We start from the raw sequence: 72,089 nt of genomic DNA on the forward strand, positions 1-72,089 counted from the left end.
CTGCTCTTTGAATTTTTTTTCCCGTTTTCCAGTACACGGTATGGTAAAACAAGTGGTGTCGTTCAAAAGTACAACTCGTTCTGCAAACAAACAAGCTCTCACATTGCCATATTGACCGAAAAATAAAAAAGTTATGGCTCTGGGGAGACAGGGAGCAAAAAACGAAAACAGAAAAACCCAAGGTTGCGAAGGGGTTAATGCTGATTAGATTGAATAAAACAGTCATCAGACAGGAGTTTTGATTAAAATATGCTTTAATTAATTTAAGAGACATTTGTGATATATTTTGATCTTCTATAAAAATAACCAGTGATTAATAAGATTTTTATTTTACGACATATGGACAGACAACACATGAGATATACACACAGACACAATGCAGCACAGGTTTATTCCATTGAAAAGGGGGGTACCGATTGTAAGCTGGGAGGAAATAAGCTCTTCACGAATTACCTGTTTTGGATTGCGGGGGGCCTAGTCAATGAGCCCCAGGGTCACACATTTGGTCTATATAGTGAGGTATCATCTTGTAAGTGCAAATTTGGCACATGCATGGGTAAACCTATATTGAATATTTGGTCTACATCTTGAGGTGATATGTATAATTTTGCAGAATACTGATATTTCAACTTGGTGCCTTAAGTTTATTTATTACTATTTTTTTATTATTGTGGATTAGATAGTGGCTCATGCTGACAACATGGGCTCCTAGCTCAGTAAGTCGGCTTAATTTTCCATGGTCTCAGCACTTTACATCAATTTTGGGTCAAATTAAATGCTTCCCATAAGGGTTCACACTTTCTATGACCTCCTCAATCTTGAGACTCATAATTGACTGGAACAATTTATAGCAGTGACACTACTAGTGAGCCGGTTATTTGGAATAGTTGGTTCCGATCTTGAGGGATTAGTTATAGATTTCTATCCTGGATATACCCCCCTAATGTTGAGTGATAGTCTCATACCCAGCATTGGTTACCTCATAGACTGTCGTCTCGGTCACCATGATGTGTATGATGAATTGTAGTGTAATTTATGGACTGTAAACATCACTATTGAGGTATCATTAGAATTTAAAAAAGCAGCCTGTGCCCTGAGCAAGTGAGAATACTGCTTATCCACATACCTTCCACCTCAGATAGGAAGGTGAGTGTGAAACATTGGGTATGTAGGCTGCTTACAGAAAGAGGTTATTTGTGTAAAATATGGCTACTAATGTGCAAGCTTGCAAGAGGTAGATAAAGCTGAATGATGATGCTCCAGACGTGGGGGTTACTGTAAAAGAAAAAAAAAGGAAGGTGGTTAGGTGAGTGCTGGATTCCTGTAACCTGAAAGTAGTGCAATCCCAAAACTGACCCCCATTACTTAATCACAGAATTGATCATAGGTCTCTGATTATCTGGGCTTCTGCCACTGAGACCCGCAACGATTTTAAGAACAGGAATCCTGTTTCTCATTCGAGATGAATCGGCAGTGCCTTTCATACAAATTACATGAGACGGATGAAGAAAGCGGAGCACTGTTTGTGGCTGTTTCAACCTGTTCCATAGACTTTGAATAGAGCTGTGCTGTATATGACCTGTAGCTTTTACTATCATAATATCAATAAAGATTTCTCTAGTGAGACAGATTGGTTGTTACAGATTCACTGCCTAACAACCATATTATTTACATATTGACGAGTAATATACACTGGGAAAAATAAGTATTTGATACACTGACGATTTTGCAAGTTTTCCCACCTACAAAGAATTGAGAATTTTATCGTAGGTACACTTCAACTGTGAGAGACAGAATCTAAAAATGAAAAAACAGAAAATCACAGTGTATGATTTTTAAACAATTAAATTGCATTTTATGGCATGAAATAAGAATTTGTCACCGACTGACCAGCAAGAATTCTGTCTCTCACAGACCTGTTAGTTTTTCTTTAAGAAGCCTTCCTACTCTGCACTCATTACCCGTATTAATTGCACCTGTTTGAACTCGTTACCTATATAAAAGACACCTGTCCACACAATCAATCACACTCCAACCTCTCCACCGTGGCCAAGACCATAGAGCTGTCTAAGGACACCAGGGACAAAATTGTAGACCTGCACAATGCTAGGATGGGCTACAGGAAAATAGACAAGCAGCTTGGTGAGAAGGCAACAACTCTTGGCACAATTATTTGAAAATGGAAGAAACACAAGATGACTGGCAATCTTCCTCGGTTTGGGGCTCCATGCATGATCTCGCCTCACGGGGTAAGGATGATTCTGAGAACGGTCAGGAATCAGCCCAGAACTACATGGGACGACCTGGTCAATGACCTGAAGAAAGCTGGGACCACAGTCTCAAACATTATTGTTAGTAACACACTACGCCATCATGGATTAAAATCCTGCAGGGCACGCAAGGTTCCCCTGCTCATGCCTACTCATGTCCAGGCCCGTTTTAAGTTCACCATTGACCATCTGGATGATCCAGAGGAGGCTTGGGAGAAGATCATGTGGTCAGATTAAACCAATATAGAACTTTTTTGGTATCGGCTGCACTCGGCGTGTTTGGATGAAGAAGAAGGATGAGTACAATCCCAAGAATACCGTCCCAACCGTGAAGCATTGTGGGGGAAACATCATACTTTGGAGGTGCTTTTCTGCAAAGAGTACAGGACGACTGCATCGTATTGAAGGGAAGATGGATGGGGTCATGTATCGTGAGAATTTTGGCCAACAACCTCCTTCCCTCAGTAAGAGTATTAAAGATCGGTCGTGGCTGGGTCTTCCAACATGACAATGACCCAAAACACACAGCCAGGGCAACTAAGGAGTGGCTCTGTAAGAAGCATTTCAAGGTCCTGGAGTGGCTTAGCCAGTCTCCAGACCTGAACCCAATAGAAAAGATTCTGTCTCTCACAGTTGAAGTGTATATTACAGACCTCTCCAAGTGGGAAAACTTGTAAAATCGGCAGTGTATCAAATACTTATTTTCCCCACTGTATCTGTAGCAACCAGTCTGTGTTGGATCACCTAGGTCTTCAATTCAAGGTTAAATTGGCAATGAGGTGAAGGTAGAGAATAGGCAAGGAGACTTGGCACACCACTACTTATCTCTTACTTCCATATAATCAGATTTTGGTGAAAGTTAATCTAGGTGGAGAACCCCTTTAAGGAATGCAGTTACCAAAAGACATATTTTAAGGGAAGATTGACATCAAACAACTTCTGACATCACATCAGAAGATGTCTCTGTTGTGTTTCTGTGACCATTTCTGACCATTAGTTGAAACCCGCTGTAATCCTTCATCTTTTGACTATGAGAGCTTCAGATAATTAAAGAAGCACTCCCAGTTTTTTCCTTCTATAACAGCATCCCCAGCTGATTGTCAATTACATTCTACACTTCTTTTATATACAGTGTACTTATTTCCATGCAATTCAACCTCCTGTCTTCTTCCCTTCATCCCATATCTTAAATCCTAGCTTCTCATCCGATGTTATTCCTCTTTGTTCTGCTAGAAACACCATGAAGTATGTGTACAGTACCACATGGCTAGCTAGAGCCCATACAATCACTGGCTACTGGGAGGACAATGGGATTATGCTTTCCTTTGACAGTATCCTAAATAAAGTAGTAGATTATAAGTATACTTTAAGTGAGACTGCACAGTGATCGCCTATATTACAACCATGTGACAGGCACTGTGCCGTTATCATCGGTATATTTGGCAGCAGCTCGGTTCTTATGTAACCCTTACATCCTTCTTCATGGAGAACTTCACTGGTACAGTCAATGCAATATCATCATATAGGGACTTCTGGGGACTGAGATGGTGAATCCCTCCAGAAATCATATGGACATGTAATTCTCAGGAGGGGTCACCATGTAATCACATGACCTAACTGAAGACAAGTATATCATGAATTTAAGGATAGAAATGAACAATTAAATACAGTAATATTAGTTGAATTATATATAGTGTAAGACTGGTAACAGGTTGAATTAAAAACAAACTGGGGTGCTACTTTAACCACTTTACAGCCTGTTCCATATTTGTATGCAACACACTGTAACCCCCGGTTCAGTGAGGGCTCTGGCGCTGAGCCCGCACTGAACCGGGCACATGTCACTGATTCTTACAGCTGACATGTGCCCGCAAAAGCCGCGGGTGGAATCGCGATCCACCCGTGTCTGTTAACATGTTAAATGCTGCTGTCAATCTCTGACAGCGGCATTTAACATCGCCGCGCAGGAAGCGCGTCACCCCGCCCATCGGTGACCCCGTCACGTAATCGCGGGTCACCGATGCGTGGGCATGACAACCCTGGGTCTGCAGCAGACTCCAGTGGTTGTTATGAGCTGATCGCTATGAGCGCCACCTAGTGGTCGGCGCTCATAGCACAGGACCATTTCTGCTACATAGAGGTGATCTGCTCATCACCTCTATGTAGCAGAGGCGATCGGACAAGTGCTCCTTCTAGTCTCCTATGGAGACTATAGAAGCAAGCATAAAGTGAAAAAAAATGTTTTTAAAAATATAAAAGTTTAAATCACCCCCCTTTCGCCCCATTCAAAATAAAATAATAAAAAAAAAAACCCCACATACACATATTTGGTATCGCTGCGTTTAGAATCGCCCAATTTTTAAAAAAGAATTTATCCGATCGGTAAACGGCGTAACTAGAAAAAAATTCTAAACGCCAGAATTTTTCGGTCGCCTCAACATTGCAATAAAATGCAATAACGGGCGATCAAAACATCGGATCTACCCCAAAATGGTATCAATAAAAAGTTCAGCTCGGCGCTCAAAAAATAAGCCCTCACCCGGCCCCAGATCCCGAAAAATAGAGACGCTACGGGTCTTGGAAAATGGCACCTTTTTTTTTTTTTTTCTTTTTTTAGCAAACTTTGGAATTTTTTTTCACCACTTAAATAAAAAAGAACCTATACATGTTTGGTGTCTACGAACTCGTAATGACCTGGAGAATAATAATGGCAGGTCAGTTGTAGCATTCAGTGAACGTGGTAAAAAAATAAAAAAAAAACATCTGTGGTATTGCACTTTTTTGCAATTTCACCGCAATTGGAATTTTTTTCCCGTACACGATATGGTAAAACTAGTAATGGCGTTGAAAAGTACAACTCGTCCCGCAAAAAATAAGCCCCCACACGGCCATATTGACCAAAAAATAAAAATGCTATGGCTCTGGGAACAAGGGAAGCAAAAAACGAAAATGCAAAAACGGAAAATCCCAGGGTTGCGAAGGGGTTAGCGAACACGAACAAAGTATGTTTTAATTAATAGATCTTGGAATAATAATTTACGCAATTGGATGTGTTAATTTTTTTTCCTGTTCTGAGATAAATGTGCCCCTGCTATGTAGAGTCCTATTTGCGGTGTCCGACCATGCAAAGCTGCTCCAGCTCATGATTAGCACATACCACAGGTCCTTGGCAAGGGGGAAAGCATAAGTCACTTATGATAAGAGAGTATACAGATGCAACAGTAAGGAATCGCTGCTTTCTGAAGTAACTAATTTTCCCGGCTGTTTTATCACAGGAGCGAGTGTTTGCTGCGTTGTCTACAGTCCTGTGATATCATCATAAATAAAGTCAGTGGTGTAGGATCTCCAACGATCTCCCTGTGACCTCTGAGCGCCTACCTCACACTTGATTTATCATGAACTGAGAAAGCTGAGGATGTCTCAGAAACACTCGCTTCTGTGATAAAACAGGCAGGGAAATGTGTTTTCTCAGAAAGCTGCAGCTGCAAGTTCCTGTTGTTTTGTCTGTATACTTATCATAAATGACTTATGCTTCCTCCCCTGGCCAGGAGCCGTGGTGTATGGTCGGCACGACCATGAACTGGAACAGCTCGACATGATTGGACAGAAAATAACACAGTACATAGTAGGAGCACATTTATAAGATTATCTCAGCACAGGAAAAAAAATGGAAAACTCATCCAATTGTGAAACTTATTATTCCAAGATCTATAAATTAAAATGTACTTTGTACTTGGGACAACCCCTTTAAGCCTTGATATGCCCCATTCAAAAACATTCAAAATGTTTTAAAGTGAACCTTCCCTTTAGGCTTGGGAAGTGGAAATTTCTGTTGCTGTCTGCTATTTTTGACTCGCATATTCCCAATATTTGCTGAAAAGCCAAGGATCAAAACATGTTACTTTGTTTATACCATAGTTATGAGATGTTGAAGATAGAATGTACCCTCTAATCTGTTGTCACTCCTAAAGAGCAGTGGTCACCTTTATACATTGATGAAATATCCATGAAGGGAAACCCACTAAGACACCTAAAAGGTAAGCCTGTCTCTGTGCAGTCTTTCATTCCTCGGCATTTTTGTAATGGTTTTTAATATGCTTCAACACTGCCTGCCTTATCCCAATACTAAGAGTATACTAAACACAAAATAGTAGCCTTTGCAATCAAAACTGTTTGTGTCTTCTTATAATCACATTCTTATATTTCCGTGTATGCTTGTATTGTATATATGGAGTGTAATAAAAGAATAATTTCTGGTTACCTAGGCTAATGACTATGAAACCGTCAGGCAATGTCTCGTTGACTCCTCCCGTTACGCCAAGTCCCAGTTTGTTGATCTCTGTCTGCGTGTTTGCCGACACCCAGGCTTGGAGTACGGAGCTGTTGATTATCGTGTTGATGTCGGAGATGCTATTTCCAAGGAGAGCCTTAATATTTTCTGCACCCAGTTTCTATTTGACAATGATAATAAACAAATGTATGAAAAAGTTAGATTTACACTGTAATAGAAAAACACCACAGGTTGTTCACCATAAGAGTTCTTCCTTTGAACAGGCCATGGAGTGTGTAAGGAGTTGTATGATATGAGAAGCGGGGTCTGCTTTTTATCCAGAAACAATGGCCCTCTTGTTCATGGGCTGCATCTGGTATCGCAGAATATGCTTGGAAGGGACTGAGATGCAATATCAGACAAAGCCTGTGAAGAATGGGGGGGCTGTTTCCAGAAAATAAAAAAACATTTGTAGTGCAATAGTTGTTCCTGGGATTGTGAAAATTGAGCTGTAGTGGATGAGAAGGGCAATGTTTGCGGAAGAAAAATTAGACCCCCCTATGTTTCTAATCTATTTTAAGTTAAAAGCTCCAAATATAATGAATGAACATTTGTCAAAATTCACGGCAATCTCTCAAAATGAAAATGTGAACCATAAAAGACTGGAATAAAATGAATTAAAACTGCGCTGCCATCGGAATGATGATGAGGACACAGGAATCCAAGATTGCGGTTTATTGGTCAACGCGTTTCGAAATATCAAACTTTTTCATCAGGACAAAACACAGTGGTTTCGCTGTGGTTTATCCTGATGAAGAAGTTTAATACTTCGAAATGTGTATGGGGCCCATTATTCTGTATGGAGGACTATGTGGGGCCCATTATTCTGTATGGAGGACTATGTGGGGCCCATTATTCTGTATGGAGGACTATGTAAAGCTCATTATTCTGTATGGAGGACTATGTGAGGCCCATTATTCTGTGTGGAGGACTAGGTGGGGCCCATTATACTGTATACTGGTTAGCCCGCGACTTTGTCCAAGTTTTTCATTTTGGCCCTCTGTGTGTTTAAGTTTGACATCCCTGCTTTAAATGTATAAAACCTTCCTATATATTTAGTATATCATGACAGATAATAGACAAGCAACGGGAAAAGTGACCAGGAAGTGACAGAAGGGGACACAGGACCTTAAATAAGACTGAGCGCTGACTACTGCAATATGTAACTTCTATGTATTTTTCTTTTAACTACTACAACATGGAGATCACAAAGCATTTTAGAAGAAATCATCAGGAGTTCATCTGTTACAGCCAGAGAAAAAATTCTGGATTAGTTTATGTACAATTTAACCTCTTCTCGACATCCCCATGTATTTATTTTTCTGTTTAAAATAACTTCTCAAAATACTCTGTACCTGTGCGGCGCTGTGAAGATGCAGGCTTAGATGGTTACACCCTATTGTCAGTTTATTAATACACGAATAATAGAGGAATAGCACCATACAAAAAGATGAGAGATTCAGATTTTTTTACAAAGTGAAGAATACAATTATTATTACTAAAGCAAACATGTCAGGACTCAGGAGCAGGTCTACTTTATGGTTCATAGTTTAATGTAAGAAGCTGAAAAGGAGGAATCAGAAAGGGGAGAGAGAAGCAGGACACGACACTGCTTTCAGTAAGCCTTTTTTAATGACACAGTCCTACAATTACAGCTTTTCACCTGCTGTATCTACAGGAAAGGTGATAAGTTCCTGATCGCAAGGGGTACTATAAATTACAAGAAAAGGTTCTTCCATTTAAATGATGCGACATTGCTGCTGCCCAATTCATTGTCAAGTGGGACTAACGATTATAGACATCTAATAGGTAAATACGTGTGAATTTAAATTCAACAATAATATTTTTATTTGGTTGCTAAACCATTCGTTTTTTTTTGAGGCAAAAGCACCTAAGTAGTCTGGAGTACTGTACGTAATCAAGAATGTTCCTATTCCCTGAGAACCAGCAGATATCTTGGAAATGTTGAGAATTCCGATGATGTCACTAGTTTCTATGGAGGGTAATATACTTTTTTTCATCATGTGGAATGGTTTTCTATACTGTGTTGGGGTAGGGTCAGATATTCTTAATTTTATACTTTTTTACCTTAACTGCAGATGGATTCAATGATGTAAATGTAGTAAGGTCCATTTCTGGATAACCTCTTGCAAAAAGGAGCAGATCCTCAGATTTTGAGCCTCCTGCAGAAGAAATAGTGAAGTAAAAATTTTAAGTATCAATTTTGGGAAAGTTTTGAAACAAATAACAATAAGATCATAAAGTACTCCCACTCCCAAAAGACCAGCCACCACTGCTATCATCGCTACCACCACTGCGGCTGCCTAATTTTGTTTCTTCGACATTAACAAAACATTTACAAGCTTCCACAATTTTATCTCTTACCTATCACCGTCCTCATAATTTCGAAATAAGCGTTGGTAGAGTTATCAGAGGTTGAGTAAGCTGACTTCATCTTGCTGAAGAGAAGATCTTTCTGGTTCTGAGTACAATTTGATGTATCCAGAGATTGGCTAGAAATTCTGAAATCAAAAGAAATAATTTTGCATGCATCAAATTCCACATTAAAGGGAACCTGACAGCGGATACATGCTACCCGAACCACACGCAGCCTGTATCAGGCACGGGCTGAATGATTTCAGCCAGGTATGTTTGACTTTGAAATGCTGCGACATTTCAGAAAAAAACACTTTAAAAGCCGCCTGGTACTGAGCTGCACGGCAGAGTAGTCAGACAGGCGGGTCACCGGCAACTTCCCTCCGCCCGCTCCCCTTGTATGATAGGTCTCTTTCTGTTTGCATATATAGGGAGAGACCTGTCATTCCACGGCAGCGGGCAGGGAGAAGCCGCTGGGGATCCGCCTTTTCGACAAGTTTACTGTGCGACTCGGTCCCCGGCCTGCTATTAAAGTACGTTTTTTCTAACATTTTTACATTTTTCAGAGTCAAACATACCTGGCTGAACTCATGCAACTACTGCCTCCTAAAATTGGATTATCTAAGAAATTATTTCTGCCACATTAATTCCATTAAAACATTGATAGCACAGAAGATACTTACGTAAGTTCATTATCTGGGATTTTTTGGATTGTGGCTTCATCTAACCCGCATATATAAGGGGCCAAGACTGTGAGTGCAGTCCCATCCAATCTCGCATTTGAAGAACTTAAATATTGTGTCACCAAGGCTGTTATCTGTTAATAATATAGCCAAATAATTAGAAGATTGCATCAATATGCTAGTAGTCTATGGTGTGTGTGTGTTTATATGTGTACATATATGTACATCCAGTAGACAGAAGTACAGGTGCATCTCACTAAATTAGAATATCATCAAAAAGTTAATTTATTTCAGCTCTTCAATACAAAAAGTGAAACTCATATATTATATAGAGTCATTACAAACAGTGATCTATTTCAAGTGTTTATTTCTGTTAATGTTGATGATTATGGCTTACAGCCAATGAAAACACGAAAGTCATTATCTCAGAAAATTAAAATAATTAACAAAAAACACCTGCAACGGCTTCCTAAACGTTTAAAAAGGTCCCTTAGTCTTTTTCAGTAGGCTCCACAATCATCTGGAAGACGGTTGACTTGACAGATGTCCAGAAGGCAGTCATTGACACTCCACAAGTTCCCAGAGTTCCAATTTTCATTAGGAAATCAAGGTCCCAGAGTCTGGAGAAAGAGTGAAGAGGCCACAATCCAAGCTGCTGGAGGTCTAGTGTGAAGTTTCCACAATCAGTGATGGTTTGGGGAGCCATGTCATCTGCTGGTGTAGGTCCACTGTGTTTTATCAAGACCAAAGTCAGCGCAGCCGTCTACCAGGACATTTTCCAGCACTTCATGCTTCCCTCTGCCGACAAGCTTTTTGGAGATGGAAATGTCATTCTCCAGCAGGACTTGGCCCCTGTCCACACTGCCAAAAGTACCAATACCTGGTTTACACACAACAGTATCACTGTGCTTGATTGGCAGCAAACTCGCCTGACCTTAACCCCATAGAGAATCTATTATAGAGAATCTATGGGGTATTGTCAAGAGGAAGATGAGAGACCCCAGACCCAACAATGCAGACGAGCTGAAGGCTTCTATCAAAGCCACCTGGGCTTCCATAACACCTCAGCAGTGCCACAGGCTGATCCCTCCATGCCACATTGCCGCATTGATGCAGTAATTGATGCAAAAGGAGCCCCGACCAAGTATTGAGGGCATTTACTGAACATACATTTCAGTAGGACATTTCAGATTTTAAAATCATTTTTCAAGCTGTTGTTATAAAGTATTCTAATTTACTGAGATAATGACTTTTGTGTTTTCATTGGCTGTAAGCCATAATCATCAACATTAACAGAAATAAACACGTGAAATAGATCACTCTGTCTGTAATGACTCTATATAATATATGAGTTTCACTTTTTGTATTGAAGAACTGAAATAAATTAACTTTTTGATGATATTCTAATTTAGTGAGATGCACCTGTATCTAAAAAAGGTAAATAGTTAGTGGAATGGCTCAGCAGTTTTAGTGTGGGGGGGGAGGACAAAATGGCTTCGTTATTTGGTGTAGCTGTGCCTTTCTGTACTGATCCCTGAAAAACAAGCTCAGAGCATTCTCCCATAGCTACCAAATTTTACAGCATGCATAGTGCAGTCAGGGAGTAACGTTCTCCTGGAATTATCAGACCCAGACTCGTCTGTCAGGTGCCAGATAGAGAAGTGTGGTCCATCACTGTACAAAACATGTCTCTTCCAGAGGAGTCCAGTGGTGGCGGCTTTACACCACTCCCTCCAATGCTGGGAATTGTGCTTGGTGATGTACGGCTGCATGCAGCTGCTCGGCCATGAAGCTTCTATGGGGGTGCACTGTTTGTCCTGATGTTATTACCAGAGGAGGTCTGGACTGTGCAGTTATGGGGTCTGGACTTTTCTGTGTTCTGGTCCTCAGCACTCAATGAAACCCCACTCTGTAACAATACGGGGTCTCCACTTCGTGGGTGAGTTTCTGCGGTTCCTTTCAATTCTCAATAATATCACTAACAGGTGATAAAATATTTAGGATCGAAGAAATTTTATGAACTGACTAGTGAGGTCTTGTTTACACGTTGCATGTTTGGCGCAGAAAAACATAGCATTTTTCAGCAAAGTGACTAAGATTTCTGAAATCTCATGCACACGCTGGTTGTCTTTTACTTGCAGATTGGAACTTTCAAAGCATTTTTTTTTCAAATCTACAGCGTGTCAATTCTCTCAGCGTTTTTGCAGCGTTTTTCACCTATTCAAACTAATGAAAAAAAAATGAAAGTAAAACGCATCAAAAACATTCATATTTTACGCATTGTTTTTCTTGCCAACAATGTTTTTTTAGCAATAGAAAAATCTGCTGCAAATACTAACCATCTGCACATCCCCTTAAAATTTTGACATCCTTTTAGAGGACCATGCTAGTATCAATGATCTTTTAAGAACAAGATGCTCTTTCACACGTTAATAAAGGCAGATGGCATGGTGAAGGGCCGTAGGTTATACATCTGTAACAGTGGGACTAAATAATAATAAAAAAATCTGAATACAATTATTATGAGGTACACTGCACTTTTCCCCATATAGTGAATGCTTGCAAAATGACATCATATATTCTCCAGGAGTCTTACTTACCTTCAAGTCATTAGTTTGCCAAGATGCACCTCCTAGAACAGCTGCTAAAGTGTCCACTGTCGTGATGTTCCACAAACTGATTTCCTGTGTGCTATACATTCTGGCAATATTCCCTATCTGGATGAGATACTGTTCTGGTACAGTAGGAAAGATCTGTGAGGGGTTAAAAACATCAAATGTAATCAACTGATGCCAGTGATAAGTTTCAAAAAGCAGGCGGCCACCACTAGGAGGAGGTTTGAATTTACTGACCATATAAATCTTTTTACCCAATGGGGTTTTCATGCTACCAGAAGTTTAGAAACAGTGCAATTGGAGCACTTTATCAAGCTTATTGGCTCTTAGATGTCTGTCTGTGTGAAATACTTTCTACTAAGCAGAAAACCTATATAGTAGACATCTTACCGTATCCAGTTTGCTTTTGAGCACTTGGAGTTGGTTATTTTCAAAGGCCAGGCTTCCAAGGATTTCCAGGTTATCTTTTAAGGTTATGTTACTGAGACAGGTCTCCAGCTGTTCGGCTGTGTAACTAATAACAATGTAATCCTTTTGCTTGGCAATCAAATCTGTAGTAAGCTCTTCACAATCAGCTGTACAGAGACATAGGGCAATATAAGAAGCGTTATACATGGACATATGTAGACCTCCAAAGTTGCCACTATAGCAGGTTCTACATTAGATGACCTCTTAGAACATTTGTACACCTTAATAATGTTAGGACATCTTCATTTTTGGTGTACTGAATTTAACAAACTGTATTGCTTAAAATCATGATTGGTTAGTCAATTTGGCAAGCTAGGCTGGAAGTCTAGTGAAGTTTCCAGAGCACAGTCAATAACAACTTTACAATTATTAATACCAATAATTAATAGTAGATAAATATACAGTGGGGAAAAAAAAGTATTTAGTCAGCCACCAATTGTGCAAGTTCTCCCACTTAAAAAGATGAGAGAGGCCTGTAAGTGACATCATAGGTAGACCTCAACTATGAGAGACAAAATGAGAAAACAAATCCTGAAAATCACATTGTCTGATTTGGAAAGAATTTTTTTCAAATTTTGGTGGAAAATAAGTATTTGGTCAATTACAAAAGTTCATCTCAATACTTTGTTATATATCCTTTGTTGGCAATGACAGAGGTCAAACGTTTTCCGTAAGTCTTCACAAGGCCGGCACACACTGTTGGTGGTATTTTGGCCCATTCCGCCATGCAGATCTCCTCTAGAGCAGTGATGTTTTGGGGCTGTCACTGGGCAACACAGACTTTCAACTCCCTCCAAAGGTTTTCTATAGGGTTTAGATCTGGAGACTGGCTAGGCCACTCCAGGACCTTGAAATGCTTCTTACGAAGCCACTCCTTTGTTGCCCTGGCTGTGTGCTTGGGATCATTGTTATGCTGAAAGACCCAGCCATGTTTCATCTTCAATGCCCTTGCTGATGGAAGGAGGTTTGCACTCAAAATCTCACGATATATGGCCCCATTCATTCTGTCATGTACACAAATCAGTCGTCCTGATCCCTTGGCAGAGAAACAGCCCCAAAGTATGATGTTGCCATCCCCATGCTTCACAGTAGGTATGGTGTTCTTAGGATGTAACTCAGCATTCTTTCTCCTCCAAACACGGCGAGTTGTGTTTCTACCAAACAGTTCTACTTTGGTTTCATCTGACCATATGACATTCTCCCAATACTCTTCTGGATCATCCAAATGCTCTCTAGCAAACTTCAGATGGGCCCGGACATGTAATGGCTTAAGCAAGGGGACACGTCTGGCACTGCAGGATCTGAGTCCCTGGCGGCGTAGTGTGTTACTGATGGTAGCCTGTGTAACGTTGGTCCCAACTCTCTGCAGGTCATTCACTAGGTCCCCCCGTGTGGTTCTGGGATTTTTGCTCACCATTCTTGAGATCATTTTGACTCCACAGGGTGAGAACTTGTGTGGAGCCCCAGATCGAGGGAGATTATCAGTGGTCTTGCATGTCTTCCATTTTCTAATTATTGCTCCCACAGTTGATTTTTTCACACCAAGCTGCTTGCCTATTGCAGATTCAGTCTTCCCAGCCTGGTGCAGGGCTACAATTTTGTTTCTAGTGTCCTTCGACAGCTCTTTGGTCTTCACCATAGTGGAGTTTGGAGTGTGACTGTTTGAGGTTGCGGACAGGTGTCTTTTATACTGATAACAAGTTCAAACAGGAGCCAGTACTACAGGTAATGAGTGGAGGACAGAGGAGCCTCTTAAAGAAGTTACAGGTCAGTGAGAGCCAGAAATCTTGCTTGTTTGTAATTGACCAAATACTTATTTTCCACCAAAATCTGAAAAAAAAAACTTCTTTCCAAATCAGACAATGTGATTTTCAGGATTTGTTTTCTCATTTTGTCTCTCATAGTTGAGGTCGACCTATGATGTCAATTACAGGCCTCTCTCATCTTTTTAAGTGGGAGAACTTGCACAATTGGTGGCTGACTACATACATTTTTTCCCCACTGTAATTAAAACCCTAATATGTAATGTTTTAAGATATGTCAGCAGCAGGTACAAGTTAAGTTATCCTACACCTAAAACTGTAAATTAGCCAGGTATATGTGGCTTCATCCATTTTTTTCCAATTCGAGTATTAGGTGTAATGGGGCTTCGCAATTGTCCCAAGAAGGTGCTGCTCAAGAGGCTAAGATTTTGCATATGTTTTCTTGGTCTTCTAGAACCCTATTTATTCCTTCTCACGCCACCAACACAGACTAACTGGCAGCTTTTTGTACAAGTTTGTGTCCTTTTAGTCAAATATCATATGAAATGTATTCTTTAAAACTTACATGCTGCTCGAGTGACGATTCTTGATGAGACCTTCAATTGACTAATCACAAGAAGGAAGACTGTCTTGTATTGCGTCTTAAGCGTTGTCAGGAATGCCGGGAAAAACTGCCGCCTTACAGCCTGCAATGTAAAAATAGTGTTCAGTGTGCTCTTTAGATTAGATTATCATTGATATTGTGGAGTATTTGAAGTTTGTATTACCGTGTTGATCAATTTAAGGGTGGCACCATCAATAACACTGGAGAGGCTTCCAATCTGTCCCATGGTCGAAACTGTCCAGAGGGAAGGATCTCTGAAGAAAAGAAGTACCCTTTGTGAGATAACTAACTAGAGGTTTCCAGTTATCAACTTCAATCAGTAACATAAATTGGTGGATAACTTTCCCTATGTAGGCATTAGAGAAATGCAGCATTATGGAATCCATTCACAGATATGAGGGTATTCTGAAATTTTGGATGTAGAGAGACATGGATATCTCCAAGCAATAAATCTAAGGGCCATGATCTTCAGAAGAACTCTTCATTCCTTAAATCGATGGAAGTCCCATCTCACAGAATCCTACCAATGAAAATTCATTGAAATGGTTTCACACACGTACCCATATATGGCCTTCAACTTCAGTAGAATGGCTGCTTTCTGGGAGTCAGTGAAAGACTTGCAGGATTTAAGAGCTTGTAATATGTAGGGATCTGAATTTTTAATTTCATTGTCCGTGAGGTCACAGGCAAGGCTTCCCAACTTCTGTAGGGTCTCCTTAGTAATAACGCTCGCACTGCCAATGTTCTGCAATAGACAGAGAAGCAGGGATTACGCAACATTATTTATGTATAGCAAGGTTAATTGTCACTTTTTAGAAACCACAGTCCCTCCATGCCTTACCAGACATGTTCTTGCACTGCTCATTAGAGATACTCTCCTTGCAGATCCCTGGGCCAGCAGATCTATATTGGCCTTTCCTACACTTGTGAAATAATTCACACATTCTGGTGGTTGGGTATAGGGTCTAAAAAGGAAATAAACATTGGGTTCATGTTAGGTTTTTAATGTGTTCTTATACATGTACACAAAAGCTTTATATTTAAGTCATTTTGGACATGTATGCCAAAGCCTGTAGGCACACAGCGTTGACTTTCTAATCTTCACCCCATCCAGTAGCGATATCTCATTTTGTAGAACCCTGTTCATGTTACGTTCCAGAATTTTGATAAACTTCCATGTACTTCCATGTATACATAAACTTCCATGTATACATAATGGTTATAAATTGGCCCAGAAAAAAAAATTATCCCCTTTCACAGACTACACTCTATGTTATAAATCAAAAAGTGTATACCCCAAGTATAGAAGAACATCACTGGAATAGCTGCTGAAGTCTGCTGCTGCTCCACTCATTGTGAGTCTTTTGGCCAAGCAATTTAGCTGAAACAAAAAAAATAAAAAAAATATATCATGGAGTTAACATGATGCCATCTTTGCTGCATTACGTGCATCTCTTTGTCTGGAATTTCTTACCTGACTACTTTCTAAGTTCACTGATTTCCCATTCATAGACTTAATAAGACTGACAAACTGATTATTGTTTAGGTTATTGGCAGCTCCACACGTAAAACCTTGCAGGATGTTAGAATGTAATCTAAAAGAAAAATGTGATGTAATAAAATGAAAACTGTTTTTATAACCCCTCTTCTGAAGTTATCCCTCCACCTTATCATCCTATGTTAGGAGGACTTGATCTTCTTTATCCCTTTTGTAATGGAGAAGAATAATATTACCCTCCCAGCAATTATATCTACTGACCAAAACTGATGGAAGATGGTTCCCATCGGCGTGGAAGAATCAGCACATTTTTTTATAAATGTATTAGAAGAATTAACGGGTTGTCTAACAAAATGCTTTCTTAATGTAAGTTGGGCCTGCAAACAGCAGATTGAAAAACACAGCCTCCGAAACGGCAACAAGAGGATATCACCTCGGCAAGTACTATCTGGGCTGCCATATAGGAAATTTTGTACAAACATAATAGATTGAGTGACCAGGACCGAGAAGCAGGAGCTTCTCATAGTTTATATATTCTTATATAGATTTAGTTCTTTAAGTGCACAATAGCACAGTGTGCCATTTTACAGTTTGCAAACAAGTCACTTACATGGAATAGTCCGTAATTTGGATCAGTACAGTCCGGAAAATTACTTGAGCCTGCAGAACAAAATGGATGAGAAAAATAAAATAATGTATTTTTTTTAATGTATTTACTAGTCCGAAACAAAAAACTAAACATAGCAGTTGATGTACCTGGCTGGTTGTCCATTTCATTGCCGATATATCACTGAAATTAAGGCTGGACGAGAGTAGGTTTGAGACCGGGATCTCACTAGCTAGGTTAGGTGGTACAGACTGGAAGATATTCTTACTTGAGCTGGCCTTAATAATCTGCAGAAAACAGAGTCAGTTATATACCATAGCTTTGTCATTTCTGTAAAGAATATTAAAATATGGACCAACATCTCTATAAAAAAGGAACAGTGTCAAGGCACAGTGACATAAAAAATGGCAAAGGTCCAATCTATAATCGTATTAACAATTATTCTGTGTGCATACAATGTTCATATCCCTACCTTAATAGGCCATTAAATAGCCTCTAATTAGCTTGCATGTGGCAATTCGGAAGTCATTTAGCGGTCACACGTTTAACCCCTTCACTACCCGGCAATTTTCCGGTTTTTTTTTTTCGTTTTCCTTTTTTCTTCCACTTCTAAGTGCCATAACTTTTTTTATTTTTCTGGCCATGTAGCCATTAGCCCTATTTTTTTTTGTAGGACAAGTTGTACTTTTGAACGACACAATTCATGTTACCATATATTGTACTGGAAAAGTGCATTGAAATTGCAAAAAAAAATTTTTTTGTATCTGTTTATTTACCATGTTCACTATATGGTAAAACTGAGCTGACAATATGGTTCCCCAGGTCAGTATGAATACTCAGATACCAAATAGGTATAGTTTTTTTTTTATTTAGGTGGTGAAAAAAATTCAGAAATTTGTAAAAAAAAATGTTGCCACCCATTTTCCGAGACTTGGAATGTTTTCATTTTTCAGGATCTGGGGCTGGGTGATGGCTTATTTTTTGCGACCTGAGCTGATGTTTTTATTGTTCCGGTTTGGGGTTGATGCGATGTTTTGAATGCCTGTTATTGCTTTTTTCGTTACACCGTTTACAGATCGGATTAATTTATTTTAAATTTTGACAGATCGGACATTTCTGAACAAAGCGATACCAAATATTTATATCTTTTTTTAATAGTTTCATTTTTAATGGGTCAAAAGCAGGGTTATTTAAACTTTTGTATTTTCTTTCATATTTATAAAAACTTAGGAGACTCGAGGCTGTGATCGTTTGATCGTCTGTGCTATACATAACAGTGCATCAGCAGAAATCAATGACAGGCACTCGGATCATCAACAGACTATTGGCTATTATGACAACCCATTGGGGTCCCCCGATAACATGACAGGGGCGCTGATGGGTAGGAATGTTGTGCTTACAGCTGGCACGTGTTAAATCAGTGATTGACAGTGGGATTTAACTAGTTAACTGCCACAGGGGAAGTACTGCTCCACCCACTGCTGTTATAGGCATTTGATGTCTGATTAAATCAGCCATCAAGTGCAGGGAAAAATTTGGGCTTGGCGTGTGAGCCCACATAAAAAGGCAGGGACACTACCTTTGACGTACATGTACGTCAAAGGTAGTGAAGGAGTTAAATGTACCATTAAAGTTGATCTGTCATCAAATTTCACTATGCAAATTGCATACACTAATAAGTAGATCTCTTAGGCCTGTTGATTCTTGTGTACTTTGAAAATCCATGTCAGAATGTATGTATAATACCTTTTCAAAGTTTTCCCACCTAAAATTATGAAGAGCTGGACTCCCAAAATGCTTATTTTAATCTCTAGCGGAAACTTTCACAAAGAATTATACAGCTATGTTGATATGGATATTTCAGTATGTTCACCAGCCTCATCAGGTTTAAGAGATCTATTTAAAATCAGATCCTCTTTGAAGGAAGAAGGAGTAGCTTTACTGCTGCATTGCTTTTGAAGGTGAAGACATTTTTCAGGCGTTGAAGCCATCCTTGGAGAAACTGGAATTTCCTAACTTTTGAAGCCAACTCTATAAGTGCACATTCATGTTTACGTTCCCTTGACAGCCACATTCTTTTTATATTCAGTTGTGACATGACAGCTGGAGGAGGGTAGGTGTGCATGGATGCCAATTGTTCTGCTTGTTTTACTCAACGGAGGTGTGGTGTTTGCGATCATGGTACTTGAATATACAGGGGCTTAACTACAACCCCTGGCAAAAATTAAGGAATCACCAGGCTCTGAGGATGTTCATTCAGTTGTTTAATGTTGTTGAAAAAAGCAGATCACAGACATGGCACAAAACTAAAGTCATTTCAAATGGCAACTTTATGGCTTTAAGAAACACTAAAAGAAATCAAGATAAAAAATGTGGTACTCAGTAAGGGTAATTTTTTTCAGACCAAGCAGAGGGATAAAATTATGGAATCACTCAATTCTGAGGAAAAAAATATGGAATCATGAAAAACAAACACACAATAGAACACTCCAATACATCACTAGTATTTTGTTGCACCACCTCTGGCTTTAATAACAGCTTGCAGTCTCTGAGGCATGGACTTAATGAGTGACAAACAGTACTCTTCATCAATCTGGCTCCAACTTTCTCTGATTGCTGTTGCCAGATCAGCTTTGCAGGTTGGAGCCTTGTCGTGGACCATTTTCTTCAACTTCTACCAAACATTTTCAATTGGATTGAGATCCGGACAATTTGCAGGCCATGACATTGACCTTATGTGTTTTCTTTCAAGGAATGTTTTTGCAGTTTTTGCACAATGGCAGGATGCATTATCATCTTGAAAAATGATGTCATCATCCCCAAACATCCTTTCAATTGATGGGATAAGAAAACTGTCCAAAATATCAATGTAAACTTGGGCATTTATTGAAGATGTAATGACCGCCATCTCCCCAGTGCCTTTACCTGACATGCAGCCCCATATCATCAATGACTGTGGAAATCTGCATGTTCTCTTCATGCAGTCATCTTTATAAATCTCATTGGAACGGCACCAAACAAAAGTTCCGACATCATCACCTTGCCCAATGCAGATTCGCGATTCATCACTGAATATGACTTTAATCCAGTCATCCACAGTCCACGATTGCTTTTCCTTAGCCCATTGTAACCTTGTTTTTTTCTGTTTAGGTGTTAATGAAGGCTTTTGTTTAGCTTTTCTGTATTTAAATCCCATTTCCTTTAGGCGGTTTCTTACAGTTCGGTCACAGACATTGACTCCAGTTTCCTCCCTTTCGTTCCTCATTTGTTTTGTTGTGCATTTCCTGTTTTGGAGACATATTGCTTTAAGTTTCTGGTCTTGACTCTTTGATGTCTTCCTTGGTCTACCACTATGTTTGCATTTAACAACCTTCCCATATTGTTTGTATTTGGTCCAGATTTTAGACACAGCTGACTGTGAACAACCAACATCTTTTGCAACATTGCATGATGATTTACCTTCTTTTAAGAGTTTGATAATCCTCTCCTTTATTTCAATTGACATCTCTCGTGTTGGAGCCATGATTCATGTCAGTCCACTTGGTGCAACAGCTCTCCAAGGTGTGATCACTCCTTTTTAGATGCAGACTAACAAGCAGATCTAATTTGATGCAGGTAATAGTTTTGGAAATGAAAATTTACAGGGTGATTCCATAATTTTTTCCTCAGAATTGAGTGATTCCATAACTTTTTCCCTCTGCTTAGTCTGAAAAAAATCACCCTTACTGAGTACCACATTTTTTATCTTGATTTCTTTTAGTGTTTCTTAAAGCCATAAAGTTGCCATTTGAAATGACTTTAGTTTTGTGCCATGTCTGTGATCTGCTTTTTTTCAAAAACATTAAACAATTGAATGAACATCCTCCGAGCCCGGTGATTCCATAATTTTTGCCAGGGGTTGTATAAAAGGTGCAAGGGTTGCAATCACACCCGGGTCCTGGAGCCTATGAGGCCCAAAAGGTCCTTTTGGCCCATATGAAAAGACTATACAATCTGAGACTTGTGATAGTTGGGGCCCCGTTGGAGATTTTTATTTGGGGCCCACAAGCTTCAAGTTAGGCCTCTGTGAATATACTATATATACATAAGCAAAAGTCCTGTCTCATGGCAATATAGAGACAATGCAATTTTTTGGATGCTCTCACCACATGCCAACTTTTTATTAGCATAACGACTGGACACTAGTGTTGAGCCACCCCCGTAGTGTTCGAGTTCGGTTCGGTTCGTCGAACACCCGTGTGTTCGCCGAACTGTTCGTCGAACTGTTCGTCGAACACCTTCGAACACCGTTAAAACCAATGGCAGGCAAACAAAAACACATAGAAACACATAGAAAACACCTTCAAAGGTGTCCAAAAGCTGACAAACTGCTCAGAAGACATAACTAACACATGGACAAGTGACAAGTACATATAGTCATGCGAAAATAAAAGAGGTGGAGGAGTAAAAGGAGGGGGAGACACAGATATAGGCATGTCATGCCCTTCTAAAATCCAAAAAGTGAGAAGCCGACACGGCCAGTCCGCTCCTGCCCGTGCCACCTCCGTGTCGCCGGGTTTGTGCCAGAGCCGCGGTGAACCCTGACGGCCAGCCCCCCTCTCCCAATACTGGTGCCTGTCCGCTGGTGGGTCGAGCGAGCCCCCCTGTGGTGGAGGCAGCTCTAAGCTTTTTAATTTAAATTGTCTCTCTAATTTGAATGAATACACTTTAAATCCATTTACAAGGATCTATTGGAGGGCAAGTCTCATGCCAGCAGCCGCGGTAATTCCAGCTCCAGTAGCGTCCACTAAAGCTGCTGCAGTTAAAAAGCTTTTATAAGGATCGAGCTCGGCTGTCCACCGCAAGGCATCCTACTGCCAGTCCCAGCCCCTATGCCTTGGGGTGCCTCCTGATGCTCTTCACTAAGTATCCCATGGTCCCGAAGCATTTCCTTTGAAAAAATTAAGTGTCTAAACTACAGGTGGTGCAGCTTGCTTAACAGCCGGGATAATCCGCTGACTAGCAGACACTGCTACTAGGCACAAAGTATTTCCTGGGCTAGATGCAGTTAAAAATTTGTAATTAGATACTCTCGTTGGATGCTGAGAAAGCATTCCATAGAGTCTCCTGGCACGCCATATATGATTCTCTTAAAAAGCTTGGGGTAGGGGTCTAGGGGACCCTTTTATAGCCAAAATCACGGCCCTGTATCGCAATACGTCACCTAGGCTGAAGATAAATGGAACTGTAGCACCCTGAGGGCTCGGTTGCTACAGACGTATTGCACCTCACCTAGAGGTGTGATATCTCACTCTCAGGTAAGGATGGAGTGTGGATCAGGACCCGACACCTGCATGCATTACACCACATTGCCGTGGGGCAGGGCGACCAATATGCCCCTGAGATGGGCACGACAGTCCCTGTCCCTGGCTGGAGTGGGGGGAGGGAACACTGAGGAAGGGGAACCCTGTAGTGCAGGAGCAGGGAGGAAGCAGTTCCTGGGTGCATTGAGAAGGGAGTATAAAAGGTGGGCACCATCTTAGTTCAGTGCAGAGAAGTCTGAGCAGAAGTGGCAGGAAGCAGGGGCTCTGCATGAGCTCTGCTCCGGAGGCGGGCCTAGTAACAGAGGCCCAGGCCTGGAAGAGGGAGAAGGAAGGAAGAGGAGCGGAGAAGGCTCCAGGAACGAGGAATGAAGGGATCCCAGGGGTGCGGACGGGCGAGTCGCCACCGCACGCCCGAATCCACCTGCGTGGAGGGGTCAGGCCAAAGGGGGAGACCGGTCCCCGAACTAGTGGAGGCAGGAAACGACCCTCAGCTAGAAACCGGAGGCTCTGACATTTTATGTGGCGCAGCCCCTCGCTACACCCGCTAGGAAGGCACCACATAGGGTCAGGGAAACTGGCGCCAAGTTTACCAAGAGGAGGCCCGAGGCAGCCGGACAGAAGTGTTGGTAAGAAAGGCCAGACAAAGGACACACAAAGGGGGTCCTGTGAAGTGCTCCAAAGTTATCTGGGAGTTGTCTGAGCCCCTCACCTGGTGAGCACAGTACGACGTGGGCAGCCGTTACCTGCAGACGTGGTCTGGATAATAAGAACTGTGAGTAAAGGCCCTGAACTGCATCACTGACTCCGTGTCGTTACTGCTGCTGCCCTGCACCATCACCCCCATCCTCCGCATACACTGCCCTGAGGCTATACTCCTCCCGTGGGGAGTTATGCTACGCTCTGCTGCACCCACAACACCAGCCTCAGCGGTCTGCCCTGTAGCGGCGGTTCACTCTGACCGCAATCCACGGGTGGCGTAGTCGGACATTTAAACATCAAAACCACATAAATAGTTCCGCCACTGGTTTGACCGCCCTGAGCCACGGAACCGGGTCGCCGCCACAAAGACTACAACCACCAGCATCCACCAAAAAGGGTCCGGCTCCGGGTGTCCCAAGGCCCAGGGGGTGCGTCAGAACATTTTCATCACCTTTCACAATCACCAATGGGACAAGGCAGGGATGTCCTCTGTCCCCTCTCTTATACATCCTAGTGACGGAGCACCTGCTCTCATCAATTCGCCATAACCGCAATATTAGGTGGATTGAGGTGGGACGCACCGAGTACAAGTGCTCTCTATTTGCTGATGATGTCCTAGTATATATCACTCAATCACATATATCCATCCATGCTGTTATGGCTGAAATAGATCACTTTGTTACATGGTAAAATTTTAAAATCAATGCAGCGAAGTCTGAGGCCCTCGATGTCTCCCTCCCCAAATCCATATAGGATTCCATCCAGTCCAACTTTCCCTTTGCCTGGCCCTCACAGGGTATCAAATACTTAGGAATTCCTATTCATAGAGACCTCTCCCATCTATGTTATCTTAATTTTGGGCCCTTTATTGAACAACTCCATACAGACCACGGTTGGCAAGTTAGAACTGTAAGATTCACTACGTGAACCACTGGTGTTTTGTGGAAAAGCACATGTACACTGCGTTCCAAATTATTATGCAAAAAGTGTTTAGGAGTGATAAGGGAAGAATTTGTTTGTTTGTCAGTTAAACTCATTGATGGTGATGTGTGTCAGGGCTCTTTATATCACTGTAAGCAATTGCAGACACCTGTGCTAATTAGTTTGGCAGGTGTGTCCAATGAAAGGCAAGACTACTTAAGAAGGCTCTCTCACATTATTAAGCAGCCTACATTTTCTGCCAAAATGGGAAAGAAAAAGGATGTGTCGGCTGCTGAGAAGCAACAAATTGTGGAGTGTTTAGGTCAAGGCATGACTACAATCAACATTGTGCGATGATCAGGATGAAGTGTCTTGGCAATCAAGAAGTATGTAGCTGATTCACAGTACACACGTGTGCGTGCTGATAAGGGCAAATTGAGGACTCTTTCCTACAGGCAATTACGTCAGGTTGAAAGAGCAGCGGCAAAAAAGCCTTGTCATAGCAGCAGACAAGTTTTTGAAGCTGCTTGTGCCTCCAACGTCCCCCGAACAACAAGATGCAGGGTCCTTCAGAGGTTTGCAGCTGTGCATGCGCCATCCTGTCGACCTGCTCTAACCACTTCACACAAGCAGAAACGGCTCCAGTGGGCCAAACATTACATGAAGACTGATTTCAAAACTGTTTTGTTCACGGATGAGTGCCGTGCAGCGCTCGATGGTCCAGATGGATGGAGTGGAGGATGGCTGGTTGATGGACACCCCACGCAAACACGGCTACAGCGCCAACAAGGAGGAGGTGGAGTAATGTTTTGGGCTGGAATCATGGGGAGAGAGATTGTCGGCCCCTTTAGGATCCCTGAAGGCGCTAAAGATGAACTCCATAATGTATGTGGATTTTCTCAAACAGCACTTCCTGCCATGGTTCAAGAAGAAGAACCGTGTATTTCACAGCAAGATCATTTTTCTGCATGATAATGCACCATCTCATGCTGCACATAAAACATCTGCATCTCTGGCTGATATGGGCATAAAAGGGGACAAACTTATGGTGTGACCCCCATGCTCCCCTGACCTCTACCCCATTCAGAACCTTTGGAGCATCATTAAAAGGAGTGTCTATGATGGCGGGAGGCAGTTCACATCTAAGCAACAGCTCTGGGAGGGTATTCTGTCCTCATGCAAAACAATTGAAGCAGAAACCATCCAAAACCTGACAAATTCAATGGACGAGAGAGTTCAGAAGCTCCTTTCGAACAAGGGGTCCTATGTGAAAATGTAACATCACCTAGAATAAAGTTTTGAGTTGAAAACTGTTTGATTTCAGTTTCTAACAACCTGCTAATGCTTATAATTTCAAAAATGACCATTTTTTTGGTCTTTATTAAAATGAAAAGGTTGATCGAAAAGTTTGGGGGATCTAAGAGTGTGGCAACCCAGTAGTCATGATTACTTCGAATTCTGACAATATGAGGGTCATGCTGCAGGTAGTGCAGCAAGAAGGCACTTATGTGCCTTGCGCATCTCGGAGACCCAAAATTATTTTCCGGGCTAGATGCAGCTAAAAATTATTTTTAATTTTAAATCTGGTGAAGCTTTAGTATAGATGGCCTAATAGGATCAGTGCTGCACACTGCTACAAAGCCCAAATTATTTTCCAGTCAAGATACAGATAAACATGATTAGTAATTTGAAAGCTTAAAACGGTTGGTAGGGTGATTTTAACCAATCATCAAGCTTTTACTCTCCCCAGGATGACACAGGGGTAGAAAAGTCGTTTCGGATCCATGATTTGTTCATCTTTATGAACGTGAGTCTGTCTACATTATCAGTGGAGAGCCGCGTGCGCTTATCTGTCAGCACACCACCAGCAGCGCTGAACACACGTTCAGAGAGAACGCTGGCTGCGGGGCATGACAAGATCTCCAAGGCGTAAGTGGCTAGCTCCGGCCATTTATCCAGATTGGAAGCCCAAAAAGAGCAAGGGTCCAGTGACACAGTTGTGGCTTCAATGTTTACTTGGAGATACTCCTGTACCATCGTCTCTAGGCGTTGACTATGTGTCAGACTTCTTGTCTCCTGTGGCCTTGCAAAGGATGGGCTAAAAAAGTGGTGAAATGATTCCGCAAAATTGATGTTACCAGCAGATACTGTGGTTCTGTTACGGTTTGAGTGCTGAACACTTGACGGTCCCACGGTTGGCAAGTTGGAACTGTGAGATTCACTACGTGCACCACTGGTATTTTGTGGAAAAGCACATGTAAGATTCTGCAACAGTCTCTGCTGATACTCCTGCATGCGTGCATCCCTTTCTATGGCAGGAATAATTTCTGCAAATTTACTTTTGTACCGGGGATCTAACAGTGTGGCAACCCAGTAGTCAGGATTATTTCTAATTCTCACAATTCGAGGGTCATGTTGCAGGTAGTGCAGCAAGAAGGCACTCATGTGTGTTGCGCATCCAGGAGCACCAAGTCCCTGTTGTGTTGGTGGCGAGGTAACAATCATGCTTCCTTCCTCTGTCCTCTCCCCCCAACCTCGCACAACAGAAATGTGATCAAGGTCTCCCTCATCTGATGAGTCTTCCATCAGTTCGTCCTCCACTTCTTCCTGGGCTCCTGCACCTTCCTCACTAGTTTGGCTGCTACCATGCGCCCTGGTAAAACCATCTCCCCCACCCTCACATGCCTGCCGCCTTGGTGCTGCCGACCGTCTGGACCTTGCAGATGTTAGCCCTTCCGCATACAACTCCTCCTCCTCTACTTCCTCCACCTCCTCTTGTGCCACCACCTGACTCCGAATTCTGTTTAACATGTGCTCCAGCATGTAAATCACCGGAATAGTCATGCTGATAATGGCATCGTCAGCACTAAACATCTTCGTCGCCATTTCAAAACTGTGCAGAAGGGTGCATAGGTCCCTGATCTGAGACCACTCCTCCAGCGTGATTTGCCCCACCTCTGAATCTCGTTGGCCCAGGCTATACGTCAGAACGTATTGCACCAGGGCTTGTTGGTGCTGCCACAGTCGCTGCAACATGTGCAGAGTTGAATTCCACCGGGTAGGCACATCGCATTTTAGCCGGTGAAGTGGCAGGCCCAACGACTTCTGTAGAGATGTAAGTCGCTGAGCTGCGGGATGCGAACGGCGGAAGTGAGCACACAGCGACCGTGCCCTCTGCAGAAGGCCATCTAGTCTGGGATAGTGGGCTAAAAATTGCTGGACAACCAGGTTCAACACGTGAGCCATACAAGGCACGTGTGTGACATTGCCCCGGCGAAGGGCCGCACCCAGGTTTGCAGCATTGTCGCACACGGCCTTCCCTGGTTTCAGGTCCAGTGGAGACAACCATTCATGAAATTGGTTCTCCAGAGCTGACCACAACTCCTCAGCTGTGTGACTCACATTTCCCAGACATTTCAATGTAAAAACCGCCTGATGACGTTGAGCCCTACTGCCTGTTAGAACCTTGCTCTTAGTTTTTTTTCCTTTGCTGGTCACATGACCTTGTTGGCCTATTTATTCCTGCTCCGCCCTTCTGGCTTTGCTGGACTTCATTGTATATCTACTTTCTAGCTAGCCTGTGCTCTGTGTCTTGCTCTGTTTGTTTGCTTGGTCTACTGACCTCTTTGTTCTATATATTTTGTTTGTTCGTCTGTCTGCTACTATATCTGTTAGGAGGTGTCCCATATTCCTCCCAATCCTTAGTACTTGTAGGGATTCCTCCCCCACATCTATAGGTCTCCGTACAGACTAGCTTAGGACTTTAGCAGGTCTGATCGCAGGATCAGGTTCCCTGTTACATCGTAGGGATTGAGCTGAGTTCTATCGTAGGGACAGATCTCCTCTCTTTCCTTAGCTCTGGTAGCAGAACATAACAGTAAGTCCAGCCAGCAAATTCTCTAAGGAAAGATTTTTCTGTTCCATCATGGTGTCGGTTCAGGATTTGGTTCATCGCCTGCAGGGACTCTCTCTGGAGGTGGCCGAGCTCCATCAGCACGTGAGTAACTGTCCTGGAGCACATTTCTTGGAGCCTAAGGTATGTTTGCCGGATTTATTTTTTGGTGAACACCGAGAATTTTTTTCATTCAAAAATGCTTGCTTATTGTATTTTCATTTGAGACCTAAGTCCTCTGGGGATGAATACCAGCGCGTAGGGTTCATATTGTCACTTTTGCGCAAAGAGCCTCAGGAGTGGGCCTTTTCTTTGCAACCTAGTGATACATGCTTCAGATCAGTGGATAGTTTTTTTTCTGCTTTGGGACTATTATATGATGATCCTGACCGTGTCGCATCAGCTGAGACTGAGTTGAGACGTTTAAAACAAGGATCAGGTAATGTGGAAAAATATTGTACTCATTTCCGTCGTTGGTCTACTCAAACAGGGTGGAACGATTCTGCTCTGAAAAGTCTATTTCTTGCTGGGCTGAGTGAAAGGGTTAAAGACCTGCTAATTGCTTATCCTACACCTGAAGATTTGCAACAGGCTATGCAATTAGCTATACGGGTGGATAGAAGACTGCGTGCAAGGGTTAATGAGAGCAAATCCTCTGCTATGTCAGTTTCTGGTTATGAGAATGTATGTACTAACAGTGGTGAACCGATGGAGATTGGATCGGTGGCACCTCGCTCTCAAGAAAAAGACCGTCGATTTTTTGAAGGCTTGTGTTTCTATTGCGGAAAATCTGGTCATTTGATTAAAGGCTGTGAGCTTCGTATGAAGAAAGAAAAAAAAATGGTCAGTCATGCCCGTATTGCCTGTTTAAATTCCAAGGGTGTATTTTTAGCTGCTTCCACGATTGCTCAGGAAAAATTAATGGAATTTCGGGTGTTTGTCGATTGTGGGTCTACTCTGAATGTTATTGATGGGGGATTCGTGGAAAGACTCAATTTAAAACCTGAACCTTTATCATCCCCCATTGCTGTGGTTTCTGTGGATGGTTCCCCTTTGAAGAATATTACTCTCAAGGTGTGTGAATTTCCTCTCACTATTAATGGTGTTCACCATGAGAAATTGGATTTAGTAGTGTTGAATAACTTGCCTTCTCCAGTAATATTGGGATTGCCCTGGTTAAAATTTCACAATCCTGTACTGGATTGGTCTACCAGTGAAATTAAATCCTGGAGCCATAAATGTTATGACAAGTGTTGTAATGGGCGTATTGCAGCTTTGGATAGGGGAGAATTGCCTGTTCCTATTCAGGATTTTTGGAGAGTTTTTTCTGAGAAGGAATCGCAGGTTTTGCCTCCCCATAGAGACTATGATTGTTCTATTGAATTTGTCCCTGGAGCGACTCTTCCTAAAAGTCGTTTATTTAACCTTACTATTCCTGAGAGGAAGGCTTTGGAGGAATACATACAGACAAGTTTGGCCGCCGGTCACATTAGGCCCTCTAAGTCTCCTGTGGCGGTTGGATTTTTTTTTGTAAAAAAAAAGGACGGCGGTTTACGTCCTTGTCTGGATTTTCGTGAGATTAACAAAATTACTGTACGCAATCCTTACCCACTGCCATTGATTCCTGATCTGTTTAACCAGTTAATGGGGGCCAAGTGGTTCTCTAAAATTGACCTTAAGGGGGCATACAATCTGTTGCGCATGAAGGAGGGTGACGAATGGAAGACTGCTTTTAACACTCCTGTGGGTCATTTTGAGAATCTGGTTATGCCTTTTGGTCTTACTAATGCTCCTGCATTTTTTCAGAATCTGATTAATGACATCCTTAGACCTTTGATCGGTAAAAATGTGGTTGTGTATTTGGATGACATTTTGATTTATTCGCCGGATCTGGAGTCTCATTGGCGGAGCGTGCGTGAGGTATTACAGTTATTAATGGACAATTCGCTTTTTGCTAAGCTGGAGAAATGTGAGTTCGCTGTACAGAGAATTAGTTTTTTGGGCTACATTATCTCCAGCAAAGGTTTTGAGATGGATCCGGTTAAGGTTCAGGCTGTGCAGGAATGGCCTAGGCCTATTGGTTTGAAATCGATACAGAGGTTTTTGGGTTTCGCCAATTACTATAGAAAATTCATAAAAAATTTTTCTAGTATTGTCAAACCTCTGACTGATCTCACCAGGAAAGGTGCTGATGCGGTTCAGTGGTCTTCTGAGGCCATTGAAGCTTTTGTGTATCTCAAGGAGAGGTTCACCTCTGCTCCCATCCTTATGCAGCCTGATGTTACTAGGCCGTTTTTGGTTGAGGTTGATGCTTCCTCTGTGGGGGTTGGCGCAGTATTGTCTCAGGATAATGGGGATGGATTACATCCCTGTGCCTTTTTTTCAAAAATTTTTTCGGAGACTGAACTGAATTACGATATTGGTAATCGGGAATTATTGGCTATTAAACTCGCATTTGAACACTGGCGCCACTTCTTGGAAGGTGCGGAATTTCCCGTTCAGGTTCTTACGGATCATAAAAATCTGATATATCTTGATGCTGCCAAGCGCCTGAATGCCCGTCAGGCTAGGTGGGCACTGTTTTTCTCGCGGTTTAATTTCTCCGTTACTTACATCCCTGGTACTAAGAATGTTAAGGCGGATGCCTTGTCTCGCAGTTTTTCTCCCATAGTCGGTGCTGAGAAAGAGGAGAACATTTTACAAGAAGGTGTTGTGATAGCTGCTTTGGACTCCGTTTTGGAAAATGAGATTCTTAAAGCACAGGAGAATGCCCCTTCTAACACTCCTCATGGGAGGTTGTTTGTGCCTGGGACCTTTAGGAGAGATTTGTTTGTTGAGTGTCACGAATCTCGGTTGGCAGGTCATCCCGGAATCTCTGAGACCAAGAGACTGGTGGGTCGCAGTTTTTGGTGGCCTGGATGGCAGAAGGAAGTCATTAAGTGGGTGCGTCAATGTACTATATGTGCTAGATCTAAGTCCTCACATACTCCTGCTGCGGGGTTGCTTTGTCCTTTGGAGGTTCCCAGTGTTCCTTGGACACATTTGGCTATGGACTTTATAACTGACCTTCCCCCCTCTGAGGGTTTTACTGTCATCTGGGTGGTCGTGGACCGTTTTAGCAAGATGTGTCACTTGGTTCCTTTCGTCAAACTGCCCTGCGCTAAAACTCTCGCTAAGGCCTTTGTCAAGGAAATTGTCAGACTTCATGGCGTTCCTACTGACATTGTTTCTGATAGGGGTCCTCAGTTCGTGGCTCGTTTTTGGCGTGCCTTTTGTGATAGGTTGGGAGTTCATTTGTCGTTCTCGTCCGGATATCATCCTGAATCTAATGGCCAGACAGAAAGGAAAACCAGGATGTTGAGCAGTTCTTGCGTTGTTTTGTGGCAGACAATCAAGAGGGGTGGTCTGAGTTTCTGCCACTTGCTGAATTTGCTCTGAACAATCATACATCTTCTTCTGCTGGTTGTTCGCCTTTTTTTTGTTGTTCTGGGAGACATCCGTCGTTTGGGTCATTCTCCAAGTTGGGATCTGCCGTGCCTGAGGAGGCGAATTTTTCCGGTGATTTGGAGAGAGTTTGGACGGATGGTAATCTTCAGGAGGCCAACAGAAAATCTAAAGACTACTTTGATAGGAAACGACAGGAGGTTTTGTTCGCTGTTGGTGACATGGTTTGGTTGTCCTCTAGGAATCTGCGGTTGAGGATTCCTTCAAAGAAATTGGGTCCCAAGTTTGTAGGGCCCTTTAAGGTGCTTCAGGTTGTCAACCAATCTGCTGTTAGGTTGGAGGTTCCTACCTCCTGGAGAATTAATCCGGTATTTCATGTCTCTCTGTTGAAAAAAGCTGTTGTATCGGATTGTGACGCCTCTGCCTCTGTTCCTCCGGTGGTGGAGGACGGGGAATATGAAATTTCTCGCATCCTTAACTCTAGACGGTATAGAGGTAGTTTGCAGTATCTTGTGGCCTGGAAAGGTTTCGGTCCCGAGGATAACTCTTGGGTGAGGTCGGATGATGTTTCCGCGTCCAGACTTATCAGAGCGTTTCACAGGAGATTTCCTGATAAGCCTGGTCCTAGGGGATCCGGAGGATCCTCTTAGAAGGGGGGGTACTGTTAGAACCTTGCTCTTAGTTTTTTTTCCTTTGCTGGTCACATGACCTTGTTGGCCTATTTATTCCTGCTCCGCCCTTCTGGCTTTGCTGGACTTCATTGTATATCTACTTTCTAGCTAGCCTGTGCTCTGTGTCTTGCTCTGTTTGTTTGCTTGGTCTACTGACCTCTTTGTTCTATATATTTTGTTTGTTCGTCTGTCTGCTACTATATCTGTTAGGAGGTGTCCCATATTCCTCCCAGTCCTTAGTACTTGTAGGGATTCCTCCCCCACATCTATAGGTCTCCGTACAGACTAGCTTAGGACTTTAGCAGGTCTGATCGCAGGATCAGGTTCCCTGTTACATCGTAGGGATTGAGCTGAGTTCTATCGTAGGGACAGATCTCCTCTCTTTCCTTAGCTCTGGTAGCAGAACATAACACTGCCAGCATAGTAAGGAGGTGTGCAGGATCCCTTCTGCGCAGTTAGAAAGCTTGTGGCATGACCAGACAGGCTTTGGGTGCAGGTGGAAGACCGAGAGGAGGTTGAGGAGGCAGAAGCAGTGGAGGAACTTTGACATAAAGAGGATTGACGCACAACTCGTGGGGACGGCAAGACTTGGACAGCAGCCCCTTGTCCTGCTGACACCATAGTTACCCAGTGCCCAGTCAGCGACATGTAACGCCCCTCTCCATGCCTACTCGTCCAAGTGTCTGTGGTGAAATGCACCCTGTCACACACAGAGTTTCTCAAAGAAGCGGTGATGTTATGTGCGACATGCTGGTGGAGCGCAGGCACACCTTTCTTTGAGAAGTAGTGCCGACTGGGCATCTGGTACTGGGGCACTGCGACGGACATAAGGTCTCGAAAATCCTCTGTGTCCACCAGGCGGAAAGGCAGCATTTCTGTAGCCAAGAGCTTGCAGATGGTGAAATTCAACCTCTTAGCTTTCTCATGGCTAGTAGGAAATGGTCTTTTACTTGTCCACATCTGAGGGACCGAGGGCTGGCTATTGTGCTTAGACGGGGTTGATAAGGGTGTCCCCGGCAAACTGCCGGTCTGTGAGGAAGATGCAGGCGGACATGTTAGGTTGCCTTGATCCAAAGGTGGTGCTATCGATGTCGGACAGCGCTCAACACCAGCTGGTGTTACCACCTCCAAAGAAAATGATGACCTGCCAATCACGCTGGCTGTTGCGGGTAAAGAGGTGGCAGGTCTGTGCCCCAAAACAGGTGTGACTGCTGTCCCCCCAGTCACAGAGGATGAAGAGGCCGCGGATGCACAAGATATGGCAGACGGTGGTTGGCCCGGCCGGCTAGGCCGCATTGTAGCACACTGAGCTTCCCACTGCAACTTATGCTTCATGTCCATGTGCCGGTTCATGCATGAAGTACTCAAACTATGTATTTTTTGGCCTCTACTTAGCTTTTGCTGACAAATGTTACAGATAACACGAGTTGAGTCATCTTTATCGATCTGAAAAAATGCCCAGGCTATGCAAGGCTTAGCACCCATGCGACCTGAAGAGCCACCACGACTTGTGGTGAGAGGCAGAGTTGTGTTTGAGGATGCAGTTGTTGACGTGCTTCCAGTACTACGTCTCTGTCCAGGAAGGCGCAACCTGACCTCGTCGTCACTAGCATCTTCCTCCACCTCCTCTGCTGACCTCATCTCTTGGCTGACTGTGGGTTGACAGTAAGTGGGATCTCCGACCTCATCATCATCACCCTGTGCGTTATCACACCCGTCGTCCTCAGAGCCAACCTGTTCCTGCCCTGACAAAAAACTAAAGTTGTCGCTCCAATCAGGTATTTGAGTCTTATCATCGTCTTCCTCATTGTCTCCACCAACAGGAGTTACAGTTTGGGAATGAGGGTCTACATTATGGTCAGAACCTTCTGCGTCTGGTCCTGGATCCGACTCATAAAGATTCTGGGCATCAGTGCCGATCATTTCCTCGTCTGGATTCACAGAAGCGCTGGAGTCGACCTCTGATTCCCAGGCTATAGTATGAGTAAACAGCTCTGCAGACTCAACCATCTGTTCTACCTCATACTCAGACAGGCAGCTGGAGATTTGGGAGCTGTGAGGAAGCAAGTGCGATTTGGGTGACACCTTTGAGGACTGGAGTATTTGTGATGTTGAAGTTGATGTGGAGGAGAGCCCACTTAAAGGAGCACTTGATATCCGTTGAAGCACCTGCTGTTTTTGTGCCTCATCTGGAATTTGTAGCGATTGGCGTGGCCGTAAGAAAGGGATCTTATCACATTGTCCGCTAAAAGAAGTAGACATTTTAGTTTGGCTGGAAGATGGTCTTTCTTCTGCAGATGTTACTGTTGCTTTAACACCTACCCCACGGACACAACCTTTTTTCCCCTTCCCAACACGCCTATTCCCCTTTCCACCAGCAGCAGGCCTTTTTCCACTCATTTTGGTGGTTAACTAATTCACAACTCTGGAGTTGTTTGCACAAAAAAACAATGGATGGTAACCGAGCAGAGCTGAGTGGCCAAACTGTGGTATTAGGCCAAAACTATTGGCTGGGTTAGATGCAGAAAAAAATTATTTTGAATTTGCAACCTGATGGAGGTCAGTATAGATGGATTAATAGAACAAGACCCACACACAGCTAGAAGCCCAATATTTTTTCAGAGGTAGATGCAGGAAAAAAATATATTCAGTTTGCAACCTGATGGAGGTCAGTATAGATGGACTAATACAACAAGTCCCACACACAGCTAGAAGCCCAAATATTTTTTCAGAGGTACTGTAGATGCAGATAAAAATTAGTTTTAATTTGCAACCTGATGGAGGTCAGTATAGATGGACTAATAGAGAAAGTCCGACACACTACTAGAAGGCCAAATATTTTTTCAGAGCTAGATGCAGAAAAAAATTATATTCAGTTTCCAACCTGATGGAGGTCAGTATAGATTTACTAATAGAGAAAGTCCGACACACTACTAGAAGGCCAAATATTTTTTCAGAGCTAGATGCAGAAAAAAATTATATTCAGTTTGCAACCTGATGGAGGTCAGTATAGATGGATTAATAGAACAAGACCCACACACAGCTAGAAGCCCAATATTTTTTCAGAGGTAGATGCAGGAAAAAAATATATTCAGTTTGCAACCTGATGGAGGTCAGTATAGATGGACTAATACAACAAGTCCCACACACAGGTAGAAGCCCAAATATTTTTTCAGAGGTACTGTAGATGCAGATAAAAATTAGTTTTAATTTGCAACCTGATGGAGGTCAGTATAGATGGACTAATAGAATGATGCTATGCCCAAAAGATTTTACTTCACTAGGTGCAGTAAAAAAATTGGTATTCTATACACAGGTGGTATATCTTGCAACACAGATAGGCTACTCCACTGACTAACACACTCTGCAATAGGCCAAAAAGGATTAGCTTTGCTAGATTTAGCCAAATGCTGTGAAAAAAACTTGCACAGCACTGGCACAGACCTGCCTGGCAAAAACTGATAGGAACTGATGTAACCTAGTCCTGAAAAGGACTCCAATTACAATTAGTCTTTACTCCCACAACCTATCTATTTAAGAGCACAGACCTCCCTGATAAAAGTCGTAGGAAATGCTGTAACCTAGTCCTTAAAAGGACTGCAATCACAACTATTCCCTACTCCCAAGCTATCTGTATATTTGTGCGAAAATTGGCTTGAAATTAACAAGGTATAGCGCACACAGCAACAGCGGTGCCGTCTAACACGCAGCTGCAGCAGTGAGAAAATGGTGGCGACGGGGAAAATGGCTTGGTCTTATAGGACAAGGACATGTGACATACACTGCCAATGACACATGCCCTTGCTTGTGTGAAAAAAAGCACTTCGCTCCGTGTGTGCGCTGCTGATAGGCTGACAGACTGCACCTCCCCACTGCAAATGCGGGAAAGAGAAAAAAAAATGGAGATCTTCATTGTTCCTGCAGAGATCCATCCCCTGCCCCTCCCCCCACCCCGCTGTACACTCAAACTGCGTATTAACATTAATTTTCATTATTACTGAGAAAAAATCCAGTTATGATTTTGGTGCACGAACAGTTATCGAACATAACCTCGAACAGCCGAATTTTTCTCAAATTGTTCGTGTTCGCCGAACGGCTCGAACACCGCCCAAAACAGCTCGAATTTGAGATTGGCGAACAGTTCGAGTAGAACAACGCTCATCTCTACTGGACACACTTACCTCTTGGACAAATTTTTGTTTGAGTGCAACCGGGGCTTGCTCCATGTGGGTGCAAAATATCGAGTTAGAAGCCAGAATTAAGATGTCTTTAGAAGTCAAGCTGTTTATTTTAGAAGATGATACTCCAATTATTAGGGTGCCAAGATTTTGCAGCGTGTCCGCAGTGATCTACAAGAATAAAACATATTTCACTTACTAGTTAAGACATACGTCATGTAGCTTTCTTTCACCGAATGTCTACAAACAAATTTCATCTTACCAGAGAATCCGTTTGTATTATTTTGCTAACTATGGCAGACGCCTGACTGATTTTCCAACCATCGATGTTGGACAGGGTGGATAAGCTTTCACTTAAGGTGATGCTGTTTGTGTTCTCAATTGTGGATGTGGATAGTCCAACTGCTAGAGAGCCAAGTGATTGAAGGAGAGATGATGTAATCTGAGTTGCAGAAGACAGGAGACCAGAGAGCGCCTGCAAAAGCAAATATTGTTCAGTTAGTAAATAAAAAGAGCCACAAACAAGCATGAACCTGGAGATGGCCACCGATGACCCTTCAGAGCAGTATTTCGATTATCAATAAGATCAATGTGACTGAAACTTACTTCTTTATCCACAGTAGAGTTGACGCTATAGTTGCAATACTTCAGGAGATTCAGTGTAACTGTAGCTTGGTCACCAGTGATATTTCCAATGTTTATATTAGCAATTGCATAGCAAAGAATATTTTGAGGAATGCTACAAATAATAAAAAGCCAAATTGTTGAGGGAGTTTGGTTGAGGAATGACAAACATAGAAAATATAAAATCTTTGCTCTGCTCTAATGCATGACGAGATAAGTAATTGTATTGTTTGAAAGTAGACAGCTTAACGACTGCAGTAATACACAAGATTCCCAATTCATGGAGAGGGAGAAGAATAAGGAAGAGTCTACACACACAGAGTACCCTGAATTTATTCTATTCTTGTTACAGCAAACTGCATATTGCCATGAAACTTATTTAAAAGGAAACAAGCTTACTCATTTAATGGAAAGTTGGAATTTTCTGTGGTCAGTAATTGTGCGTAGTATGCTTTAAGGTCTTCGTTAAGAGTTAGTCTTTTAACTAAAGCCAATGTGTCATTGTCCACTGAAAACTGCTGTAACTGGTGAAGACAAAATAAAAGGAGTGAGTCAATGTATCTTCAGTAACACATTATCGCGGCCTGGTTCTCTAGCTGATCTCTGAAGGTCCACACAGTGAAATACCCTATGATCAGGTTACTGTTGGGGAATCTGTCTACCAAAAAATTGGTCTAAAGCAGGTAACGCCTTTACACTTTCAGACAGGATTTTAGCTATAGATGCCACTAGACAGTAGATATTTTGCCCTAATAAAGCTTCCAATATGCAGGTAATTTAGGCTCCAATCCAACCAATATTTTAGAGAACCCTGACACCACTTGTTTTGCAAGAAATATTTGGACTGGTCAACATCATGCTTTCCTTGAACTAATGAGATGTTAGCTTGGATATGGATCCCACTGAAGTGAGCTTCAGAAGAAAAAACGAATATGGATGAAACTTAATCCATAGCTACCAATGTTTCGTTGCTGAAGGATTCAAGATCATCAACACTGCAAAAGCTCAGATAATCTTGCAAGTGGTAAACTATCCATGAGTTATTGCCCTCTGTATAGCATCTTGGTTTGGGACCTAAGAAAAAAAACCAGAAAAACGGACAAAGATTTCTCAGTAAACTTCCAACTATAACCAAGAACTTATCAGCAGAAAAAGATTGTTTAAATCAAGCAGATCACCTTGTATGTGCCATAGCCCTAATAAAAATCATATCTGTACGGTGCAGATCCATTGCTTTGTCACAAACCATTCTCATTCAAATTTGCCATTGAGGTGCTTGGTAAACCATTGACATGGCCTATTAGGTCAGTGCATCTTCCCACCTACTTGTTTTCCATCTATCTCTGTTCTCCTCTGGCACCTGTAATGCCAGAGCTGTCAATCATGAAATATGAGGATGGAGACAGATTGAAAACAAGCTGAGAAGGTGCTCAGAACTGCCCAGCCACACTAAAAGTTCACCCAGCACAAATTTCTGGCAAATGCACTAATGGATTTGGACAATAAAGGTATGGTTTTTATTTGTGCTATTTCCTCTACATGGTGCTATGTCTTGTTTTCACAGTCATTTTGTATTGACAGACATCTTTAAAAGGGTTATTCCTAAAATAGTAAGTTATCCCCTATCCACATTAATTAATGAGAGTTCAAATGCAGGGACCCCGCGCGATTCTAAGAATGGGGCAATGTAAGCCCGCCTTGAAATAAGTGGAGGTGCACATGTCCTAGGGGACTGCTGGAAATAGCAGAATGCTGTAGTCATCTTTCTCCACTGGTCCTATAGACCTGGAACAAAGGCAAAGCATGCTCCCTTTTCCCTTCATTCAAAATGACATTTTGCTGATCCCGGTCCCTTGAATCTGGAGACCCGTTTTTGGGATTGCCATGGGGCCCAGCAATTGGACACTTAATGATAATTTAATTTTACTCTATCCTGTAGATAGTGGATAACTTACGAAGCTGGTAATAGCCCTAATTGGAATCAGTCTTTTCTTTGTTGCTTCTATTTTTGGGGATGATGGGTGACAACCAAAACGCCTTTCATTACAGGTCCTAAATCAGTTGTGACCCAACGTCCAAAGGCTCTAGAATAGCAAAATTTCTTTTGATGGTTGTCAGATTTGAAATATATAGAGGGGGAGTAAAGGAAATCAATAAACAAAGTCAGATAGATCTTTGTTTTCAATACATATACAGACCTGTCTGGAGGTACTCCTTGAGGACATTATAAATATCTTGACTTGTAATGTCACTGTATTCTCCATAATGTTTAGATAGAGTTTTCACCCTGATGGTAAAATAAATGAACAGTTAATTGTTAAATATGTGACTTGTTCACTGAACTTCAACCAATAGATTATGCCTAAAACCATTGTGTATTTATTTAATGTAGAATTTGACTAGGATTTTGAAAAAAATTGAGCTCATGGGAGCTAAATTTAACCCCGTTCTGCATAAACATGACCCATTTTTCACTTGACCACATCAATCTTTCCACAAGCTACAGTATGACCCTTGTGAGGGAAAAAAATGGATTAATCCCAAATATATCAGATGGTTATTGGGAATGGCAGTGATCACAGAATAACTAGTTTGCATCCAATAGTCCAGGTTGGATAGATACCTGAATATCAAAGTGGCTTATTCTTCTCCTTATTTTTATGATATACAGTACAAACCAAAAGATTGGACACACCTTCTCATTTAAAGATTTTTCTGTATTTTCATGACTATGAAAATTGTACATTCACACTGAAGGCATCAAAACTATGAATTAGCACATGTGGAATTATATACTTAACAAAAAAGTGTGAAACAACTGAAAATATGTCTTATATTCTAGGTTCTTCAAAGTAGCCACCTTTTGCTTTTATGACTGCTTTGCACACTCTTGGCATTCTCTTGATGAGCTTCAAGAGGTAGTCGCCGGAAATGGTCTTCCAACAATCTTGAAGGAGTTCCCAGAGATGCTTAGCACTTGTTGGCCCTTTTGCCTTCACTCTGCGGTCCAGCTCACCCCAAACCATCTCGATTGGGTTCAGGTCTGGTGACTGTGGAGGCCAGGTTATCTGGCGTAGCACCTCATCACTCTCCTTCTTGGTCAAATAGCCCTTACACAGCATGGAGGTGTGTTTGGGGTCATTGTGTTAGAACTCTCCTGTTAGGTTTTTTCTAGTTTGCTGGTCATTACCATTTTTGCCTATTTAATCCTGCTCCGCCCTCCTGGCCATGCTGGACTTCATTGTAATTTCTACTCTTGAGCTAGCTTGGTGCTCTGTTACCCTTCTCTGTCAGTTTTGCTAGGTCTTCGGACCTCTATGTTCTATGTTGTTTGTTTGTCTTATTTCTGCTACAATTTCTGCTAGGAGGTGTCCATCTTTCTCCCAGTCCCTAGTTCTTGTAGGGATCCCTTTCTCACATCTATAGGTCTTCGTTCAGACTAGCCGAGGACTTTAGCGGGTCTGATCGCAGGATCAGGTTCCCCGTTACATCGTAGGGATCCAGCTTAGTTCTATTGTAGGGACAGATCTCCTGTCTTTCCTTAGTGCTTGTAGCAGATCATAACACATTGTCCTGTTGAAAAAAAAATGATGGTCCAACTAAACGCAAACCGGATGGAATAGCATGCTGCTGCAAGATGCTGTGGTAGCCATGCTGGTTCAGTATGCCTTCAATTTTGAATAAATCCCCAACAGTGTCACCAGCTAAGCACCCCCACACCATCACACCTCCTCCTCCATGCTTCACGGTGGGAACCAGGCATGTAGAGTCCATCCGTTCACCTTTTCTGCGTCTCACAAAGACACGGTGGTTGGAACCAAAGATCTCAAATTTGGACTCATCAGACCAAAGCACAGATTTCCACTGGTCTAATGTCCATTCCTTGTGTTCTTTAGCCCAAACAAGTCTCTTCTGCTTGTTGCCTGTCCTTAGCAGTGGTTTCCTAGCTGCTATTTTACCATGAAGGCCTGCTGCACAAAGTCTCCTCTTAACAGTTGTTGTAGAGATATGTCTGCTGCTAGAACTCTGTGTGGCATTGACCTGGTCTCTAATCTGAGCTGCTGTTAACTAGAGATGAGCGTTGTTCTACTCGAACTGTTCGCCAATCTCAAATTCGAGCTGTTTTGGGCGGTGTTCGAGCCGTTCGGCGAACACGAACAATTTGAGAAAAATTCGGCTGTTCGAGGTTATGTTCGATAACTGTTCGTGCACCAAAATCATAACTGGATTTTTTCTCAGTAATGATGAAAATTAATGTTAATACGCAGTTTGAGTGTACAGCGGGGTGGGGGGAGGGGCAGGGGATGGATCTCTGCAGGAACAATGAAGATCTCCATTTTTTTTTCTCTTTCCCGCATTTACAGTGGGGAGGTGCAATCTGTCAGCCTATCAGCAGCGCACACACGGAGCGAAGTGCTTTTTTTCACACAAGCAAGGGCATGTGTCATTGGCAGTGTATGTCACATGTCCTTGCCCTATAAGACCAAGCCATTTTCCCCGTCGCCACCATTTTCTCACTGCTGCAGCTGCGTGTTAGACGGCACCGCTGTTGCTGTGTGCGCTATACCTTGTTAATTTCAAGCCAATTTTCGCACAAATATACAGATAGCTTGGGAGTAGGGAATAGTTGTGATTGCAGTCCTTTTAAGGACTAGGTTACAGCATTTCCTACGACTTTTATCAGGCAGGTCTGTGCTCTTAAATAGATAGGTTGTGGGAGTAAAGACTAATTGTAATTGGAGTCCTTTTCAGGACTAGGTTACATCAGTTCCTATCAGTTTTTGCCAGGCAGGTCTGTGCCAGTGCTGTGCAAGTTTTTTTCACAGCATTTGGCTGAATCTAGCAAAGCTAATCCTTTTTGGCCTGTTGCAGAGTGTGTTAGTCAGTGGAGTAGCCTATCTGTGTTGCAAGATATACCACCTGTGTATAGAATACCAATTTTTTTACTGCACCTAGTGAAGTAAAATCTTTTGGGCATAGCATCATTCTATTAGTCCATCTATACTGACCTCCATCAGGTTGCAAACTGAATCTAATTTTTTTCTGCATCTAGCTCTGAAAAAATATTTGGCCTTCTAGCAGTGTGTGGGACTTGTTCTATTAGTCCACCTATACTGACCTCCATCAGGTTGCAAACTGAATATATTTTTTTCTGCATCTACCTCTGAAAAAATATTGGGCTTCTAGCTGTGTGTGGGACTTGTTGTATTAGTCCATCTATACTGACCTCCATCAGGTTGCAAACTGAATATATTTTTTTCTGCATCTACCTCTGAAAAAATATTGGGCTTCTAGCTGTGTGTGGGTCTTGTTCTATTAATCCATCTATACAGACCTCCATCAGGTTGCAAACTGAATATAATTTTTTTCTGCATCTAGCTCTGAAAAAATATTTGGCCTTCTAGTAGTGTGTGGGACTTTCTCTGTTAGTCCATCTATACTGACCTCCATCAGGTTGCAAACTGAATATATTTTTTTCTGCATCTACCTCTGAAAAAATATTGGGCTTCTAGCTGTGTATGGGTCTTGTTCTATTAATCCATCTATACTGACCTCCATCAGGTTGCAAACTGAATATAATTTTTTTCTGCATCTAGCTCTGAAAAAATATTTGGCCTTCTAGTAGTGTGTCGGACTTTCTCTATTAGTCCATCTATACTGACCTCCATCAGGTTGCAAATTAAAAATAATTTTTATCTGCATCTACAGTACCTCTGAAAAAATATTTGGGCTTCTAGCTGTGTGTGGGACTTGTTGTATTAGTCCATCTATACTGACCTCCATCAGGTTGCAAACTGAATATATTTTTTTCTGCATCTACCTCTGAAAAAATATTGGGCTTCTAGCTGTGTGTGGGTCTTGTTCTATTAATCCATCTATACAGACCTCCATCAGGTTGCAAACTGAATATAATTTTTTTCTGCATCTAGCTCTGAAAAAATATTTGGCCTTCTAGTAGTGTGTGGGACTTTCTCTGTTAGTCCATCTATACTGACCTCCATCAGGTTGCAAACTGAATATATTTTTTTCTGCATCTACCTCTGAAAAAATATTGGGCTTCTAGCTGTGTGTGGGTCTTCTTCTATTAATCCATCTATACTGACCTCCATCAGGTTGCAAACTGAATATAATTTTTTTCTGCATCTAGCTCTGAAAAAATATTTGGCCTTCTAGTAGTGTGTCGGACTTTCTCTATTAGTCCATCTATACTGACCTCCATCAGGTTGCAAATTAAAAATAATTTTTATCTGCATCTTCAGTACCTCTGAAAAAATATTTGGGCTTCTAGCTGTGTGTGGGACTTGTTGTATTAGTCCATCTATACTGACCTCCATCAGGTTGCAAACTGAATATATTTTTTTCTGCATCTACCTCTGAAAAAATATTGGGCTTCTAGCTGTGTGTGGGACTTGTTGTATTAGTCCATCTATACTGACCTCCATCAGGTTGCAAACTGAATATATTTTTTTCTGCATCTACCTCTGAAAAAATATTGGGCTTCTAGCTGTGTGTGGGTCTTGTTTTATTAATCCATCTATACAGACCTCCATCAGGTTGCAAACTGAATATAATTTTTTTCTGCATCTAGCTCTGAAAAAATATTTGGCCTTCTAGCAGTGTGTGGGACTTGTTCTATTAGTCCACCTATACTGACCTCCATCAGGTTGCAAATTCAAAATAATTTTTTGTATGCATCTAGCTCTGAAAAAATATTTGGCCTTCTAGCAGTGTGTGGGACTTTCTCTGTTAGTCCATCTATACTGACCTCCATCAGGTTGCAAATTAAAAATAATTTTTATCTGCATCTACAGTACCTCTGAAAAAATATTTGGGCTTCTAGCTGTGTGTGGGACTTGTTGTATTAGTCCATCTATACTGACCTCCATCAGGTTGCAAACTGAATATATTTTTTTCTGCATCTACCTCTGAAAAAATATTGGGCTTCTAGCTGTGTGTGGGACTTGTTCTATTAATCCATCTATACAGACCTCCATCAGGTTGCAAACTGAATATATTTTTTTCTGCATCTACCTCTGAAAAAATATTGGGCTTCTAGCTGTGTGTGGGACTTGTTGTATTAGTCCATCTATACTGACCTCCATCAGGTTGCAAACTGAATATATTTTTTTCTGCATCTACCTCTGAAAAAATATTGGGCTTCTAGCTGTGTGTGGGACTTGTTGTATTAGTCCATCTATACTGACCTCAATCAGGTTGCAAATTGAATATAATTTTTTTCTGCATCTAACCCAGCCAATAGTTTTGGCCTAATACCACAGTTTGTCCACTCAGCTCTGCTCGGTTACCATCCATTGTTTTTTTGTGCAAACAACTCCAGAGTTGTGAATTAGTTAACCACCAAAATGAGTGGAAAAATGCCTGCTGCTGGTGGAAAGGGGAATAGGCGTGTTGGGAAGGGGAAAAAAGGTTGTGTCCGTGGGGTAGGTGTTAAAGCAACAGTAACATCTGCAGAAGAAAGACCATCTTCCAGCCAAACTAAAATGTCTACTTCTTTTAGCGGACAATGTGATAAGATCCCTTTCTTACGGCCACGCCAATCGCTACAAATTCCAGATGAGGCACAAAAACAGCAGGTGCTTCAACGGATATCAAGTGCTCCTTTAAGTGGGCTCTCCTCCACATCGACTTCAACATCACAAATACTCCAGTCCTCAAAGGTGTCACCCAAATCGCACTTGCTTCCTCACAGCTCCCAAATCTCCAGCTGCCCGTCTGAGTATGAGGTAGAACAGATGGTTGAGTCTGCAGAGCTGTTTACTCATACTATAGCCTGGGAATCAGAGGTCGACTCCAGCGCTTCTGTGAATCCAGACGAGGAAATGATCTGCACTGATGCCCAGAATCTTTATGAGTCGGATCCAGGACCAGACGCAGAAGGTTCTGACCATAATGTAGACCCTCATTCCCAAACTGTAACTCCTGTTGGTGGAGACAATGAGGAAGACGATGATAAGACTCAAATACCTGATTGGAGCGACAACTTTAGTTTTTTGTCAGGGCAGGAACAGGTTGGCTCTGAGGACGACGGGTGTGATAACACACAGGGTGATGATGATGAGGTTGGAGATCCCACTTACTGTCAACCCACAGTCAGCCAAGAGATGAGGTCAGCAGAGGAGGTGGAGGAAGATGCTAGTGACGACGAGGTCAGGTTGCGCCTTCCTGGACAGAGACGTAGTACTGGAAGCACGTCAACAACTGCATCCTCAAACACAACTCTGCCTCTCACCACAAGTCGTGGTGGCTCTTCAGGTCGCATGTGTGCTAAGCCTTGCATAGCCTGGGCATTTTTTCAGATCGATAAAGATGACCCAACTCGTGTTATCTGTAACATTTGTCAGCAAAAGCTAAGTAGAGGCCAAAAAATACATAGTTTGAGTACTTCATGCATGAACCGGCACATGGACATGAAGCATAAGTTGCAGTGGGAAGCTCAGTGTGCTACAATGCGGCCTAGCCGGCCGGGCCAACCACCGTCTGCCATATCTTGTGCATCCGCGGCCTCTTCATCCTCTGTGACTGGGGGGACAGCAGTCACACCTGTTTTGGGGCGCAGACCTGCCACCTCTTTACCCGCAACAGCCAGCGTGATTGGCAGGTCATCATTTTCTTTGGAGGTGGTAACACCAGCTGGTGTTGAGCGCTGTCCGACATCGATAGCACCACCTTTGGATCAAGGCAACCTAACATGTCCGCCTGCATCTTCCTCACAGACCGGCAGTTTGCCGGGGACACCCTTATCAACCCCGTCTAAGCACAATAGCCAGCCCTCGGTCCCTCAGATGTGGACAAGTAAAAGACCATTTCCTCCTAGCCATGAGAAAGCTAAGAGGTTGAATTTCACCATCTGCAAGCTCTTGGCTACAGAAATGCTGCCTTTCCGCCTGGTGGACACAGAGGATTTTCGAGACCTTATGTCCGTCGCAGTGCCCCAGTACCAGATGCCCAGTCGGCACTACTTCTCAAAGAAAGGTGTGCCTGCGCTCCACCAGCATGTCGCACACAACATCACCGCTTCTTTGAGAAACTCTGTGTGTGACAGGGTGCATTTCACCACAGACACTTGGACGAGTAGGCATGGACAGGGGCGTTACATGTCGCTGACTGGGCACTGGGTAACTATGGTGACAGCAGGACAAGGGGCTGCTGTCCAATTCTTGCCGTCCCCACGAGTTGTGCGTCAATCCTCTTTATGTCAAAGTTCCTCCACTGCTTCTGCCTCCTCAACCTCCTCTCGGTCTTCCACCTGCACCCAAAGCCTGTCTGGTCATGGCACAAGCTTTCTAACTGCGCAGAAGGGATCCTGCACACCTCCTTACTATGCTGGCAGTAGGGCTCAACGTCATCAGGCGGTTTTTACTTTGAAATGTCTGGGAAATGTGAGTCACACAGCTGAGGAGTTGTGGTCAGCTCTGGAGAACCAATTTCATGAATGGCTGTCTCCACTGGACCTGAAACCAGGGAAGGCCGTGTGCGACAATGCTGCAAACCTGGGTGCGGCCCTTCGCCGGGGCAATGTCACACACGTGCCTTGTATGGCTCACGTGTTGAACCTGGTTGTCCAGCAATTTTTAGCCCACTATCCCAGACTAGATGGCCTTCTGCAGAGGGCACGGTCGCTGTGTGCTCACTTCCGCCGTTCGCATCCCGCAGCTCAGCGACTTACATCTCTACAGAAGTTGTTGGGCCTGCCACTTCACCGGCTAAAATGCGATGTGCCTACCCGGTGGAATTCAACTCTGCACATGTTGCAGCGACTGTGGCAGCACCGACAAGCCCTGGTGCAATACGTTCTGACGTATAGCCTGGGCCAACGAGATCCAGAGGTGGGGCAAATCACGCTGGAGGAGTGGTCTCAGATCAGGGACCTATGCACCCTTCTGCACAGTTTTGAAATGGCGACGAAGATGTGTAGTGCTGATGATGCCATTATCAGCATGACTATTCCGGTGATTTACATGCTGGAGCACATGTTAAACAGAATTCGGAGTCAGGTGGTGGCACAAGAGGAGGTGGAGGAAGTAGAGGAGGAGGAGTTGTATGCGGAAGGGCTAACATCTGCAAGGTCCAGACGGTCGGCAGCACCAAGGCGGCAGGCATGTGAGGGTGGGGGAGATGGTTTTACCAGGGCGCATGGTAGCAGCCAAACTAGTGAGGAAGGTGCAGGAGCCCAGGAAGAAGTGGAGGACGAACTGATGGAAGACTCATCAGATGAGGGAGACCTTGATCACATTTCTGTTGTGCGAGGTTGGGGGGAGAGGACAGAGGAAGGAAGCATGATTGTTACCTCGCCACCAACACAACAGGGACTTGGTGCTCCTGGATGCGCAACACACGAGTGCCTTCTTGCTGCACTACCTGCAACATGACCCTCGAATTGTGAGAATTAGAAATAATCCTGACTACTGGGTTGCCACACTGTTAGATCCCCGGTACAAAAGTAAATTTGCCGAAATTATTCCTGCCATAGAAAGGGATGCACGCATGCAGGAGTATCAGCAGAGACTGTTGCAGAATCTTACATGTGCTTTTCCACAAAACACCAGTGGTGCACGTAGTGAATCTCACAGTTCCAACTTGCCAACCGTGGGACCGTCAAGTGTTCAGCACTCAAACCGTAACAGAACCACAGTATCTGCTGGTAACATCAATTTTGCGGAATCATTTCACCACTTTTTTAGCCCATCCTTTGCAAGGCCACAGGAGACAAGAAGTCTGACACATAGTCAACGCCTAGAGACGATGGTACAGGAGTATCTCCAAGTAAACATTGAAGCCACGACTGTGTCACTGGACCCTTGCTCTTTTTGGGCTTCCAATCTGGATAAATGGCCGGAGCTAGCCACTTACGCCTTGGAGATCTTGTCATGCCCCGCAGCCAGCGTTCTGTCTGAACGTGTGTTCAGCGCTGCTGGTGGTGTGCTGACAGATAAGCGCACGCGGCTCTCCACTGATAATGTAGACAGACTCACGTTCATAAAGATGAACAAATCATGGATCCGAAACGACTTTTCTACCCCTGTGTCATCCTGGGGAGAGTAAAAGCTTGATGATTGGTTAAAATCACCCTACCAACCGTTTTAAGCCTTCAAATTACTAATCATGTTTATCTGTATCTTGACTGGAAAATAATTTGGGCTTTGTAGCAGTGTGCAGCACTGATCCTATTAGGCCATCTATAATAAGCTCCACCAGATTTAAAATTAAAAATAATTTTTAGCTGCATCTAGCCCGGAAAATAATTTTGGGGCTCCGAGATGCGCAAGACACATAAGTGCCTTCTTGCTGCACTACCTGCAGCATGACCCTCATATTGTCAGAATTCGAAGTAATCATGACTACTGGGTTGCCACACTCTTAGATCCCCCAAACTTTTCGATCAACCTTTTCATTTTAATAAAGACCAAAAAAATGGTCATTTTTGAAATTATAAGCATTAGCAGGTTGTTAGAAACTGAAATCAAACAGTTTTCAACTGAAAACTTTATTCTAGGTGATGTTACATTTTCACATAGGACCCCTTGTTCGAAAGGAGCTTCTGAACTCTCTCGTCCATTGAATTTGTCAGGTTTTGGATGGTTTCTGCTTCAATTGTTTTGCATGAGGACAGAATACCCTCCCAGAGCTGTTGCTTAGATGTGAACTGCCTCCCGCCATCATAGACACTCCTTTTAATGATGCTCCAAAGGTTCTGAATGGGGTAGAGGTCAGGGGAGCATGGGGGTCACACCATAAGTTTGTCCCCTTTTATGCCCATATCAGCCAGAGATGCAGATGTTTTATGTGCAGCATGAGATGGTGCATTATCATGCAGAAAAATGATCTTGCTGTGAAATACACGGTTCTTCTTCTTGAACCATGGCAGGAAGTGCTGTTTGAGAAAATCCACATACATTATGGAGTTCATCTTTAGCGCCTTCAGGGATCCTAAAGGGGCCGACAATCTCTCTCCCCATGATTCTAGCCCAAAACATTACTCCACCTCCTCCTTGTTGGCGCTGTAGCCATGTTTGCGTGGGGTGTCCATCAACCCGCCATCCTCCACTCCATCCATCTGAACCATCGAGCGCTGCACGGCACTCATCCGTGAACAAAACAGTTTTGAAATCAGTCTTCATGTAATGTTTGGCCCACTGGAGCCGTTTCTGCTTGTGTGAAGTAGATAGAGGAGGTCGACAGGATGGCGTATGCACAGCTGCAAACCTCTGAAGGACTCTGCATCTTGTTGTTCGGGGGACGTTGGAGGCACAAGCAGCTTCAAAAACTTGTCTGCTGCTATGACAAGGCTTTTTTGCCGCTGCTCTTTCAACCTGACGTAATTGCCTGTAGGAAAGAGTCCTCAATTTGCCCTTATCAGCACGCACACGTGTGTACTGTGAATCAGCTACATACTTCTTGATTGCCAAGACACTTCATCCTGATCATCGCACAATGTTGATTGTAGTCATGCCTTGACCTAAACACTCCACAATTTGTTGCTTCTCAGCAGCCGACACATCCTTTTTCTTTCCCATTTTGGCAGAAAATGTAGGCTGCTTAATAATGTGAGAGAGCCTTCTTAAGTAGTCTTGCCTTTCATTGGACACACCTGCCAAACTAATTAGCACAGGTGTCTGCAATTGCTTACAGTGATATAAAGAGCCCTGACACACATCACCATCAATGAGTTTAACTGACAAACAAACAAATTCTTCCCTTATCACTCCTAAACACTTTTTGCATAATAATTTGGAACGCAGTGTACATGTGCTTTTCCACAAAACACCAGTGGTTCACGTAGTGAATCTTACAGTTCTAACTTGCCAACCGTGGTCTGTATGGAATTGTTCAATAAAGGGCCCAAAATTAAGATAACATAGATGGGAGAGGTCTCTATGAATAGGAATTCCTAAGTATTTGATACCCTGTGAGGGCCAGGCAAAGGGAAAGTTGGACTGGATGGAATCCTATATGGATTTGGGGAGGGAGACATCGAGGGCCTCAGACTTCGCTGCATTGATTTTAAAATTTTACCATGTAACAAAGTGATCTATTTCAGCCATAACAGCAGGGATGGATATATGTGATTGAGTGATATATACTAGGACATCATCAGCAAATAGAGAGCACTTGTACTCGGTGCCTCCCACCTCAATCCACCTAATATTGGGGTTATGGCGAATTGATGAGAGCAGGTGCTCCGTCACTAGGATGTATAAGAGAGGGGACAGAGGACATCCCTGCCTTGTCCCATTGGTGATTGTGAAAGGTGATGAAAATGTTCTGACGCACCCCCTGGGCCTTGGGACACCCGGAGCCGGACCCTTTTTGGTGGATGCTGGTGGTTGTAGTCTTCGTGGCGGCGACCCGGTTCCGTGGCTCAGGGCGGTCAAACCAGTGGCGGAACTATTTATGTGGTTTTGATGTTTAAATGTCCGACTACGCCACCCGTGGATTGCGGTCAGAGTGAACCGCCGCTACAGGGCAGACCGCTGAGGCTGGTGTTGTGGGTGCAGCAGAGCGTAGCATAACTCCCCACGGGAGGAGTATAGCCTCAGGGCAGTGTATGCGGAGGATGGGGGTGATGGTGCAGGGCAGCAGCAGTAACGACACGGAGTCAGTGATGCAGTCCAGGGCCTTTACTCACAGTTCTTATTATCCAGACCACGTCTGCAGGTAACGGCTGCCCACGTCGTACTGTGCTCACCAGGTGAGGGGCTCAGACAACTCCCAGATAACTTTGGAGCACTTCACAGGACCCCCTTTGTGTGTCCTTTGTCTGGCCTTTCTTACCAACACTTCTGTCCGGCTGCCTCGGGCCTCCTCTTGGTAAACTTGGCGCCAGTTTCCCTGACCCTATGTGGTGCCTTCCTAGCGGGTGTAGCGAGGGGCTGCGCCACATAAAATGTCAGAGCCTCCGGTTTCTAGCTGAGGGTCGTTTCCTGCCTCCACTAGTTCGGGGACCGGTCTCCCCCTTTGGCCTGACCCCTCCACGCAGGTGGATTCGGGCGTGCGGTGGCGACTCGCCCGTCCGCACCCCTGGGATCCCTTCATTCCTCGTTCCTGGAGCCTTCTCCGCTCCTCTTCCTTCCTTCTCCCTCTTCCAGGCCTGGGCCTCTGTTACTAGGCCCGCCTCCGGAGCAGAGCTCATGCAGAGCCCCTGCTCCCTGCCACTTCTGCTCAGACTTCTCTGCACTGAACTAAGATGGTGCCCACCTTTTATACTCCCTTCTCAATGCACCCAGGAACTGCTTCCTCCCTGCTCCTGCACTACAGGGTTCCCCTTCCTCAGTGTTCCCTCCCCCCACTCCAGCCAGGGACAGGGACTGTCGTGCCCATCTCAGGGGCATATTGGTCGCCCTGCCCCACGGCAATGTGGTGTAATGCATGCAGGTGTCGGGTCCTGATCCACACTCCATCCTTACCTGAGAGTGAGATATCACACCTCTGGGTGAGGTGCAATACGTCTGTAGCAACCGAGCCCTCAGGGTGCTACAGTTCCATTTATCTTCAGCCTAGGTGACGTATTGCGATAGAGGGCCGTGATTTTGGCTATAAAAGGGTCCCCTAGACCCCTACCCCAAGCTTTTTAAGAGAATCATATATGGCGTGCCAGGAGACTCTATGGAATGCTTTCTCAGCATCCAACGAGAGTATCTAATTACAAATTTTTAACTGCATCTAGCCCAGGAAATACTTTGTGCCTAGTAGCAGTGTCTGCTAGTCAGCGGATTATCCCGGCTGTTAAGCAAGCTACACCACCTGTAGTTTAGACACTTAATTTTTTCAAAGGAAATGCTTCGGGACCATGGGATACTCAGTGAAGAGCATCAGGAGGCACCCCAAGGTATAGGGGCTGGGACTGGCAGTAGGATGCCTTGCGGTGGACAGCCGAGCTCGATCCTTATAAAAGCTTTTTAACTGCAGCAGCTTTAGTGGACGCTACTGGAGCTGGAATTACGCGGCTGCTGGCATGAGACTTGCCCTCCAATAGATCCTTGTAAATGGATTTAAAGTGTATTCATTCAAATTAGAGAGACAATTTAAATTAAAAAGCTTAGAGCTGCCTCCACCACAGGGGGGCTCGCTCGACCCACCAGCGGACAGGCACCAGTATTGGGAGAGGGGGGCTGGCCATCAGGGTTCACCGCGGCTCTGGCACAAACCCGGCGACACGGAGGTGGCACGGGCAGGAGCGGACTGGCCGTGTCGGCTTCTCACTTTTTGGATTTTAGAAGGGCATAACATGCCTATATCTGTGTCTCCCCCTCCTTTTACTCCTCCACCTCTTTTATTTTCGCATGACTATATGTACTTGTCACTTTTCCATGTGTTAGTTATGTCTTCTGAGCAGTTTGTCAGCTTTTGGACACCTTTGAAGGTGTTTTCTATGTGTTTCTATGTGTTTTTGTTTGCCTGCCATTGGTTTTAACGGTGTTCGAAGGTGTTCGACGAACAGTTCGGCGAACACACGGGTGTTCGACGAACCGAACCGAACTCGAACACTACGGGGGTGGCTCAACACTACTGTTAACCTGCGATTTCTGGGGCTAGTGACTCGGATAAACTTATCCTCAGAAGCAGAGGTGACTCTTGGTCTTCCTTTCCTGGGGCAGTCCTCATGTGAGCCAGTTTCTTTGTAGTGCTTGATGGTTTTTGCAACTGCACTTGGGGACACATTCAAAGTTTGCCCAATTTTTCACACTGACTGACCTTCATTTCTTAAAGTAATGATGGCCACTTGTTTTTATTTACTTAGCTGCTTTTTTCTTGCCATAATACAAATTCTAACAGTCTATTCAGTAGGACTATCAACTGTGTATCCATCAGACTTCTGCACAACACAACTGATGGTCCCAACCTCATTTATAAGGCAAGAAATCCCACTTATTAAACCTGACAGGGCACACCTGTGAAATGAAAACCATTTCCGGTGACTACCTCTTGAAGCTCATCAAGAGAATGCCAAGAGTGTGCAAAGCAGTCATCAAAGCAAAAGGTGGCTACTCTGAAGAACCTAGAATATAACACATATTTTCAGTTGTTTCACACTTTTTTGTTAAGTATATAATTCCACATGTGTCAATTTATTGTTTTGATGCCTTCAATGTGAATGCACGATTTTCATAGTCATGAAAATACAGAAAACTCTTTATATGAGAAGGTGTGTCCAAACTTTTGGTCTGTACTGTACCTAAACAAAAAAAAGTGTGCAAAGGCCAATAAGTAATAAAAAATATCATATTTTATTGCAACATTAAAAATGAATACTTGGTTAAAAAAGAATATACAGAAAGTACATCAGAAAAACAAGTGGGTGAACCAAGAACAATTAAATATTATATAGAAATAGAGTCCAAATAAATACTCTTGAGCAAAGAAACGCTATTAGAAGAAAATCGCAATTTAATATCTATACTGTAGGTATCGTTGTCCACAATCCCATCAATACCAATAGGTAAAAGGAGGCACATCACTATACAATATACTTATAACTAAATATACAGTATATATGTATGCTAGGACTAGTATGGTTCACCCACCGGACCTGACTCGCATTTCACACATAGCTTTGTCAGCCTTGATGAAGCTACAAGTGAATCGCTTGTCAGGTCTAGTGGGTGAACCACCTCTGTGGATTAATTGGATTTGATACTAGTCCTAATATACCTGTATATATTTACTTATATTTTTACTATTATGCTTCCTTTTACCTATTGGTATTAGAGGAATTGTGGGCAATGATGCCTACAGTATTGCTATTAAACCATGATTTTCCCCTCGTTAATAGTATTTCCTTGTTCAAATGTATTTATTTGGACTATCTAATTCTATACAAAATATAATTATTCTTGGTTCACCCACTTATTTTCTGGTGTACCATATGTAATTTTATAATCGCGTGAATTTGTAATGTTTCTTGCAATAAAATTTGACTTTTTTCTTTACTTATTGGCCTTTCTAAGCTTTTTTGTTTAGGTATATTGATTTTCTTTTGTGCTTATAGGCATAACACAGCTTACTGTAATGTACATTGTTTATGTTTTTCCCTTATTTTTATCGGAAAAATTCTACAGAGATTTTTCAACAAGTCATAAAATCTTAGAGCTTGACTTAGAGTGCTCCCCATTAGTGGATGTGCCTGATATTTCGACAATATATAGTATATATGTTGACAATTGTTTATGAGCAGTGCTACAGTATATCTGATGTAGATTGCAACAATATTTAGTCTTTTTCAGTCTATATTGTAAACTATAAAGACATTACTATACAAAGAAAAGTATATTCTTACAGATTTTCGTAAAAGCTGCAGTTTGCATTGATAACTCCTGTGATGTTTAGCTGCTCCAATGTTATCAGTTTTATAAAGTTGTTGAATCGAACACTGAACCATGTATTTATATCAGATTCACTGAGAAGGTTAGAATTTGACACAAAGATTGGCCACACGGTCTTGAAGACAGTCAGATTGATATCATCCTACAAAACAAATAACATAGCATAAGAAACAAATATTGTGTGGTGGGTTTTAAAGAATTATTAATGAAAGTAGGAAACCTTTTCTGGTGCAGGATCGCATTACACTCCCAGCTCATCATGGCAAAAGACGGACAAGCACTTGTTGCTATGTCTTGGTGGAATATTACGATGGCCTGACCTTTAGCCTGCACCCTCTTATTTGCCATTATTATGAATGTCTTGAGGGGTAGAGATTTCAATGGCAAAAGAATTGGTTAAGGTGATTTGGAGTCCCCTTCTTACAGGCTCAATAGTAGCTTAGTAGACACTCTCTATGCTAGATGTATTGTTGGGCTATGAAACCTCTGAAGCTCCCAACTGCAGCAAGGACTAAAGTGTCAAAATGCGGCCTGAACATTCTTAACTTTCTAGCCCTTAGTTCCCAACTACTGTTTTGGTCTGAAGACCTTTTACAACATCACAAAAACTTTTCTTTAAACAATACTTGTAATTTTGTGCCAATCTGTCTATATTAATTACATGATACATAATCAGATAGCTTGTAAGAGATGGGACTATTAATGTTAACTTTTCAGAAGTCTGGTTACAAATCGCAGTCATAAACTGAATCACAACACGATGATTTCTCTATTAATAACCTTCATCAGATTTGGGTTCTTTTTGCGAATTACTATGGGTTTGCACTCTTACCATTTTTATATTGAGCAGCTCCATGACTTCTCCCAACTTGCTAATGTTGGTGTAATGCGAAAGAATTATTGACCACAGAGTACTATTTGTGTTAGAGTCAGGCTGCAGATAGAAGACCAGGTCCTGTGGCTTCAAAGAGTTCAGTTTCTGTAAGCAAAAATGACAGAACAGGTGTTAAACACGAATGTGTGGACTCTGAAATGGGTTTCCTTTATCAGCAATGCTTTGTTTGGGAGTTTTCTGCTTTCAATGTAAGTCATAGTGCCTCGCAAATTTAGTGAGGCAGTGGATAAGGAAATGTAGAGAACCCCATAACATAATTAAATGCTATGCCACCCCATGGTTACCATCACCCTGTCTCAGGTCATCCCAGTGTTGTACATTATCTGTCTATAGTTTTAGAAAAAAAATAAATGGTCTACTCCTTTTAACATACTTACCGTGAGAAGCGTCTCATTCTGAAGAAGAGACACTAAGTCCTCAGGGCTTAGCAGAGCTGAGGATGCCTTGAAATATGTGACAATGAAAAGCTGAAGGTCATCAGATGCGCCACATGCCAATGCAGACCCTATTAGGAGCACGGAAACATGAAAAAATTATTGATATTTAGGAGACTTTTATTCTTCTATTATTCATTAGTTTTTAATACTAGGTATATTACAGATTCTGTTAGATTTTGTGCATACTTTATAGGGCACAGGAAATCAACATGTTTTTAACATTTATATTACAGTTTACCACAGATTTATAAGGTAAATGAACATACGTTTATGGTAATCCAAAAGGTACTGATATACTGCTCTCTGTATATTAGACATCAGCAGGCCAAATGAGGAATTGATGAATGTGATTCTGAGGGAAAGAACATCAGATGACACATTGTTGGTTTCAAAGTATTAGTTTTGTGTTTGTTGTGGCTGATTTGCCCTTGTTACGTTCAGCCCTGTCCTCACTAATATAGTCATATGACTTTATAGGTCACTGCCTACCAAAAGATCAACATACTCTTCTGCTGCTGTCAACAGTGCCATTATTTGACTGTGACTTTCTTAACTACACTTTATGAATGAGAACTAATGCTACTACAACTATTTTCATTAACTCATTAGCCTGGGTTTACAGATTTGTGATCTGTGGACCATGTTCGGATTACAATACAGCTGGATCCCTTAACCGGAACGTACTGCCTGACAGTTAGTTCAGGTCAGGAGATTTTCCTGTTGGACTGGTTATTGCAATCTGAACATGGACCATATATCATGGTCACGTGATCCTGTCATTAGTCACATAGTATATTTTCCCCTCACATCATTAAAAAAACCCCGGTTTCAGCTTAATACTTAAAAATAAATCCAGTAGTGCATAAGTCACTGCCTCCCAAGAGATCAACACATTCCTCTCCTGCTGCTATCATTGTTTCCACAACTACTAACAGGATGCTCTAGGGATGGACGAATGATCACAATATAATGATCAGCATTTCATTGCTGCAAAATCCATCTATTATATTTGCAACTTACATTCCCTCGGCAGTTTCACAGGTAATGTCTTTCGGGAACTGAGAGATGGTTGGCTCTGTTATTTCCAGGGAAAACATATTAACCATTATTTTGAAATTCTCCAGCCATTGTTGTTCGGTGCTGGTACTCCAGAATTTCTGAAGAACATCCCACACAGCTGAGAAAATGGTTGACTTTGTGCTGTTTTGAAGAACCGCTGAATTTGCACACAAAGATGTGCCAGATGATGACGAGGAGATCTGCTTTGGGGGTAAAAAAAAAAAGTCTTGTTTTTCAATCTACCCTATAATTGGTATTTATTCCCTATAGTGTAAGGTAATACTTACTGCACACATAGAGCTATTCAGTTGGACAATGTATTCATTTAACTCTGTCAGTGACTTCAGTTGCTTGATATTGGTTATTATGATTCCATTTAGAGTTATGTTTTGGATGGCATCCGCTGTTATCGTCATATCAGCAAGGTTGGTGGGTGTGATGGTTGCACTAGATTCCAGCTGGAAAGAGGGATATCAATTAGTAATTGTGGCAAAATATCTTTGATTCATAGATTCATTGATTCAGCATATACAGCATGGTAAACCCTTTTCACTGCCATTACCATTACTCAGTTCCTCATAGCTATTAGGTAGAACAATTTTAATTTGCTGTTTATTTGTTCTGTTTGTGGATAGGCTTTCTATACTTGAAAATAAACAAGGCACCTTCTCTTTGGTAAAATCTTTTTTCCAATGGAAAATGGTTTGTGCTGTTTGTTGAAAATATCATATCTGAATGACGAAAATTTTTGACATCAAGAATAAAAATTCAGATCAATAAGTCAGATTTCTATTGGTTGCAGTCATAGATTTTACCAGCTAGACAGGGGCAGCAAAACCACTGTGAGGACCCTAACAAACAGTTCCCCAAATTTAAATGTCCTGAACATGTCACATAGAGGGAAAAAGAATATTGAGACTCAGGGCCCAATGTTAGACCCTGTTAAAGTTAACTTTAGTCACTTCTGAATTTATAGTTTTTAGTGGAGTTAAAGGGGTTATCATTTATCAATGGGAAAGGGGATCACTTACTGATCGGCGGGGTCCGGCCAAGGCAACCTACACTGATCAGCAGAACGGGGACTTTATATCCCTGTTAGGGCACTTTTTCCTCAGTTATATAAAGGGGAGGCCGGTCGGATGCCCTATCACTGCTCCATTTATTCTATATAGGCTAACATAAAAAAACAAATGCAGAGCTTGACAGCCCCATAGGGAATGAATATAGCAGTGGTCAAGCATGCACACTGCTGCTCACTTCTATAACAGGGATAAAAGTACCTGTCTTGCAGATCAGTGCGAGTCCCAGTGAGGAGACCACCACCAGTCAATAAGTTATCACCTATCCCGTGGAACAATCACATATTTATTATATGACTATCCTCACCTTTGTCATATTTGCATTGAAAGTACTTAGTTCCTCATAACTTGCTTCTATAACAAACATTCCAAAGTTCAGCGCAAGCCAAGTTTCATGATTTCCAGTATCACATGCCACACCTGCAAAACAAAATTTTAGAAGTGGTTAAAAAAAGTTAATGCTAGAAATATGCCAGCTATAACAACGTCTCCTTAGGACACAATTTATCAGTACACAATTCTTCCTAAATGCAAAATTGTAATAACATGCAATCTTATCCAAATACAGGAATGTATCAGCAAAATCTCAGCTGTGCGCTGGTACAGATTGTACAGTGTAAATGATGTCCTGTAGTCTCAGAACTGGATTTTTAAGTGTCTCATTTTAAGATCTTTATTTCATAATCCCATTCTGCTAAACAGGTTTTCTCATCAGGGCCACTGCCTAGTGTCCCATCCCCAACGATCTAATATTGATGACCTATCCTAAGAATGGGCCATCATTATTAAAATACCTGACAACCCCTTTAAACACTCAGCATAGAAGCAACATAGCGTGCAGTTTACATTTACCTGTAGGAAAGGACTGATGACCCATATAGTTCTTAATAAAAGAATTATAAATGTCCATTTTAGTCTGTGGTGTCAGAGTTGTGAAAACTATGCTGAATCCTTTCACTCTGCATTAAAAAGAAAGAACATAATTAAAAATATAAGAAAAATTATAATCTCTCCCGGTGTCATCGCCCAGCGAAGAAGAAGCAAGACTAAATCCTTTTACTGTATCAAGAATTAAAGATGAAAATGATGTATCAGGATTTCATCATAATATTGATGTTTTCAAAGTTTTCTTTATTCTGTTTTAAAAGACAATAGGTTGCAGGTATCTTTACATTTCTCTGTATGGGCTTGGTACTTACATGGCTTGATAGGAACTGCAGGAAATGCTTGTTGGGAGGAGCTGAAGTAAGGTTGTGTTGAAATATTGGATCAAGAGAGTTAAGCGGATCTCAAATAAAACCTGCCATTGCTCATCCGTATAACCAGAGAAGCTGGACTGAAGTTGCTGAAGCTCCACAGCCAGGAGAGTTTCCTTTACATTGTCTACCAGCTCCACAGACAGATTTGCCTACGAAAATAAAAAAAAAGCTTTACTAAGTTTTCATTAGAATATTTTTAACCAAACTGGTACCCTGCTATAAGTCTTTGGTGTGACTTTTACATTATCTTTCAACTGAAAATATTTTGATCATCTTTAATTTCATAGACATCAGTTTAAGGATCAGAATTGCTTACCTTTTGTGCTGCGGATGTCAGAGCAGTCAAAAAGATGGTGACATTTTGTAATTCCACCTTACTTAAATATGAAATGAGCAAGGTTTCATTCTGAAGAACATCTGTCTTGGTCACAAGGTCAGCCAAACCATTTGGTGTGAGAGCATTCTGGAAAAAGCATAGTCTTGGTAAAAAAAACAGTCCTAACATTCTTAAAAAGCAATGTCTCCGCATAACAGATCATATACATAAAAATATCAATATATTTCTCTTTGTCGAAGCAGTTGAACATGGTTGTCACAGGTGTGTCAGAAGTGACAGACAGTTGCCCGCCCTGCAGTTGGTTGCGGGAGATCTCTACGTTTGGCATTACAGACACCTTCTTAGAGGCTGTCTTTAGGACCCAGCGGCTACCTTCCTCTGGCTAATTAACACCCTGGCCTGCGTGTATAAATACCTGTTGTGTGTCAAAGGGAGGTGCCGGTGACATTAATTACTCCTTGTGAAGGCTTGAATGAGAGCAACACTTCTTCCTCTCTGGTGCTTGAGGATGTGTGCGCATTTGTCTGGAGTCGTCTAAAGCTAAGCAATTTTCCCTTGTTTGTCCTCCCTTGATATCTTTAGTGTGCAGTGGGGATTGACTAGTGCTTATCTCCTTCCTTCCCTAGCTGAAGAGCCAATATAGGGACGTTAGGGGAGACTGGGTAATATTCTACCAGCCAGGAGGTCTACACTTTCCCCCTTTCCATAGAGTCTGGGCTTTCTTTCCCTCTTACCTTTGTGTTGCACTAAGCCTTTCCCACACCTTGCGTGACAATGGTACTTTGTGATGGACTGCGGAACAGCTAAAGCATTCTGTGTCTTTGGACAATGAAATTCTTTAAAACTAACTGTGGATCTCTAAACTCATGGTGTTGTATTTGTTTGCTACATTTGACAATGTCTAACTGGAGGCAACTTTACCCAAATGCAGATAAAACTAATAAATACCGTCTATAAACAGCAATAACCTCTAATTCTAAGTTTTGTTGCCATTTTGACATTGGCACCTACTGCAATAAATGAATAAATTGGGAACGTGAAAGTAACTATTTCAACAAAAGCTATAACCTTATTCCTGGTTAATCAATCTATTTGGATATCCACCTACCTGGGTAAGGTTTTTGTTGTAAATGATCAAATCTTCTGTTGTTGAATACTTGAAAAAATAACCAAAATTACTCTGAATCCAGGTTTCATAGTCAACAGCGCCGCAAGCAATATCTGTAAATGAAGAATGGGAAGAATTATGCCTTGTCCAAAGGTAATAAAATACTGCATAAAATGAAGGAAGAGATTATTTATAGAAAATCTGTTTGTTTTCATAGCTTAGCAATCTCACCATGGGCCATACCTGCAGAAGTTGCTCGTTGAGACAAATATCTTTTGATAAAGAAATTATAGATATCTCTGCTGATGTTATCGCTCAGGTTGGAAGAAGCAAGGCTGAATCCTTTTACTCTGTGTCAGGAAAAAAGATAACCATGATATGACAAGATTTCATCATATTATAGGTATCTTGAAAGTTTTCTTTATCCTCTTTTAAAAAAGAAGAGGTTGTAGTTGTCTTTTAATTTCTGTATATATGCTTGGTACTTACATGGCTTGATAGGAACCGCAGGAAATGCTTGTTGGGAGGAGCTGAAGTAAGGTTGCATTGAAATATTGGATCAAGAGAGTTAAGCGGATCTCAAATAAAACCTGCCATTGCTCAGCGGTATAACCAGAGAAGCTGGACTGAAGTTGCTGAAGCTCCACAGCCAGGAGAGTTTCCTTTACATTGTCTACCAGCTCCAGAGACAGATTTGCCTATGAAAATAAAACAGGTTTTACTAAATTCTCAATAAGCTAATTTAACTGGCACCCTACCAGTAATCTTTACTGTCATTGTCAAATTATCCTCGAACTGCTAATGTTATGATCTTCTTTAAGTTCAAAAACATCAGTTTGAGTATCAGGATTGCTTACCTTATCTGCTGCAGATGTCAGAGCAGTCAAAAATATGGTGACATTTTCTAACTCCACCTCACTTAGATATGAAATGAGCAAGGTTTCGTTCTGAAGAACATCTGTCCTGGTCACAAGGTCCGCCAACACATTTGGTGTGAGAGCAATCTGGAAAAAACATAGTCTTGGTGAAAAAGCTGCCATGGTATTTTTTAAAACTTAGCCTCCACATAACAGATGATATACAGAAAATTATCAATAGATTTTTCTTTGGAGACGCACTCAAACATGGTATTTGTTGATGGACTGTGAAACAGCTAAGGCATTTTTTATCCTTGGCCCATGACATTTTTTAAAAAACGACTTTGTATCTCCAAACTCATGGTATTGCATTTACTCGCTACATTTGAAAGTATCCATGGTAGGTAAATTTACTGAAATGCAAGTAAAACTTCCAAAATCTATACAAAACAATAAAAATCCTAAATTTTACGTGCTGTGGCCATTTTGACGTTGACAGCTACTGCAAAATTAAAGTATGGATCGGAAACACTAAAGTAACCATTTAAAAATTAAAGGCCATAACCTTATTCCTGGTTAATCTAAACTTATTTGTAAATTTGCCTACCTGTGTAAGGTTTTTGTTGTAAGTGATCAATTCTTCTGGTGTGGAATACTTGAAAAAATAGCCAAAATTACTCTGAATCCAGGTTTCGTAGTCAACAGCGCCACAAGCAATATCTGTAAATGAAGAATGGGAAAAATTATGCCTTGTCCAAAGGTAATAAAAATACTGCATAAAATGAAGGAAGATATTATTTATAGAAGATCTGTTTGTTTTCATAGCTTAGCAATCTCACCATTGGCCATACCTGCAGAAGTTGCTTGTTGAGACAAATATCTTTTGATGAAGAAATTATAGATATCTCTGCTGATGTTATCGCTCAGGTTGGAAGAAGCAAGGCTGAATCCTTTTACTCTGTGTCAGGAAAAAAGATAACCATGATATGTCAAGATTTCATCATATTATAGGTAACTTGAAAGTTTTCTTTATCCTCTTTAAAAAAAGAAGAGGCTGTAGTTGTCTTTTAATTTCTGTGTATATGCTTGGTACTTACATGGCTTGATAGGAACCGCAGGAAATGCTTGTTGGGAGGAGCTGAAGTAAGGTTGCATTGAAATATTGGATCAAGAGAGTTAAGCGGATCTCAAATAAAACCTGCCATTGCTCAGCGGCATAACCAGAGAAGCTGGACTGAAGTTGCTGAAGCTCCACAGCCAGGAGAGTTTCCTTTACATAGTCTACCAGCTCCAGAGACAGATTTGCCTATGAAAATAAAACAGGTTTTACTAAATTCACAATAAGCTAATTTAACTGGCACCCTACCAGTAATCTTTACTGTCAATGTCAAATTATCCTCGAACTGCAAATGTTATGATCATCTTTAAGTTCAAAAACATCAGTTTGAGGATCAGGATTGCTTACCTTTTCTGCTGCAGATGTCAGAGCAGTCAAAAATATGGTGACATTTTCTAACTTCACCTCACTTAGATATGAAATGAGCAAGGTTTCGTTCTGAAGAACATCTGTCCTGGTCACAAGGTCAGCCAACACGTTTGGTGTGAGAGTAATCTGGAAAAAACATAGTCTTGGTGAAAAAGCTGCCATGGTATTTTTTAAAACTTAGCCTCCACATAACAGATCATATACAGAAAATTATCAATAGATTTCACTTTGGAGACGCAGTCAAACATGGTATTTGTTGATGGACTGTGGAACAGCTAAGGCATTAGTTGTCCTTGGACCATGACATTTTTTTAACAAACAACATTGTATCTCCAAACTCATGGTATTGCATTTACTCACTACATTTGAAAGTATCCATGGTAGGTAAATTTTACTGAAATGCAAGTAAAACTTCAAAAACCTATACAAAACAATAAAAATCCTAAATTTTACATTCTGTGGCCATTTTGATGTTGACAGCTACTGCAAAATTAAAGTATGGATCGAGAACACTAAAGTAACCATTTAAAAATTAAAGGCCATAACCTTATTCCTAGTTAATCTAAACTTAGTTGGAAATTTGCCTACCTGTGTAAGGTTTTTGTTGTAAATGATCAATTCTTCTGTTGTGGAATACTTGAAAAAATAGCCAAAATTACTCTGAATCCAGGTTTCGTAGTCAACAGCGCCACAAGCAATATCTGTAAATGAAGAATGGGAAAAATTATGCCTTGTCCAAAGGTAATAAAAATACTGCATAAAATGAAGGAAGATATGTTTTATAGAAGATCTGTTTGTTTTCATAGCTTAGCAATCTCACCATGGGCCATACCTGCAGAAGTTGCTTGTTGAGACAAATATCTTTTGATAAAGAAATTATAGATATCTCTGCTGATGTTATCGTTCAGGTTGGAAGATGCAAGGCTGAATCCTTTTACTCTGTGTCAGGAAAAAAGATAACCATGATATATCAAGATTTCATCATATTATAGGTATCTTGAAAGTTTTCTTTATCCTCTTTAAAAAAAGAAGAGGTTGTAGTTGTCTTTTAATTTCTGTGTATATGCTTGGTACTTACATGGCTTGATAGGAACCGCAGGAAATGCTTGTTGGGAGGAGCTGAAGTAAGGTTGCATTGAAATATTGGATCAAGAGAGTTAAGCGGATCTCAAATAAAACCTGCCATTGCTCAGCGGTATAACCAGAGAAGCTGGACTGAAGTTGCTGAAGCTCCACAGCCAGGAGAGTTTCCTTTACATTGTCTACCAGCTCCAGAGACAGATTTGCCTATGAAAATAAAACAGGTTTTACTAAATTCTCAATAAGCTAAATTAACTGGCACCCTACCAGTAATCTTTACTGTCAATGTCAAATTATCCTCGAACTGCAAATGTTATGATCATCTTTAAGTTCAAACACATCAATTTGAGGATCAGGATTGCTTACCTTTTCTGCTGCAGATGTCAGAGCAGTCAAAAATATGGTGACATTTTCTAACTTCACCTCACTTAGATATGAAATGAGCAAGGTTTCATTCTGAAGAACATCTGTCCTGGTCACAAGGTCAGCCAACACGTTTGGTGTGAGAGCAATCTGGAAAAAACATAGTCGTCTTGGTGAAAAAGCTGCCATGGTATTTTTTAAAACTTAGCCTCCACATGACAGATCAAATACAGAAAATTATCAATAGATTTCACTTTGGAGACGCAGTCAAACATGGTATTTGTTGATGGACTGTGGAACAGCTAAGGCATTAGTTGTCCTTGGACCATGACATTTTTTAAAAAACGACATTGTATCTCCAAACTCATGGTATTGCATTTACTCGCTACATTTGAAAGTATCCATGGTAGGTAAATTTACTGAAATGCAAGTAAAACTTCAAAAACCTATACAAAACAATAAAAATCCTAAATTCTACGTTTTGTGGCCATACTGACGTTGACAGCTACTGCAAAATTAAAGTATGGATCGAGAACACTAAAGTAACCATTTAAAAATTAAAGGCCATAACCTTATTCCTAGTTAATCTAAACTTATTTGGAAATTTGCCTACCTGTGTAAGGTTTTTGTTGTAAATGATCAATTCTTCTGTTGTGGAATACGTGAAAAAATAGCCAAAATTACTCTGAATCCAGGTTTCGTAGTCAACAGCGCCACAAGCAATATCTGTAAATGAAGAATGGGAAGAATTATGCATTGTCCAAGGGTAATAAAATACTGCATAAAATGTAGGAAGATATTATTTATAGATAATCTGTTTGTTTTCATAGCTTAGCAATCTCACTATGGCCCATACCTGCAGAAGTTGCTTGTTGAGACAAATATCTTTTGATAAAGAAATTATAGATATCTCTGCTGATGTTATCGCTCAGGTTGGAAGAAGCAAGGCTGAATCCTTGTACTCTGTGTCAGGAAAAAGATAACCATGATATGTCAATATTTCATCATATTATAGGTATCTTGAAAGTTTTCTTTATCCTCTTTAAAAAAATAAGAGGTTGTAGTTGTCTTTTAATTTCTGTGTATATGCTTGGTACTTACATGGCTTGATAGGAACTGCAGGAAATGCTTGTTGGGAGGAGCTGAAGTAAGGTTGCATTGAAATATTGAATCAAGAGAGTTAAGCGGATCTCAAATAAAACCTGCCATTGCTCAGCGGTATAACCAGAGAAGCTGGACTGAAGTTGCTGAAGCTCCACAGCCAGGAGAGTTTCCTTTACATTGTCTACCAGCTCCAGAGACAGATTTGCCTATGAAAATATAACAGGTTTTACTAAATTCTTAATAAGCTAAATTAACTGGCACCCTACCAGTAATCTTTACTGTCAATGTCAAATTATCCTCGAACTGCAAATGTTATGATCATCTTTAAGTTCAAAAACATCAGTTTGAAGATCAGGATTGCTTACCTTTTCTGCTGCAGATGTCAGAGCAGTCAAAAATATGGTGACATTTTCTAACTTCACCTCACTTAGATATGAAATGAGCAAGGTTTCGTTATGAAGAACATCTGTCCTGGTCACAAGGTCCGCCAACACGTTTGGTGTGAGAGCAATCTGGAAAAAACATAGTCTTGGTGAAAAACTGCCATGGTATTTTTTAAAACTTAGCCTCCACATAGCAGATCATATACAGAAAATTATCAATAGATTTCTCTTTGGAGACGCTGTCAGACATGGTATTTGTTGATGGACTGTGGAACAGCTAAGGCATTTTTTGTCCTTGGACCATGACATTTTTACAAAATGACATTGTATCTCCAAACTCATGGTATTGCATTTACTCGCTACATTTGAAAGTATCCATGGTAGGAACAATACCGTTCAAAAGTTTGGGGTCACCCAGACAATTTTGTGTTTTCTATAAAAACTCATGCTTTTATTTATCAAATGAGTTGCAAAATGATTAGAAAATATAGTCCAGACATTGACAAGGTTAGAAATAATGCTTTTTATTAGAAAGAATTATTTTCTCCTTCAAACTTTGCTTTCATCAAAGAATGCTCACTTTGCAGCAATTACAGCATTGCAGACTGTTGTCATTCTAGCTGTTAATTTGGGGAGGAAATTTTGAGAAATTTCACCCCATGCTTCCTGAAGCCCCTCCCACAAGTTGAATTGGCTTGATGGGCACTTTTTGCGTACCATACGGTCAAGCTGCTCCCACAACAGCTCAATGGGGTTGAAATTGTTAGAACCCTCCTGTTTGTTTTTAATATTCTGTGGTTTGCGGTCATGTGACCATCTGCCTTTATATTCCAGCTCCGCCCTTCTGGCTGTGCTGGACTTCATTGTTCTACTGTCTCTCTAGCCTGGTGCTTCTGTGCCTTCTCTGTCAAGTTTGCTTGGTCCTCTGGGACCTCTAGTACTTTTTGTCAGTTTGTCTTTTTGTGTTCTGCAACAACTTCTGTTTAGGAGGTGTCCCTTTTTTGTCCCAGTCCTTAGTTCTTTTAGGGATCCCTCCCCTTAATTCTATAGGTCTTCGTTCAGACTAGCCGATGACTAAGGCGGGTCTGTTCACTAGGAACTGTAACATCCCTGGCGGCGTGCTTGCATAGTGCACCACCTCCCACTATGCAAGACCGCAATCTTACCTGTCAGTCCAGCCTGCAAATCTTGCTCCAGTTCATGCTGTGTGCATGTCTCTTGACTGTCTTCTTAGGGCGGCTGCCCGGTTTCTTCCTGATTCTTATAGCTGCTGTGGGCGCACCCCTAATGCGTCTCTAGCCTATTGCTGTGAGTCACTGGATATTTAAACCCCCTCCACCCAGTAGGAGGGGCCTGAGCAATGCTAACATTCAGTGTGCTCCTTGACTCTGAAGTTGTCAGGTCCAGTTCTGCTTCTTGTCTGTTTCCGCCATCTCTGGGGGCTGCATACCCAGACCTGTTATCTGTGACTTCTTGTCCCTTCCGCCACCTCTGGGGGCTGTATACCCAGGCCTGTTATCTCTGACTTCTAGTCTGTTTCGCCACTCTGGGGGCTGTATACCCAGGCTCGTTCTTGTATCTCATTGCAGTAGCAGTTCCTGTCTGAACTGTATCCTAGCCTGTTACCTGTTTTTCTGTATGTCCGTACCTTCCCTTTTACTGCAGTATCTGAACCTGCACCTAACTCCAACTCGTTGTCTCTGTACTTCTGTTTGTGAGTTTTGTGTCCATTCGCTACTTCATAGTAAGTACCTTGTGTGTATCTGGTTCTGCTTGTCCCTTTTCCCTTCCTCTGTATCTTCCTCCTGTGTTCTAGCCATCTTCCTGTATTTTCCAGTCTGTTCCATGTGAACAGAGCCCTGTCCTCTCTGCCTTGTCCACCGCACCTGCGGTTTCTCTCCGCTCTGTCTTGCCCACCGCTCCGGCGGTTTCTCTCTGCTCTGACTTGCCCACCGCTCTGGCGGCTTCCCTCTGCTCTGCCTTACCCACCGCTTCGGTGGCTTCTCTCTGCTTTGACTTGCCCATCGTTCCGGCGGCTTCTCTCTGCTCTGCCTTGCTCACCGCACCAGCGGTTTCTCTCTGCTCTGACTTGCCCACCTCTCCGGCGGTTTCTCTCTGGTCCGACTTGCCCACCGCTCTGGCGGTTTCTCTCTGCTCTGACTTGCCCACCGCTCCGGCGGCTTCTCTCTGCTCTGACTTGCCCACCGCTCCGGCGGCCTCTCTCTGCTCTGCCCACCGCTCCGGCGATTCTGCTCTGCTTTGCCTTGTCCACCGCACCTGCGGTTTCTCTCTGCTTTGCCTTGTCCACCGCTCTGGCAGTTCCGCTCTGCTCTGCCTTGCCTACCGCACCTGCGGTTTTCACTTTAATCTGATTGTCTACCGCATCTGCGGCTCTGTACCTGTCTCCCAGTCTGTACTGGACCCTATCCAGCCTGCGCTCCAACCTGCTAGTACCTCCCTGTCTGCACTCCAGCCGTGCTTGCCAGTATCTCCCTGTATGCATACCAGCCGTGCTTGCCAGTGCCTACCTGTCTGCATACCAACCGTGCTTGCCAGTGCCCACCTGTCTGCATACCAGCCGTACTTGCCAGTACCCACCTGTCTGCATACCAGCCGTACTTGCCAATACCCACCTGCCTGTATGCCAGTCTAACCTGCCTGTTCCTGCATTCCGCGGTGTGGGTTAACAACTGTAGAGTCGCACCTGGTCCCTCTGCTCGGTTCCTCCTTGGACCACGGATTCGACTAAGCCGCCGTGCGGCCTTGGTCGGATCGGGTTGATAATTAGTTACGCCCCTCCAGGCACTCCTCGGTTCATGGTACAGTGGGATCACTAATCACGCTCACGCCAGTCAGTCCGGGCACAAGCGTAACAGGAACAGGCAGCCCGCTACATCGTAGGGATTCAGCTTAGTCTTACTGTAGGGACAGCTTTCCCCTATCTTTCCTTAGTACATGTTGCAGATCATAACAGAGATCTGGTGACCGCTCTGGCCACTCCATTACAGATAGAATACCAGCTGCCTGCTTCTTCCCTAAATAGTTCATGCATAATTTGGAGGTGTGCTTTGGGTCATTGTCCTGTTGTAGGATGAAATTGGTTCCAATCAAGCACTGTCCACAGGTTATGGCATGGTGTTGCAAAATGGAGTGATAGCCTTCCTTATTCAAAATCCCATTTACCTTGTACTAATATCCAACTTTACCAGCACCAAAGCAACCCCAGACCATCATATTACCTCTACTATGCTTGACAGATGGCGTCATGCACTCTTCCAGCATATTTTCAGTTGTTCTGTGTCTCACAAATGTTCTTCTGTGTGATCCAAACACCTCAAACTTTGATTCGTCTGTCCATAAAACTTTTTTCCAATCTTCCTCTGTCCAATGTCTGTGTTCTTTTGCCCATATTAATCTTTTCCTTTTATTAGCCAGTCTCAGATATGGCTTTTTCTTTGCCACTTTGCCCTGAAGGCCAGCATCCCGGAGTCGCCTCTTCACTGTAGACATTGATACTAGCGTTTTGTGTGTACTATTTAATGAAGCTGCCAGTGGAGGAGCTGTGAGGCGTCAATTTCTCAAACTAGAGACTCTAATGTACTTGTCTTGTTGCTCAGTTGTGCTGCGGGGCCTCCCACTTCTCTTTCTACTCTGGTTAGAGCCTGTTTGTGCTCTCCTCTGAAGGGAGTAGTACACACTGTTGTAGGAAATCTTCAGTTTCTTGGCAATTTCTCACATGGAATAGCCTTCATTTCTAAGAACAAGAATAGACTGTCGAGTTTCACATGAAGGTTCTCTTTTTCTGGCCATTTTGAGAGTTTCATAGAACAAACAAATGTAATGCTCCAGATTCTCAACTAGCTCAAAGGAAGGTCAATTTTATAGCTTCTCAAATCAGCCAAACCGTTTTCAGCTGGGCTAACATACTTGTGCAAGGGTTTTCTAGGGTTTTCTAAACATCCATTAGCCTTCTTATACAGTTAGCAAACACAATGTACCATTAAAACACTGGAGTGAAGATTGTTGGAAATGGGCCTCTATACACCTATGTAGATATTGCAATAAAAACAAGAGGTTTGCAGCTAGAATAGTCATTTACCACATTAACAATGTATAGAGTGTATTTCTGATTCATTTAATGTTAGCTTCATTGAAAAAAAATGTGCTTTTCTTTCAAAAATAATGAAATTTCTAAATGACCCCAAACTTTTCAACGGTAGTGTAAATTTACTGAAATGCAAGTAAAACTTCAAAAACCTATACAAAACAATAAAAATCCTGGTTAATCTAAACTTATTTGGAAATTTGCCTACCTGTGTAAGGTTTTTGTTGTAAATGATCAATTCTTCTGTTGTGGAATACTTGAAAAAATAACCAAAATTACTCTGAATCCAGGTTTCGTAGTCAACAGCGCCACAAGCAATATCTGTAAATGAAGAATGGGAAAAATTATGCCTTATCCAAAGGTAATAAAATTACTGCATAAAATGAAGGAAGATATTATTTATAGAAAATCTGTTTTTTTTCATAACTTAGCAATCTCACCATGGGCCATACCTGCAGAAGTTGGTTGTTGAGACAAATATCTTTTGATAAAGAAATTATAGATATCTCTGCTGATGTTATCGCTCATGTTGGAAGAAGCAAGGCTGAATCCTTTTACTCTGTGTCAGGAAAAAAGATAACCATGATATGTCAAGATTTCATCATATTATAGGTATCTTGAAAGTTTTCTTTAACCTCTTTAAAAAAAGAAGAGGTTGTAGTTGTCTTTTAATTTTTGTGTATATGTTTGGTACTTACATGGCTTGATAGGAACCACAGGAAATGCTTGTTGGGAGGAGCTGAAGTAAGGTTGCATTGAAATATTGGATCAAGAGCGTTAAGTGGATCTCAAATAAAACCTGCCATTGCTCAGCGGTATAACCAGAGAAGCTGGACTGAAGTTGCTGAAGCTCCACAGCCAGGAGAGTTTCCTTTACATTGTCTACCAGCTCCAGAGACAGATTTGCCTATGAAAATAAAACAGGTTTTACTAAATTCTCAATAAGCTAATTTAACTGGCACCCTACCAGTAATCTTTACTGTCAATGTCAAATTATCCTCGAACTGCAAATGTTATGATCATCTTCAAGTTCAAAAACATCAGTTTGAAGATCAGGATTGCTTACCTTTTCTGCTGCAGATGTCAGAGCAGTCAAAAATATGGTGACATTTTCTAACTTCACCTCACTTAGATATGAAATGAGCAAGGTTTCGTTCTGAAGAACATCTGTCCTGGTCACAAGGTCCGCCAACACATTTGTTGTGAGAGCAATCTGGAAAAAACATAGTCTTGGTGAAAAAGCTGCCATGGTATTTTTTAAAACTTAGCCTCCACATGACAGATCATATACAGAAAATTGTCAATAGATTTCTGTTTGGAGACGCAGTCAAACATGGTATTTGTTGATGGACTGTGGAACAGCTAAGACATTAGTTGTCCTTGGACCAGGACATTTTTTAAAAAACGACATTGTATCTCCAAACTCATGGTATTGCATTTACTCGCTACATTTGAAAGTTTCCATGGTAGGTAAATTTACTGAAATGCAAGTAAAACTTCAAAAACCTATACAAAACAATAAAAATCCTAAATTTTACGTTCTGTGGCCATTTTGACGTTGACAGCTACTGAAAAATTAAAGTATGGATCGGAAACACTAAAGTAACCATTTAAAAATTAAAGGCCATAACCTTATTCCTGGTTAATCTAAACTTATTTGGAAATTTGCCTACCTGTGTAAGGTTTTTGTTGTAAATGATCAATTCTTCTGTTGTGGAATACTTGAAAAAATAGCCAAAATTACTCTGAATCCAGGTTTCGTAGTCAACAGCGCCACAAGCAATATCTGTAAATGAAGAATGGGAAAAATTATGCCTTGTCCAAAGGTAATAAAATGCTGCATAAAATGAAGGAAGATATTATTTATAGAAAATCTGTTTTTTTTCATAACTTAGCAATCTCACCATTGGCCATACCTGCAGAAGTTGGTTGTTGAGACAAATATCTTTTGATAAAGAAATTATAGATATCTCTGCTGATGTTATCGCTCAGGTTGGAAGAAGCAAGGCTGAATCCTTTTACTCTGTGTCAGGAAAAAAGATAACCATGATATGTCAAGATTTCATCATATTATAGGTATCTTGAAAGTTTCCTTTAACCTCTTTAAAAAAAGAAGAGGTTGTAGTTGTCTTTTAATTTTTGTGTATATGTTTGGCACTTACATGGCTTGATAGGAACCACAGGAAATGCTTGTTGGGAGGAGCTGAAGTAAGGTTGCATTGAAATATTGGATCAAGAGCGTAAAGCGG

The 72,089-nt window shown here is 42.0% G+C and overlaps 1 protein-coding gene across 1 annotated transcript; it reads right to left on the bottom strand.

Moving 5' to 3' along the window:
* Nucleotides 1-300: 300 nt before the first annotated feature.
* LOC141161413 (mesothelin-like) lies at nucleotides 301-55,831 on the bottom strand. Its single transcript, XM_073646223.1, has 25 exons — nucleotides 55,819-55,831; nucleotides 55,561-55,688; nucleotides 55,121-55,267; nucleotides 54,243-54,430; nucleotides 39,145-39,233; nucleotides 37,905-38,020; nucleotides 37,346-37,470; nucleotides 36,929-37,061; nucleotides 36,585-36,797; nucleotides 36,326-36,493; nucleotides 17,364-17,501; nucleotides 17,218-17,267; nucleotides 16,584-16,704; nucleotides 16,405-16,490; nucleotides 15,951-16,074; nucleotides 15,670-15,854; nucleotides 15,273-15,363; nucleotides 15,071-15,191; nucleotides 12,665-12,849; nucleotides 12,260-12,412; nucleotides 9,660-9,793; nucleotides 8,986-9,122; nucleotides 8,689-8,783; nucleotides 6,532-6,721; nucleotides 301-1,275 (listed from the first exon to the last, which is right to left on the bottom strand). Exons 1-25 carry the CDS (start codon nucleotides 55,829-55,831, stop codon nucleotides 1,178-1,180), a joined length of 3,228 nt encoding a protein of 1,075 aa, XP_073502324.1. The 3' UTR covers nucleotides 301-1,177.
* Between the last annotated feature and the right edge of the window lie 16,258 nt (nucleotides 55,832-72,089).

This window comes from Phyllobates terribilis, unplaced genomic scaffold (assembly GCF_046119375.1).
Source record: "Phyllobates terribilis strain yellow unplaced genomic scaffold, ASM4611937v1 Scaffold_9__5_contigs__length_417890890, whole genome shotgun sequence".
NCBI classification, from domain to species: Eukaryota; Metazoa; Chordata; class Amphibia; order Anura; family Dendrobatidae; genus Phyllobates; species Phyllobates terribilis.

What these genes read in the sequence shown, in the direction of transcription:
- LOC141161413 (XM_073646223.1), bottom strand. An exon ending in AGAATGAGACGCTTCTCACG is followed by an intron (nt 55,268 to 55,560) that starts GTAAGTATGTTA and finishes TTTTGCTTACAG; the next exon opens with AAACTGAACTCTTTGAAGCC. An exon ending in CAAATTACGGACTATTCCAT is followed by an intron (nt 16,705 to 17,217) that starts GTAAGTGACTTG and finishes TTTTTCTTTTAG; the next exon opens with ATTACATTCTAACATCCTGC.